Consider the following 70,793-nt stretch of genomic DNA (forward strand, 5'->3'; position numbering starts at 1 on the left):
ATCTCTAGAGCGATTAAATCCCGAAAGGAGGTGATTTGTTAACGCCATGGGTCCATCTCTGTTGTGTGGAGCCTGGACATCTGGCAGAAGCACGAGGGGCTGGTGGTGGCCGGCTCCATCCCCGCTGCCGGCCATCGAGCTGCGCTCATTGAAACACCGACCGCGATTCTCATGCAAATGGCTGGACAGAGAGAACAGATGTGAAACATTTGGTTCTGTTCTTGTTGGCTTGTAAAGAAATAATGCAACTGGAAAGGGGGGAAAAAAGGGGCCAAGCAGGGTGCGGAGGGAGAAAGTTTATAACAATGGTTCTCCCTTGGTGGCCTGAAGCGATGGAGTTTATTTCAGGCTGTGCCAAATTCATATCTCTAAGTGAATGGGACTAGCCCTGTCAAGCTTTGAGGTGGGGGCAATACACAAATATTATAAATACGGGGAAGTGTAGAAGCTGTGTCATGTCCAGTGTGGAGCCATCAATCATCTCCTGCCCGTCCTAAGTTTATAAAGTGGTTTCTGACGGTACTTAGACAGTTTACGCCGGCCGTGTGGACTGGCTGGAAAAGCTGACTGCATGCTCCAAGTATGTCGCGGTTGCTCTCAGGGAGCTCCAATGATGAGGTGCCCTGGCAGGTTTTGTTGATATTAGCAGATGGAAAGAAAAAAAAATCCACTAGCGCAAAGAAACAGGCAAGCTGAAAACATAACCCATGCTCTGGCTGACCCCAGGCTAGAAGGAGCACGGGGCGTCCCTCACCTCCATCCCCATGCCCTCGTTCAGCTCATGGGATGGGGAACGGGGCCGGTGGGAGAAGAAATGTGGTGGTGACACAGAGGCGTGATGACGCTCCGTTATTCATCATGGCTCTGGAGCTACAGTTACTCCTGTCTGTCAGCATGGGACACCCATCCAGACATTGATGTGTCTTCAAAAAGGTGTATGAGGCCCTTCTTCTGTGAACATCAACAAAGAGAAACCTATGAAGACACATGATTCCCAGTGAAAAATACACACGAGATGCAGCAGCATAGAGCTTGCACGTTGCAGACATGCAGATGCCCCCCACGACCACGTGCATGCCCATTCCTCCGTCTGCTGTCCTGCGCACGCGTGCAATGCAAATGCTTATGCACTCACAAGAGCATCGCTCTGCACACACACACACACACACACACACACACACACACACACAGGATCCTGAGTTTGGCTTTTCCCTTCTTTATCGATCTGGATACCTCCGAGCTGGGACACAAGCTCACAAAATAAAGGGAACCTCAAAGCTGAGCTTTTCCTGCCTTCAGCAGTAGCTGAGCCCTCCCAGCATACTGGGGCAGATGCGTCTGACAGCTCCCAGGAGAGAGGGAAGGGCTCGTGGATGAACACGGAGGCCGGGAAGGGAGTAGGGAGGGTGGGAAGGGGGAGCCTGAGGACTTTAGGTGTTAGAAGAACATGTAGACCTAGCACTTCAGGACATGGTTTAGTAGGCATGGTGGCGTTAGTTTGATTGTTGAACTTGATGATCTTGGGGATCTCTTCCAACCTTAAAGATTCTATGATTCTGTGATTCTATGACTGCGGAGGCTGAGAAATGACAGATCTGGTTAGTGCACGGCAGATGTGGAGGCCAAGAAGGGCCATTGCTGGCCATCACCTTGTTCAGACTAAACTGACCTCATCTCAGCCCCTGTGTCGAGGAGGTGACCACATCTCCCGGGGCTTGTCCAGCTGAGACTGGTCGGTTGGACCTGTCTAACCTCCACCCAACCCCACCACTTCTCTTAGCCAAACCTCACACGCAGCTGCGTCGAGGGAAAGGTGTCTGCTTATGTTTTGTGAATCACTAAAGCTCATGTTTTGAAACAGCCGAGCTGACGACTGCCTGCGCAGCTCGGTAATTACACACTCGGCGTGGTGCTGTACATGCAAATTAGGCCTAAAATGACACTGGGCTGTTGTGCTTTCAAGTTGTCAACAGCTCAGCCCTGGGATTGCCTCCAAACCCCTTCAGCGCCTGGGACGTGCTCGCTGGCCGTGCGGTCCCTGAGGGGAGCGAGTTGCACTCCTCTCCGGCCGTATCCAGACCTCATCCCAGCGGGGCTGTGGGTTATCCGCGAGCGGGCGTGTGGGTGTGAATCCCCACGAACACCCCGGCGTGCGCCGGCAGGCAGGTGTGAATACAACAGGGCAGATTCCCTGCCCTGGGATTTTTCTGGTGGGTTTGGTGCGGTGGCCGCCGCTGCGCGGCCATCTCCCAGCCCTATCTCAAAGCCCCAGCAAGTTATCCAGGCGTGACTTCACCCGCCGCTGAAACACAGCCATCTCGGAGCTGGCAGCGGCTTCTAGCATTGCCTAGCAGGAGCGCGGGCTGTCTGAGGATGGGATGCTAAGAATACGGTATTCAGCCCAAACTCCTGGGGTGATGCAAGCAGGCCAGATTTCCCATACAAGGCAGGAATGCGTGTCTCTCGTTCACCCTTCCAGCAGGAACTAATGCTCCGTTACTGCTTTGCTTCCTTTTAAAGTGCTCTCCTCAGCCCAGCAAAGCCAATAAGCTGAGCTGTCACCAGCTCGGCTCAGCCAGGACGGAGCGGGAGCAGCAGCGCAGGGTGTCCTGGGGAGGGGGGCAAAGCCAGTGCCCTTCCCCTTGGAAGGCCCCAGGGATTTGTGGGCTCTGAGGCTGGTTTGCTGGGGATGCATCATTGCCCCTCTCTGATGGTTGCACCCTGGGGCTCCGTGTTTTCTGGGTGTTACAAACACCCCGGGAGCACCACAGGGCTCCAGGCCCAGCTCCTGTCGCTGGACCAGTCCTTCCCAGCTGTGGTTTCAGCCCTTCTGATGGGAGGGTGGAATATTTCCAAGGGATGACATGGAAAGAGCAAGCCATGAGGCTCAAATCAGCACCTCCCCTTTCCAGCCGCACACATACCGTTGCCGTACAAAGGACAAGCTACTCCCGAAAACCTGCTGTGAAGGGAGAAGCTCATGGCCTTCACACCCAGCCCCTCAGTGGGTCTCTCTGACCAGCACGGCTGCCCTGTCCCAGCCCTTCAGGAGTCTGATTTGGCCCTCGATGCTCTCCAAGCATTGTGTGATATCCAGTAAAGTCAAGGAAAAGACTGCTTTTAACTTCAGAGCCCCTTGGTTCAGCCCTTGCAGAGAGCCAAGGCTTCGCACGCTCTCTCACGAGGACCGAGGTGAACCAGGACGTGAGCAGGGGCAGCTCCCATCTCCAGTGGAGCCTTTTCTCCAGTCTGGTCCTTGAGGTCATTTTCTCCAGCTAGGATGTCCATCCTGAACCAGGAAAACCTGACTGAGTACATCTTCATCAAAATCAACCCTTCTCCACAAAACACACTGCTTCCCCCAAAAGCACATTTTTAACAGAAAACAAAATTTTAGCAACAGTTTGAAACATTGTGTGTTTGATATGGAACCATCAATGCAGATTTAGAGTTTAATTTTTACTATATTGTTTTCATTGTCTGGCTTGGAATTTATTATTATTTTTTTTTAAAGTGGAGAATAATATTAAAAAGCACAAAAGGCCTGGAAGGTATTTATTGTTGTTCTGAGCTGTAGCCCATCACACCCGTATCAAACCCCACACAACGGAGCGCGCCGCTCACAAATAAAACACGACACAAACAAAGGTAATAAAAGAGACAAGTATGTGTTTCAAAAGCCCTGGAAGAGCAGCAGGAGTGTAACTACTTCATGTTCCAGCTAATATAGCTGTCTGGAGCCATCCTCAGAAAGCTGTACCAGGGAGCGCTTTATGGGTTTCCCTTGGAGAGCTCTTGTAAATATTTGCCTGCAGCGGCTGAGGACTGCTGGGAACGCTGGGGAGGTGTTCATCATCTCGACTGGCCAGCCCAGCTAACAAATCCGCTGTTTGGGGTGTCCGCTCTGCGCGGCGGGCTGGAGGCGTGGGTGTGTAGGCAGGGCAGCACAGCGTTGTTCTCCGGACGTGCCCGATGCTGGGTGACTCCAAGAGTAACTGCCTGGAGAGAGATGGGTGTCATTGAGCCAACCCAGGATGGCACAGTGCCTTTCCTCATCTGATAAAAGCCCAAATGATAGTTTTAAACTAGAAGGAGGCAGATTTAGACTGGACATAAGGAAGGATTTTTTTTTACGCTGATGGTGGTGGAGCACTGTCCCAGGTTGCCCAGAGAGGTGGTGGATGCCCCATCCCTGGAGACATTCAAGGCCAGGTTGGACGGGGCTGTGAGCAACCTGATCTGGTTGCAGATGTTCCTGCTTCTTGCAGGGGGGTTGGACTGGATGGGTTTTAAAGGTCCCTTCCCACCCAAACCATCCTGTGATCCTATGAGAGCTGGGCTCAGCACCCAGATCTCTCCATGGACCACTCAGCCCCCCTTATGCAGACAGGGTGGGTGGTAGCTCACACGTGGGGTACCTTGTCTGTGACTGGCAACGTGCCCCAAGCACCTTGTGTGTTTTAGATGGTTGAGGAAGATGTGGTGCCAGTTCCCTGAGGCTGCTGGTTGCACCAAGTGCCACTAGCTGAGGTCCATGGGGCTGCTCCTTGTACGGACCTTCCCGTGGCTGAGCACAGGAGGTGTGCTCAGTGCGCTGGTGAGGTTCCCCATCCCTTCCTGGGCTGCAGAAGGAGCTGGGCTGAGCAGATGTCCAGCTGAGCATCTCAGCCAAGTGCCAAGGCTGCCAAATTCGCCCCGCCTGGCTCCGCTGCTGCCCAACCCGCGCCATCACAGAAGCCTGAAGGCCACCAAAACTACAGCGGGCAGCTGTGGGTGAAACCAGGGAGAGGTGTGATGGGTCCTGCTGGCCCCAGGGGGTCCATAGCTGGCTCCAGTCTTTGGGAAACACTGATGCAGCTGCTTTCATGGGAGGCTGAGCCATTAACAAGCTGCGGAGGCCCTCCAGATAAATCATCAGCCTGTATATCTCGGGGAAGAGCAAACAGGGATCCTTTAGATGCCAGCCTTTCTGCCCCCTGGGTTACATTGCGCATGACGAAGCACTCTGCTCCAGGCCAAGCCCTCCCCTCCTTGCAGAGGCATCACCCTGATCACAATGGCAGCGATGGGAAGGGCAGGGCCAGAAACCAGCACTCTGCTTGCAGCAGCCGCAGCTGACAGCCCCAGGCTCCTGTCGGGGCTCTGAATCCCATCCAGTCTCCTCCTCTTACTGGTTCTTACTAATTCATGCTCCCGAGCCTCCCAGATGTCTTCGCACCTCGTGCCAGCTCTCTGATCCAGCTGGCCTCCTCTCCATCCCTCCTGGGCAGGAGGTATCGGATGCAAGGTGGACGGGGTGCCGTGGCCAAACATCAGGTACAGAGATGCGTTGCCTCCTGCCTCAGCCAGCGCAGGACTAAGGTTTCATCTGCTTTTCTGCTGCTTTTTGGGAGCGGGCATTGCATATTCTGCAGCAGGCCAAGTCATTTTGTCAGGTTAAGAGAGTGCAGGCTGAAAATACTCCTTCAAAACTTCTTTTTCTTTTTCTTTTTTTTTTCCTAGTCTATATTTCCTGTGGATACTCTTGCCCTTCCAAAAAAAAAATTAAAACCGAGAAAAATCCAGTCCCTACCTTTTTATTGTCTATGGCTCAATATTTCAGGATGCTGATGTCTTTTCAACAAAAGCCCCAGCACTGGAGATGTTGCTGGGCTCCCCAGCACATCTCCAGCACCTTCCCCTACCCACTCGGGCCCCACAGTGATGCTCCACAGGGATGCAGTTCCCAGCGCTCGCACGGCTCCGCCACTGCCCTGCGCGCCCTCCGCACACGCTGTGCCTCATGAGGGCTGGGCAGATCCCAGAGAAGAAAGGTCATAATTCATTTTTTAATAATATTTTTTAATAATATGGGAGCATCCGGCTGGGACTTCATTGTGCCAGGCTCCGTACATCCACACATACCCTGCCCCAAAAAGCTCGATGGAGCCACTGGGGAGCCGGAGAGCGCCAGGGCGAGGCCAGCAGCCATGGTCCTCCTGCCACCGCTGGGGACATCCCCGGTGATAGCAGCAGCCTGTCCCCGGCACCCCAGACTGTCTTTGGGACACTTCCACTAGCCTACCCACACCACATCTCTCCGGCTGCTGGTCCTGCCGGCTCTCGAGGACGACGCATGGCCCTACAACCCAAAGGCAAAAAGTCCTTGAACTCTCCGTGTGATTTCAAGGGGGGAAAGCCCAGGAGATTACCAAGATCAATAGAGGATTTGGGTAAAACAGGACCCGCTACCCACTCCTCCCTCTCCTCCCAGCTCTCAGCTCCTGGCTGCTGCTGGCCTGTCCCCATCAGCCATTGTTCCCATTCATTTCAGATGAAGGGGCTTTTGTTGCAGGAGCCCAGGCTGGGTCACATCGCCCCTTGGTTATCAATCTGTTTCTCTCTCCTCTGTCCCATACTCCTCCTCCCCGGTACAATGGGATGGTTTTTTTTTCTGACAGGCAGCGGGTTCCCTTTGCCTTCAGACCCTATAATCACTTGTTAAGCTGCGCTAGCCTCGGGCTCGCCAGTCCCTTTTCCACCATACTCCCAGTTTAACCTCTGATCCCATCTCTGCTACGGGTCACCGGGAAAGGGGAAAAAATACAGCTGTCCCAGTGGGGCTGTGCATGCACCAGGCATCTGAGCTGGAAGCCTCCCGCTTTCCTGACAGCGTGGCAGCTCCTGGAAAGACCGGATGGTGGAAGCGAAGTCTTCGGCTCTGGTTTGCCAAAGCGACAGAGAATTTGGGTTGCTGAGTCGAAGCCTCGCTTGCCAAAGGCCTCTCCTGGTCAGCAGGTCTGTTCCCTCTGTGTCCCGTGAAGGGACCCCAGAGGAAGGGCATCCCGAATCAGCTCATTTGGAAAAGGAATCCTTGCTAGTGGGCTGCTGCTGGCGGCAGAGGGAGATTTTGGCACCAACCGTGTTGGGAGAAGAGCCCTGCTCGCACCAGAGACGAATTGTACAACGGAGCATCCCTGGGAGGGGAGGCAGGAGAGGGGCAAGCAATAAAATAATGAATAGATAAAAGGAGAAAGGAACAACCAAGGAAGGTAAGGAACAAGTGCAAATAGGACGACGGAGGAGAGCCTGCCAGCACCATCCCCGGGCTGAGTCCATGCCAGCGCCTGGCGCCAGGGAGCCGTGAGTCACGAACACGACACGCAGCCCTGCGAGCTGGGACGGCCGCGCTCGCCTCCGCACTGCCAGCCCACCGGCCAGGGTGATGGCGTGCCCACGTGCCCACCACGGCACACAGAGCTCGCCCGGGACCCCCGGGGGATACCAGCGCCCTGAGGCTGCTGCCAGGCCGCGGGCAAGGCACACTGGTGCCACTGGTGTCTGCGATGGGGCACAGCAAAGGGCTTGGAACAGGTAGATTGATCAATGCAGCAGAAATTTAGGGGAGAAGAAAGAGGCTGCACTGAAAATCTTAAATCAGTTGTGTAAGAGGCTGAGCAAAATGGAAAGTACCTTTTCCTCCAAGCCTCTAAGTCGTTTAAAAAAAAAAACCACATTATCCCTGAGAAGGGTTATTTTTGCATCAGGGCTAAAAAAGATAAGAGGTGTAAATTCTCAGAACTGGATGTCATGACGTCAGCCACCCAATTTCTCTGGCTTTATCGTACAGCGTTCACCAGTCTTTGTACCCAGAGAAACTCAGCTAAAAATAGGGATAGAACCAGTCTGCTAACAAATCCCTAAGGAATCTTGTACTGGCAGCTGTGCTAGCAGAGCCCACAGCAATACGGGGTGCAAGGGGGTGAAACCATTCCTTATTTTATTTCCCTGTGTTGCCCTTTCTACCAGGTAAGACACCTTCCTTCTCAGAGAGCTGTTGCTGGCTGCCGGAGCCCCAGAAGGCAGAATCGATGAATCAGGTTCCGAAAAAAATCCCAAGATTGCCTTAAATATCGTAAGGGCTGGTTTAAATACAGATATATTTGGCTTATTGCTTTCTAGACACCAAAACTTTTAAAATAGACTCTGGTCGTATTTCCCCTAGGCAACTAGGGACTTTTTAAAGGAAAGCTGAGATTCTCACCAATATTTCCAGGAAAAAAGCAGCAAACATGAATCCTGTGATTTGATCACAGCGGATACACACGCACACATCGTCCGCTCTTCCACACCGATTTCACTCCTTGTTTTCTCTGCTTGAAATGACCATTTATCCAAACAGAAAATGTAGCATTGTTCTAAGCGCTTCAAAAAAAAGTCTCATAATAACCGGCATAAAGGAGTCAAAGCGCTCGGCATTGATCGTGCTCCTGCTACAGGGCCCACTCCAGAGCCCATTGATGTCAGCAAAGCCTTTTCATGGACTTCAATGAGCTTTGGATCACAGCGCGGATTTATAAAGGCGTTTAGGTTCCTAATGATGTAAGTAGTTGCCTAGAGGTGTTCGGGGCCAAACCTCCCGATAGCCCTTTGTGAAGCACGCCAGGCAGCTACTTACATGTTGGAGCACTGGAATACCTGAGACGCTACAGTGTCTGGAAGTCACCAAACACACGGACTCGGAATTACGCTCGCTGCTTTAGATAAAGCGATCTGGCTGCGTTGCAGCTGGGGCAGACACGGATTTGGAAAGCCATACATTCGAGATAAGTTTCTTTGCTTGGAGAGGAAAAATGTCATAAAGTTGGGAGAAGATCTAATAGAATAATTCATTGCAAATAACATTTGCTATTAATTTTGGCCTGTTTACTATTTGGAAACACATTTTTATTAGCCAGCCAGCTCTGCAGATGGCTGATTATTATTCATTGCAATTTCCCCCCCGCCCTTTCATCGAATAATTTGTGGATACACCAGCTTTATTTCCAAGTAGTTGAAGTTTAATTCCTCAGCTAGGTCCACACCAAAGAAAAGGGGGGAAAAAAAGATCTAAGTCAAGTGTTTCATGTGCAAGTTTGTTTAAAAATTCTATAATCTATGACAAACATTTCAAATTAAAAGGACATTCCCACAGGCAACGAAATAATGAAGCCCTTAGAATCAGGCAGCCGAGGCATGAAGCTGATAGCTATTTCCACATTTTATGTGCTCTCGAAGGAGAAGAGCAAATTCTGAGAGCAATATCGTGTTGTGTTTGTAGATATTTCTTACCAGCTGTGGGCCAGGTTCTGCAGCCAGCCTAGGGGTAATTTGTTCAAGTGAGCGGGGAAAAGTCTGATTTCAGCTCTTTCTGCGCTGCGTTCAGTACAGGTCCCAGTGTAACTGCTGGCTGTAAGCCTGCAAATATATTTTACACACATGTTGGTGTTTCACCGGTTTTAAGGGGGGGTGTGTGCAGGGGTGGATGTGATCATTGCGCGGGTCAGGAATTTGTGTTCAGGTAGCAGAGGGATGGTGGGGGGGTGTTCAAAAATCTGCGTAGAGGGACAGAAAGGTGGACGGAGTGCAGTCAGGCGAACATCACGGGCTCATTGCGCTGCACACACTTAACAGCAGAATGGAAATGTCCTGCGGAGTGGGGCGGTGGGCAAGTCAGGCGGCAGCTGGAGAAAAAATGGAGGGAGCTGAGGCCTCCGCTCTGCCCTGCGGGACATCGCCGCAGCCCCGGGACAGTTCCCGGGACATCCCCGCACCACCCTACACCAGCCTGCGGGAGATCCCCGCACCCCCCGGGACAGCCTGCGGGACATCCCCGCACCGCTCCACGACCCGGGACAGCCTGCGGGACATCCCTGCACCCCCGGAGACTTCCCCGCACCCCCTAGAACAGCCTGCGGGACATCCCCGCACCCTTCCACGCCTCGGGGCAGCCTGCGGGACATCCCCGCGTCCCCCAGGCCAGCTGCCGGGAACCCTCGCACCCCCGGGACAGCCTGCGGGACATCCTCGCACCCCTTGAACAGCCTCCCGAGCACTCCCGCACCCCACTCCACCCAAAGAGACTGGGCGGGGGGGTTCCCCGAGGGGGCCGCGCCCGCCTCCGCCCCCCCGCGGCTCTGCCTCCCGCCCCCGCCTCTCCATTGGCCCGCCCCCCCCCTGCTCCGCCCCGCCCCGCGATGTCTCGGCCGAAGTTTGCCGCGGTGGGCGCCGCACGTGGGAGTCCCACGCTGAGCCGCCCGCACCGGTGGGCTCCCTCCCGCCCGCCCCCCGCCGGGGATGCCCCCCTGAAGCGCCGCCGCGGCGTGGCCCCCTCCCTCCCCGCGCCGGGGATGCGGCAGCAGCGCGCAGCCCCCCGCCTCCGCGGAGCTCTGCGCGGAGGGGCCGCGCCGGGGGGCGGCCGCGGAGCATGGCCAGGGCCCCCGGCCGCCACCTCGGGGTAGCATGGCCGTGAGCGCAGCGGCCCCCCCCGCCGCCCCCGAGCCGCTGCCCCGCAGCATCTTCAAGAAGTTTCTGGTGATGCTCTGCTCCCTCCTCATGTCCCTCTACGTCTTCTACTGCCTGGCCGACCGCTGCCAGACCCTGCCCGGTCCCATCATCGCCGCCGGCGCCCCCTCGGAGGAGGAGGAGGGGGGCGGCGGCGGGTACCTGGGGGGCTCGGCCGAGCTGCCCCCCTGGCAGGCGGCGGCGGCCAGGCGGAAGCGGCTGCTGCAGCGGCTCAAGCAGCGGCGGCGGCGGCAGGAGGAAGAGGAGGAGGAGGAGGCGCCGGCCGGGGGCCGGGCGGGCGGCTCGGGCGGCGGCGGCGGCGGCGGGGGCAGCGCGGCGGGAGCGCCCGGCTCCCTGGCGCGGCTGCTGGGCTCCGGTACCAAGCGGCTGCCGCAGGCCATCATCGTCGGCGTGAAGAAGGGGGGGACGCGGGCGCTGCTGGAGTTCCTGCGGGTGCACCCCGATGTCCGCGCCGTCGGGGCCGAGCCCCATTTCTTCGACCGCAACTACGAGCGGGGACTCGCCTGGTACAGGTACGGGAGGGGCCGGGGCCGTGGCCGGGCCGGCAGTGCCCCCCGCTGGCCACTGAGCCCCTCCGCGGCCCCCGGCCCCCAGCCCACCCCTCTTGTCCCCTCGAACCCCGTCGCTGCTCCCCGAAGCCCCGACCCCCCTCCGCAAACCCACCCGCCGACCCTTTTCTCCATCCTCAAATCCCCCAGCCTCGTCTCCCCCAACCCCCGTCTCTGTTTCCCAGATCCCCGGGCTCTCTGCTCCCCCCATCCCCTCTCCACCCGTTCTCCCGTCCCTGCTCCCAAATCCCCCAGCTCCCCCTCTCCCCGCCACCCCGTCAGCCCCACTGCAGGGTCCCCCCGGGTGCTGCCTGCGGGGTGGGAGTGGGGGGCAATGGGAAGAGCAGTGGGTGCCCCATCGCCCTGGGGGCTCCGCGGGGATGCGGACAGAGCTACCCCCCCCGCTCCGAGTACCACAGCCCCCCCAACATCTTGCTGCTCCCCGGCTTTTTTTTGGGGGAGGGGGGCTTCGCAAAACCTGTGGCTCATCCCAGTCCCAGCCCCAGCTGCCTCCCCTTGCAAAGCATCGGATCGCCCCCTTCCGCAACTCCCCGCGCAGAGATGCAGCCGGTAAAAGCAGCTTTCCTGTACTTGGTATAAAAAAACCACGATTTCCCATAGGAATGTTTCAGCAGCCTGGGAACGGGGTAACCAAAAATGTCAGTTCCAGGAGCGCAGCCCACGCGCTCACCTTGCCTAAGGAAGGAGCAAAAACGTAGATGGGGTTCTTCTTTCCATTAATTAGTGTTTCATTAAACCAAATAAAAGGTATCCCCGTTAAAACGAGGCCGACAGCGTGAAAGCCGAGGGGCAGGATTCTCATTAGCATTGTAGATGTTTTCCTTACGTGTTTTAAAGTTAACAGAGCAGCGTCTTCTGGCAGATTCCTCTGGAAAGGATTGGTTAGGGTGGAGGTGAAACTGCTTTTTCGCCAAGCGTGCCTGTGTCTGTGGCTTTCTTGAATGAACAAGTGAAAAGGAGAGGATTTTGGGTACCCCCGGAGCTTGTTTGAGTTTCACGTGAAGCCCAGCTATTAGCAGAGAGGAGAGGATGGGATAATTTTTGGCTCAGCTCGTGGTGACGGTGTTGAGATGTGGAGTAGGATAGTACCAGCAGCCCGGGTGTTTATGTAAAAGTCTTAACACGTGGAAGCGATGAGCTTCCCTGTGCATCCGCCGGTGTCAGAAACGCGCCGGGTGTTTGCAGGCAGCGGAGTGTGGGTTCTCCAAGAAGAAAGATTTCCTTTCGTGTGGGCTGAAGCTGTCTACAGAATTATATTTTTAGTGTGCGCTTATCCAATTTCCACATGCTGACCCTGTATCAGAGAGGAAACATTAAAAACGAATCTGAAAAACCTCAAGAAGAGGTTTAATCAAGTCTTGGCTTTGAAAAATAAACACATGGCTTTGGGGTGGCATCTACTGAAATTTATGGTGGCTATGCAGAAAAGCTCATTTATCAAAGATGCTCTGAAGCCTTGAGGAGCAGATGGCGGTGGGATAGACCTGGAAACGGTGCCTGAGCGGGGAGCGTGGACCTCGAGAGCGCAGGAGCTGCGGGCTTTTAGGGCGTAGTACAGCCCTTGGTGGAGGGGCTTTAATTTTCCCGAGGTTTGGTCTTGATCTTGCGGCTCTTACCCCCTCGAGGTGCCGCCCCGCAGGCTGTCTGTGTAATCATTATGTTCCAGCATTTGGTACATGAGCTCTCCCATTAATTGCAGCAGTTTGTTTGTTCTGGTATTTGATGTACTGAATTTCACCATTATTTTTCCTTTTATTAGCCCTGTGGAGGCTGAGGTACAGTGAATGCTTTGTATGGGATTATTCCTGTGAGACCCAATCTTGCCAGCTTTGCTTGTATGAGTAATCTTTACTAACACGCAGAGTCCCGGCGCGATGGCAGAGCTGCAGTGTCAGCCCACTGGTAACCAGTTACCAGCCTGTTATAAATACTCATTTAAAAAAAAAAAATCAGTCTCTCTCCACAGGTTTGCTGTAATCTTTGAGGGTTCAGCGCCGGGGAAACGGCCAGATGTTTGCCAGGGGTCCTGATTTCTTATCTTTGGCATCAGAGGCTTAGGTTTCACGTGCATTTCTGTTTCCCAGCAGTCAGACTAAACAGCATCATTACAAGTTATAAACACTTGGGTTTGCTTTCAGCGCCCGCGGGAAGCCGGCGCGGGCAGCGAGCGCCCTTGTCCAAGGGAACGCAAAAAAAAAAGCCCTTGGCTGTTTGCAGCGGTGCAGGCTTGCAGAGCGAGAAGAGCCAGCCAGCCTTGGCGGCCGACGCCAGCGTCGCTGGAGCGCGCAGGTGGGCTGTCACAGGGATGCCGCACCGGGACCGTGGCGGGGTCTGGAGTGCGAAGGGGACCCCGGTTCCTCCTGGAAATAAAAGAGCTGCTCGTTACACGGCGTGAGGATGGGGGAACGGGGCTGAGCCCCGGCCATAGCAGCGGGATGGCGCTCGCGAAGCAGCCGGTGAGGTGTTGGACCTGTGGGGCAGCCAGGGACAGGCTTGGCGCGTGGAAGTCCTGTCACCGACTGGGCACGAAAACACTGCCCAGTAAATCAAGCGAAATAATTGCTCACCTCTTCCAGCCAGTGCTGTGCCTGGGCAAGGAGGCAACTGTCCTACCGAGAGGCTGTTATTAAAAAAAAAAAAATTATTTGAGTGATTTAATTTGGGAAGAGTGACACCTCCGTGTGCACTCGCGTGTGGGTTGAATACGAAGGGAGGCTGGGTGCCGAAAGCAGCTTTCCTCGTTTGGGGCTGGCGAGCCCTCTCCCGTACGGGAACAGGAGGAAGGAGCGGGCAGCCCACAATGCCGGCATTGACTGTGCCCCGCGGAAACCTCGGCTCCAGCCCTGAACAAGGCCTTTGAGCTAACAGAGTTCATTAGCAGGTGAGCGTGGGTTTTAAGAGTTCAGCTGTCGTCCCCCACCCCAACCCAGCCCTGTACAGCCTGGGGAAAACTCCCAAGAACAGGGGCTAAGCCAGGCAAGTAAAGAAAATGTCTGGATTAAAAAAAAATACGTGTATTTGCGGGTGATATTGCAAGTCTGGCTGGTTCCCTCTGATCCTTTGTTAGTCTCGCGCTGATTGAGCTGCCTGTTGGAATGTCATTATGCTGTCAGTCACCCCAGGAACATTTATTTCATACGTTTTAATCTCCCTGCCGCTGTAGCACCGGTGCCAATTTCACTAGAGCGAAGCCAAGCTAATGTCATTAGATTACACCCGATCGAGGGGAAGATGAAAGATGAATCAAAGTTACTCTGTCAGGTTGGGAGTTTAAGTATCGCTCCTCCCCGATGCTTCCAGAGCTGGGGAGTTCTGTCTCCTAATTAATGTCCTCCTGGGATTTTTCTCCAAGCTTTTTTTTTTCTTCTTCTTCTTCTTTTTAACCTAGGCAGCCACTGATGTTTCTGAGTCAAAGGGAACATCTCAGATGCTGAAGGGGTCTGGGATGGAGGAAAAGGGGACACACATGCTTACAGCAGCTGCTCATAGCTGCATCCCACCGTGTTGTGCCGTTTTCCATCCTTGGTGCCTCAAGTCGTGGTGGAACCAGAGCCCTGGGGATGGAGGAGACGGGCTGCCCCTGTAGCAGTGGGTGGCCTGGGGGTCCACGGGGTTTTGTGGCCACTGTAATTCAATCTGGGAGTGCTGTGTAACCGGGAAGTGGCACGGGAGCGAAGGGGACAGGAGCGCGTGGATGATGCCAGGGGAGCAAGTAGGGCTCGTGTGAGGTGGAGCAGGACCCGGCGGCTGTCAGAAGGAAAAACCTTACTGCAAAACCCGCTGTGGAGGGAGGTGCTGTAACAGTAGTTGCTTTAAAGTGGTCTTCTCCCCCACCTTTCTTCACCTCCCCTTGCAGCCTCTGCAAGAAACATCACGTCTTTGACTCTGTTCATGGTGTGCCCAGCCCAGAACATGGGTTGTGCCCTTGGACATCGCGTTTGAGCCAGTTTGGGTTTTTCACTCCCTGCTGTGCACACGCCTGCTTGTGGGGCTTAGCAGCCCCTGCTCGTCATCCTGGGAACATCTTGTCTCCCAAACACATCGGAATTACTAATAGCATCGAGCGCAGCCTGCAGCAGTTTCTCTGGAAATTGCAGCCTTGGACAACCACATACTGAAGAGGATCAAGGTCCTTGTTTATTTATTATCTGTGTAATCAGATACTTCCCCGTACCGAGCTCACTGTGCCAGGCATTGTATAAGAAGGAAACAAAAGATGGTCTTGGCCCCAAAGTGCAGGTAACTCACGATAAACAACCGGTGGAGATGGGCTGAGACCGGCGCAAAGGCGGTGGAGAGGGTGTTGGTTGGTTGGACAGCATGGGTCTCCTGGCCAAGGGGTCGTTGGAGATGGAGGATGGGTCTGTGGGTGGTTGAAGGGACCTCTCCTTGCTGGGGAAGAGCAAGGGGAGAAGGAGCTCATTGGAAATGCTGATGAGATCAGGGCTGGGGTTGCTGGGTCTGTTATAAACAGACAGTAACTGGTTCTGGCGCTCGTGTGCTTTGCTGTTGTGTGTGACCTGCGCTCGGACACTCCAAGGCATTCCGGTAAAGATTTGAAGTATTTTGAAGATTGTCACCCTACTGCTGGGGAGATGTCCTGGTGTGCCTCGGTTTGCCCGTCTGTGAAGTGGGAGGGCAGTCACTGCCCTGTGCCGCAGGGGTGGGACAGCAGGGCCGTGCCCCTGCAGCACCTCTCCTGTGCAGAGATGAGGTGGTGTGCGGTGTCTGAGCTTGCTGGGCTTTGCTGGGGGTTAAGTAGTACCCAAAGAAGGTGAACTCCTCCGGAGCTGCTGGCAAGGTCCTGCAGCCTTGGCACAGCTTCTGCTCGCTGTCCTCTTGAGGCAAGGTGGAGGGCCATCCAGTGTGCGTGCCTGATGGGTGGCACCATCCACTATTTGCTTGTCAGCGGAGAAGTTCATATCCAGGGTTCGTGTCCGTTCCTGATGATGGGCTGAGCTCCTGAGTTGGCACAGAAGGAGAAGGCAGCCCCATCCCTGCTCGAAAACAAAATAAATACTTAGGGTTTTGTTTGGCTCCTTTCTCATCAGATCCTGTGGTCTGCATGAGGATATACAGGGGAGGTTCAGAAGTCAGTAGACCCTGTCCTGCTTTTCACTGCTGCTTCATACCCTGGTCCCTGGGGCACGGGAGGCTGCAGGGTATCGGCCCCTTCCTTGTCTGTGGCTCGGCCTGGGCCTGGGTGCTGGGAACGTGGGGCTCCCCTGGCCCTGCCTGCTGGTGCTGAGCAATCTTGAAAATATGGCCTTGACTGTCCAAGATCTTGTCAGCTAAATCCATCGAGCCGGGTCCCGTGAAAAGCAGCACAAAGCTCCAGCTGGCTGGGGCGGGAGCCCATTTATGGCAAAAATTGTGATGCTTTTTAAAGAAGGAGCAGATTCACTCCACTTACACCACTAAGTCCTCCTATAAGGCCGGATCTTGCAAATCCTCACCTACGCGCATAACCCATCCTGCCGTCGGCTCTGGGGTCCGGGGCGGTGCTCTGGCTGCACCATCATGACCAGTGTCTGATCACCATGTCCGAGCTGGATTTCACCCCCACCTTTTGAAATCTATAAGAGCAGTTGGGTCTGCGGAGGGGGCAGGGAGCTGGTACCTTTCCAAAGAGTTGAGAGCCAACAACAAGTGATCGGAAAACCTGAGAATAACCCCCCGTCAGCCCCCTCCCTGACATAGGCATTATGCTTTCCCCTGGAGAATACCGAGGTAACCCACACCGCTTTCGCCGGAAAACAGCAGAAGCTGGCGAGGGGGAGCAGGGGTGAGGGTTGTGGCCATAAATCTTTGCAAATTCTCATTATGTGCAGGTATAGTGGAAGGGAAGGGGATTGGGTTGCCATTAACGTTGTGTTGCTGGGGTTGGGTACTTGGGAGTCTTGCCCCGTTACAAAGCCCCGTCCGGGTCAGTGGGGCTGTTCATCCAAGGTCTGTCACCCCAGGTGACAGTGTCTCTGCCTGTCTCCTGCAGAACCCACCTCCCGGAAAATTCAGGTTTTCACGGTTTGGAGGTAAACGTGTTAAGGTCCAAGCTGCACCCTCCCGAGCCCTTGCGGGTATGTGAGCGGGACGCTGCCCGCAGCGAGACTATAAATAGAGTTGCTCAAGGAAGTGAATTATTCTTGGTGTTTCTTTCATCGAATGATGCGATGCTGCAGGAGGAAATCTTTCAGCGAAAGAAATCGCCAGTTCCCTTCATGCGTGGCAAGACCATCCTTCTTGCTTCCTGGAAGCGAGGAGATTCATAATGTGCTCTTTCTATTGCAACACCATCTGTTGCAGAGATAGAAAGATCCCTGCTGAAACTCCCCCAGGCTCCAGGCTGCTGCCGGCTACGTCTCTGGTGGGAGGCAGAGGAGAAACTTCCCATCGCTGCCCCAGGGGAGCTTTGGAAACCTCGCCTGGTTGTTTCCCCCACTGTCGAGCAGCCGTGCCCAAGCATCGTGTAAGGAAAATCCCACCCAGGCGTCTGGATGCCTTCTGTGTGCATGATGGACACCGGTGCAGCAGCTTCAGCCAGATCCCATCCAGCTCCCGGCTGTGAGCGGGAGATGGAGCAGCCTCCGCTTCCCGAGCAGAACCATTTCCATGGCTGGAAACTGGGACGTGGACAGCCAGATCAGGTCTACCCACCACCGCCCTTCCCACACCCTCTCCTGGAGAGATGTTCAGGATCAAGCGCAGCAGTGCGATGGGAAGCAGTTTATTTGTTTCTTTATTTCTCTCTCTAGCAGAATCATTTTTTGCTAAAAATTTCAAAAAGCCAGGCTGATTCGTTCTGACATCGCCCGTTGGAAGACAGCTCCCTTCTGCATCCCGTGGTCTCTGGGGAAGCCTTTTATGGGAAAATACCAAATCCAATCGCTGTGACTTCCCTGTTTGTCTGATGGTTTGTGCGTGTGTTTGTGTGCACGCTCACGGGTGCATCTTTGGGCTCTCAAGCGTTGCATTTTGTCGTTGACATTTCATTTCTGCTTTTGTGGTATCGTATTGCAATGTTTAATCCCCTTTTTTTTTGGGGGAGAAATCCCCAAGCGTTGCCATGTTCCAGCTCAGAGTGAGGAAACATCTGGATTTCCTAGCTGATTTCCCACCCCTCTGTGTCCTGAGCCCTCCAGCAAGCCAAAAGCAGGAGACGCGATGGCGTGGGAGAAACGGTGTGCAGAGAGTGTGAGGAGGTGGTCTGGCTCTGCTGAGACCCCCAAAAATACGCTCCAGGACCAGTGACCCCATGGTCCCGATGTGTTCCCAGCCCCCATAACGTGCCAACTGGAGATGCCACTTTCCCCATTTTGCACCTGGACTTTGGCTCAGGACCCCTTCCCCTGGCTGGAAGTTTGCTCCATAAATGCCTTCAGTCTCCAACTTCGCTGATCTCAAAGGTGTTTGGGAGGAACTCATGCCAACCATCGGCTTTCCCCTGCTCCTGCTGTGCCCATGGGGGTCCCAGGCCTGGAGAGGGGGAGCAGTGGGTTACCCTGGGTGCAATTAGTATTGTGCCGTTAACGCGCTGTGATTTGCGTAGGTAAAACTGGTGATGGCAGAAGGAGGCTGTATGATGTGCCAAGGCCAGAAGGGAGGAAGATCGTGGGGCCAGCAGGACCAGGGCAGTGATCCTGCCCCTGTACATGGCACTGATGAGGCCACATCTTAAATACTGTGTGCAGTTTTGGGCCCCTCAGTACAAGGAGGACGTTAAGGTGCTGGAGTGTGTCTACAGAAGGGCAACGAAGCTGGTGAGGGGTCTGGAGGACAAGTCTGATGAGGACAGCTGAGGGAACTGGGGTTGTTTAGTCTGGAGAAGAGGAGACTGGGGGGAGACCTCATTGTTCTCTACAACTGCCTGACAGGATGGTGTAGGGAAGTGGGTGTTGGTCTCTTCTCCCAAGTAACTAGCAATAGGACAAGAGGAACCAAACCCAAGTTGCGGCAGGGGAGGTTTAGGTTGGATATAATGTAAGACTTCTTTCCTGAAAGAGTGGTCAGGCACTGGAACAGGCTGCCCGAGGAAGTGGTGGAGTCACCATCCCTGGAGGTGTTCAAAAAATGTCCTCTTCAGGACCTGGTTTAGTAGGCATGGTGGTGTTGAGTTGACAATTGGACTTGATGATCTTGGAGGTCTCTTCCAACCTTAAGATTCTGTGATCTCCCTCCTCTGAGACACAGACGCTTGGTCAGTGGCCTCAGCTGTGATGTTTCTCACTTTCCAAAACTGCTGTCAGGAAGCGTTGGCAGAGGCATGGCCAGCCTGCCTGGGTTCATGCAGTGCCACCAACATCAATAGCATGGGTGAGCTGGAGGATGCTCCATGCTGTCAGTGGGGAAACAGGCAGAAACACACCAGAGCCTCTGACCGAGCGAGGCTTAGTACATGGGACCTCTTGGCATCTACCTCCATGCTGCTGTTGGTGTCCTCTAACCGTGGTAGGAAGGCAGGCTGTCTGGTACAAGCATCGGTGTGTGCTGAGCTTCCCTCAGCATCAGCCACATCCTCCCCAGTGCTACTCTGCTCCTCAACCTGCTCCTCATGCTGAAGGTCATGGAAAGTTCCCCTGACTCCTCTTACAAGGTTTGAGGGGTGCTAATCCCCATGTCCGGGCTAACTTCCAGCTCAGGTAATTCTAGTCTCTGCCCCTAAAAATTAACTCTGCAGTTTCAACGGGCTCCCTTCGTCTTTGTTCTCCGTCCACGGACCTGCTGGGAACCATGCTGCTGGCAGACCCACCATGGGGCTCGGGGCAGTTGGCTTTTGATGGCTGGGCAGAGGTCTTTCTTCTGGTCTGCAAGGTGATTTGGAATCTTCTTTGTGAAAAACCTGTGTGTCATGGCAAGAGACAAAGCTAGCATTGTGCAATGTTCCTGCCCTCCTGCGCTGCTGAGCTGTGCTGTGCGAGTATTAATATTGGCCTGTAAATGTTATTTATCAGTCTTGTACCCATGGGACAATGGTTGGTAGCTCTTCCGTTGTCCCTAAAGAAGGGAAAAACCAAAAGCCAAGTCTCGCTGCGTGCGGTGAGCATGGCACAGGTGGTGACATGAGAGCTGGGTGAGCGTGGTTTGGGGTCGGCTCAGAGCCTCCTGTGCAGGGCTCGGCGAGACCCTGCTTGTGTGTGTTGGCTCCCCGACATCTGGCTGCCCCGCGTGCCCTGTCCCAGTCAGTTTCCCCAGCAGGGCCAGGGCCATATGGAGGAAGAGGAGGAGGAAGGTGCTGAGCGCAGGCACATGTGCACATGGATGCACTGGTGCCTCGGTGCTCGCCCGTCCCCAGCCCTGCTGCGTTAGGGGCAGCAACCATCTCTCCAACAGCCTTATCTCATGGGGGAGTTACTGGATTTCTTGCTCTGCCGATGCATTAGAGATGACACAGCTTTACCAGGCACCAGTAACCACTTAGGATCATAGAATCACAGAAGGGTTTGGGTGGGAAGGGACCGTTAAAGCCCATCCCATCCAACCCCCCTGCCAGGAGCAGGGACATCTCCAACCAGATCAGGTTGCTCACAGCCCCTGTTTCCAGGGATGGGAACTCAGTTACATCTTTTTCTCTTTGGTTGCTTACTGTCCATCTTACATTTCCTCGTCCCCTGTGCTGATGTGCTGTGTTACCGTGAGCTGTGAAACTCTCCCAGGAAGGGAGCTCTTGAGCTCTGTTAAGGCTCTCGCTGAAGCCTGAGTCCAGAACCTGTTGAGATGGAGATTTCATGGAGAGACTGAGAAGGCAGCAGCCATGCCTCTCATATCTCCACCTGTACTGTCAGCAACAGGTTGGAAAGGAGTGGAAATAGGGACTTTTTCAAACAGTGTGAGATTAAATTGTGGGACTGGTTGCCACGGGAGGTTTTTGGCCACAAGACTCTAACAGGGCTCCAGAAGTGCTTGGCAAAGGAAGATGCATCAGGAACTGTTAAGCGTGAGGGACCACAAGCAGGATCTGGCTGCAGGAGTCCCTGAGCCTGGGTCAGGAGGGACCCAGGGGTCCCCAGTTGGCACAGGAATCAGCTTGTGGGTTGGGGGACTCTGAGGTGACCCAAGAGGGCTCATCAGATATTTCTCATCACCTAGGGGCTAGTGAGAGTTGGGTAGGGATAGCTGAACTTTCTGAAGCATCCGTTACGGATTTACGTGCTTCTAAGGTACCGTGCCTCCGTGCTGCTGCAGCCCCGCCAGGACCGACACTTGCTTCGCAAACATTTGGTTTCAGGTCCGACTGCCACGCCAGCTCTTCATTTCTGCCCATCTCCTGGAGGGTTTGCTGCTCAGAGGGAGGTCGTGAGCCCCGCTCTTCAGCCCCATGCAAACCTGCCTGGGTTTAAAGGGCTGCCGGAGGTTTCTTAACAACCACTGACGGACCAGCCCATCCCTGGGTTTGAATGGCTGGAAGGGGCAGATGGGATTTTGTTGTGCAGCTGTGGTGACAGGAGATCTGACCTCCTGGGGACGGCACGGGCATTGCCATGGCATGGACAGCACATGCTGTCCGTCTCCTGTGTGGTGTCCAAGGTAACTGAGGGGGCTTTGGGACACGCTCAGCCTGGCCCGGTGGTGGTGAGAAGGGCCTGTTCTGTCCTGTGCCTCAGTTTCCCCATCTGTGAAATGGGCTTATGCTGATGAGGTGAGTCACAAAACACAAAGGTCATTGCTGGAGGTGCACCTGGGGGGGGGCCTGGGAACTTGGCTTTCCTGCAGCCGGTGAGCACCGGGATCTGTCCCTCCAGCATCGCCCTCTCCGGGCTGCGTTTGCTCCCACCACAGGTGGACACAGAGGATGTGCAAAGGATCGGGTGCAGAGTCACATCAGGTTTCAATGTTGTTTCTGTGTGCATGGGGGTGATCCCCCAGCACGGGAGCTGGGCTTGGGGCAGAGGCGCTCAGCCCCCGGCACTTGCTCCGGCCTCTGCCACTCTCCCTTCGAGCAGCAGCAAATCCTCTGGAAGAGCCTCAGAAAGAAAGAATTTCGTAGGACGTGCAAGCGGTTAGCCCGGGAGCCTCCGAAGGGGCCGAGATGGGGGGAATACTTGACGGCCTGACCCAGATGCGGTGCAGAGCATTTAATTGAGTTTGACCAGCTCCAGTGCTGCGGGTCGGGGTCAGCCCCAGCGGCAAAGCCCACCAAGGCGCCGGAGCCGCTTCGTTCAGCGCTTGGACAGGTTGAGCTCTGCCCTGCCTGCGCAGGGAGGGTCACGGCCCTCTGTCACGTTGTGGGGACTCGCTGCTGCCGTGGCACGGTGCGGCTGGGCCGGCGAGCCACGCTGTGAGCCGCGGGTTTCGGGGGGCTGCGCCTCGCAGTCCGGGTTGCAGCCAATGCCTGGGTATGTCCCCGTTTCTGGCGCTTCCAACCCTGCAGCCTGGCTGTTCAAGGGGCTTTGTGACAGTAAACATCCAGCGTTCATTGCCCTCCCATCCAGCCTGCCCCAAAACGGAGGTGGGAGGAAGAAATCGGTGCCTCCCCATCACTGCCTGCCTCTGCCAGGCCTTTGGTACATGAGAAATACGCTATTGCAGCACTGGATGTTTAAGTTATTATTTATTTTTGGGCAATATAAGCATCCCCCTAGCACATGCTTCCACTGCTTTCTCGGCTCTCGCCCCAGAGCAACGTGCCCAGCCCCGCTCTCGCGCAGAAGTTGCCTGGGCTCGGTCACGTCGTGGCCTTGCGAAGGTAGATGGGACAAGGATTGGGTGGTGATCGCGGAGGAGAGGAAGGAATTAGGGTGTGCTTCATTTGAAGTAAATCTGGCTTAAAATTATGAGCAGCTCTGGGTTTTATTAAAGCCCTGAAAGCAGCGCTTGGTTGTGTTGGGCGAATCGAGCAGCGATGTGAAAGCTGGTGTCAGCCCACACTTAGTTGAGGGAGCCCGAGCCTGAGTGACCTGCCGAGCCGCGCTCAACCCTGGCCGCTTCCAGGGGCTCTCTTGGCCATCACCCCGCTGGGGACATCCAGGAGTGAGGGAGGCGGAGGAGTCCAGAATCTGACTGGAGCCTACTGGTTGTTTCAGCATGGATGGGGCACGCGTCCTTCTTTCTCCCCTCCGTCCCTGATGGATGCTCAGCCCGGAACGGGTGCACTGATAGGTCTGGCTCATGAGGTGGTCATCTTGGTTTCTGGGAGCCAGCTGTTTGTGGAGCCTCCCCTTTTCCTTGTGCGTCCCCAGTATAAGATTTTTCAGACCAGTGAGTTTTGCACTGGCAGCTGAGCCTGCTCTCGCGAGAGTCCGTCTGTCTGTCTGTGCTCTTCCCTGCGGCTGCTGGGGTTGCCCAGCATCCCTGGATCTGCGGGCAGCTCTGCCCAGTGTGGGGAATACATTTAGGAATGGCTTGAGCCTGCTGGCTTCCCAAAGGCACATCAGCGAAGAGATCCCAAGGAAGCTCTGTCCCGGCTGATCTCCTACGCCAGGCGTTAAATGCGCAGCGTACTGCAGGAAAGGGCGTGGAAGGAAGGCGCACTGCACACTGAAAACCGTCCCTCGGGCAGGGGACGCTCACTGCACCCCCGTACTTCGGAGTGGAGCCCTGACACAGTCCTGCTCCTACCCTGACCAACCTTTCCCAGCCCACTCCACATCCTCCGAGTCACGAGAAGGATTCCCATGGGATCCTGGGGATAAGGGGAAGGGAGAGACCCGGCAGACCAGTATAGAGGCACGTCCCTTGATGGGAGCTGTGGGCCATGGGCTCCCAGGGGGAAAGGGGCTGGGAGGGAGCTTTGAGGGGTGATTAACAGCCTCAGCCATGGCAGGGCCATGGGTCAAGGAGTCCCAATTATTTCTTGGTGATACAGGTCCACCTGACCCCCCCCCGGCTTTGAAGCAAAGCGAGGGCCAGGACGATGGGGCCCCCGTCACGCTCTCCGCAGAAGGACTTTCAGACACGAGCCCAGGTCACCCTGACGTTGCTGACTCAGGGATGGTTCCCCCTGCTCAGCACAGATTTCCAGGAATGCCGTCCTTAACGTCTCCCGCTAGGCAAATCACAGCCGTCATATGTTTAGGGGAAAAATTGGATTTGCCTCGTAATCTAATCAATGCTAAATAACAGTAATTCCAACTCCCAGGCTCTATGCTTAAAGTGCTGCTGGTCTCTGGGGGTCACTGGAGTTATTTAATCTAATAAAATCACCATTACTGTCTAATCAGGGTGCACTGCGGGGGTGTTTTCCTGGGAAGGAAGGCAATGGTTAAATAACTGGCAGTCAGGGCCAAATATTCAGAGAGGGTGAACGGGCAGAGTGCTGTAAGTTGAAGGTTTCGTCGGGTTGGGACCCAGAGCTCTTTGGCCGTGTCTTTCTGGCGTCTTTCTGATGGTGCCTGCCATTGCTCAAGACACGCTGGTGGTGAGCATGTCCCCAGGTCCCTCCCATCACCTCTCTGGGCAGGCTGGACCACGCTGGTGCCACCCTTCCCTTTTTTTTTGGCCAAAGCAGGAGTTACGTGTTTTTAACCCGTCTCAATACTCCGTCCGGCACCACGACTTGGTGCGCTGCCTCTAGCGGGCTGCTCTCTGCACTGGCCTGCGGTGGTCCGGATTCTGCCGTCTGCTGCGTTTTAAGATGCTTTCCCCCAAACCCGCTGTACTTTTTTCCTTTTCATTAAGCGATTTTTCCTTATCTCCTTTTTAGAGGGAGACAGGACCTGCTCCAGTTCACATTTCCCATGCTGGCTTCGCAGCAATTTCTGAGCTGCCAGTCGATTCAGTCGTTACGGAGTGAGCCGAGGCATATCGAGCCGGTTGCTTTCCTATACGCTGAACTTATTGTATTCAAATATCTTGGAGTTATATCAGCAGCAGGCAGGGACTCCGCTGCTGTCAGATGCCAGCATGGCTCTATCCTGTGTAACCGGGGAGTGTTCCTTCCCTGTAGCGCGTGCTCTAATTTCCCATTATTATTTCTTTAATACTTACTGTACATTGCTCATTTGCTGCTAAAATTGGAGCCATTAGAGCAATAAGTGGCAATTACCTTCTGAGCGGCGTGGCATGTGAACCCAGCGCCGTGCCTGCCCCAAGGAGGAGGCTGGAGCCGGCCTTTTGGGAGCAAATCCCGTGAGCGAGGGTGTGATGCCGGCGTGGGTTTGTAGGGATCACTGAATGTCTGTTGGGGGTGCTGGGCAGGAGGGGAGGGTCGCACCTGTGGGTGCTGGGAGAGGATGCGTCTGGCTTGACATCCGTGGATGTTGGGGATGAGGAGGGGCTGTGGCTCTGCATGTGCTGCCGAGTTATCTCGGGACGTGTTCTCTATCTGGTGGTTGAGCTCCTCTGAGCAGCCTGTCCCCAGGGAGTGGCTTCTTTGCTGGCAAACAATCTCTGTGCTGAAAAAAAAAAGTTAAAAAAGGAACATATCTGGAAACTTCATCCTATTAAGTGCTCCTAAAAATCATGTCTGTGCTACACAGCAGCATGCTGGAGGTCTCTGGAGGAGCAGATGTAGCAGGGCCAGTGAGGGTTTGGTGCAGAGATGGGGCAAAGAAGGGGTTTCTGCAGGAGGGAGGGCGAGATGTGACAGCAGGCAGGTCTGAGAGCCCTGTCTCCACAGGCCACCCTGTCCTACATGGCCACAGACCTGCCAGCGCCGCAGGACACCAGCCCTTGCCCGGCTCAGCCCTCAGTGCTGGTCCCCTTGGTGCAGCGTCAGAGCGCAGGCGATGCCCCACGTGCTAACGAGGGGATCCAAGAGCCACCGTGGGCGAGGTCGGTCCCCGCGGGCGGCTCCTCGGCGACAGCCGGGATGTCTGGGTTCATTATGCACATCCCTTTCATGCCGCCTTCATTATTCGCGTGCTATCTAGTGTCATTAAGATATCAAGTTCATTTAGGTACATCCACATTGGCAGTTTAATTATGTCTGGGTACTACTCTGTATTTTATTCATGGACTATCTGGGGGCGGTTGTCAAACACAAGCCCAGGAGATAAAGGTTCGGTGGCTGCAGAATGCTAATGTCCTGCTGGTTCCCTTTTGACAAATACACATGCCAGTTATTACCAAACTGATTATTTCATTCATTAACACCACATACATCAGCTCCCTTCACCCAGTATTATTGTATACATTCATCTTTTCATAAACAATTACCTGACAAGGTTGGGAAAGGCGAGTACTGGGGAATTAACGCTCTGATGGGAAGTTCCCGGCGTGGGCTAGGAACAAGGTGCTGGGGGGGTGTGGAATGCCCCGTTAGCGTGATCGCTTCATTAATCAAATTAGGGACAATAGCGCATCGCATGTGTGCCGTGTTCCCAACAATACCGAACCCGTCTGCATTGTGCCGGGGGCTCGGGCGGATGGGGCTCCCTGTCCAGTTTCGGTGATGGGGGAGATGAAATGAAAACCAGGGGACCCAGCGGGAAGGCTTGGAAAGCCGGACCATGATGTACGTTTCTCATCTGCCCTTTTCTTTTTTTTAGTATCATTATTGTTACTATTATTGTGAGGAACATTTGCATGAGAACAGGTTCTTTGTTTATTGTTTGTGCCTTTTTTTCCGGCTTCTTCGCATTGCTTTCCCGGAGCTGTAACCCTCCACGATAGCATTAGCAGCAGTGGTGGGAATGATTAAGACACCATGAACATGCAACCATCTGGGGAAAAAAACATCCTAGGTCTTCTTTATACATTTTTTTAACTGTAAAAGGCTGGTAATGAGGGAAAAAAAAGTACAGGGAGACATGAACAGTGGCACGTAACTAAAGTCATGAAATAAGCGATTACTGCATCTTTCTTGGAGGTGGTGGTGAAACCCACCGGCGAGGACCAGTGATGCTGCTGGCCCAGCTGGAGATGGCTCTCACAGTCTGGATCTGCCGTGAGTGGCATTTTCCAGCGCATTATGTCCAGCATTAACTCCTGCGGAAGAAATCCGACCCGGAGCCGCTCTCGGTGATTTCCCTTGAACGCACAGCCCGTGTGGTTTCAGTGTGCTGTTAGTCCCTTATTTATTTCTTTAAAGACATCGTACCCTCAGCTGTTTCACCAGCAAGCTCGCTCCGTCCGATCCGGAGGAGGAGCAGCTGCAGGAGGCCACCAACACAGCCAGAATCAATTCAGCTTTTCACTCGAGCAGACACGCTTGGAAAGTAACGCTTCAGGGGTTACACTTCTGCACCACTCCAGCGCAGGATTTGCAAACTAAATAAAGGATCCGAGTGAGGTTTAAGTGCCTAACTCCCTTAGGCCCCTTTGAAGGAAGCCCCACTGGAATAACTGAGAAGCTTTCACCATGCTTTTGCAAAAGCATTAATCCTTCCTGCTATCTCCACAAGTCTCTTTGATCACGCTTCAGAATCTTTATCTCCAGGGGTCCTGTCTGGGCTTTGCAAAGTGGCTTAAGAGCAGACATCTCGCTGCTTCTTGGGGTTCCCAAGACATGCAATCACTTTTTGAAGCCCCACCATGGCTCTCCGTATCAGGATGGAAGGATCACAGCATGCCAAGGGTCCCAGTGGTGCTGCTGTCCTGCAAGGTGAGACCCCCACGGCCCCACTGCAGGGCGATGCCCGACTGGCGTGGTGGGCCAGGACGCCAGCCTGGATTTGAAATCTCTGCTGCTGCTGAGTGTCACCGTGGGCTTAGCCAGTTTTTCCTGCATTTTCCTACATTTTTCCGGGGGATCGCGATGAAAGAGGGAGTGCGCTCAGGCTGGGCTCTCTGCTCTTGGCAGATGCTGAGAAATGAAGGGGGAAGGAGGGTTGGTCTTCCTCACCAGCCTCTGCATGGAAGAGCTCTCAGCAGGGCAGTCCTGGAAAACGAGAGGCTGGGGGTCATCTCCAGGAGCCCATCTGAGACCCCCAGCCCGTGCCAGTTCGGTGCTGAGTGAGGAAGATGAGGCTTTACTGGCCTGGACCCAAATGACTCAAATTACCTCATGGAGCTGAGGTCACTAATTGGTTTGGTTTTTTTTCATCCATTCATATTCTGGAAAGCACTTTTCTTTTTTGCCTTTTTTTTTTTTGCATTAATGAGCTGGATTCACTCTTAGACACCTTGGTGTCACACTAATGCCCAAGCACCAGCCTCCGCGTCGCCCCTGCCTCCCCGTGCAGCGACGGGAGGGTGAGCGCGGTACGACCCCATGGACCAGCCGGACCTGAGCTGATGAAATTTAGATCTGCTGTCCACCAAAACTTCCTGAAATCCGTCAGATGACTCCGTCTGGTGCTGGGTTAGACAGGGATGAGTTCCCTGGGAGAAGGCGGAATTGCTGAGCACAGAAAAGAGCTCTTAATGAGCGACCTTCTGAGCTGCGGCTAAAATCCCTTAATAGACTGCGGGGCTGGAGAGGGGGCCAGGGTGTGATTTCTTCGTCCTGCCTTGCTCAGAACTTGCAAATTAGGCTAGGAGGAATCTTTTTAAGCTTTCTATTTTCTGGAGACTTTTGCCCTCTTTGCACTTGACCGCTTTGCTCCGGGAATGAAAGTAGGGAGCCCTTTCCCAGCCGTTAAAGTTTCATTTAGCAAAAAGGACAAAGAATTGGCATGGGAAGGATGAAGAATGGCTGCGAGGGTGAACTTGTGTGACTCCATATATTGTAGATCATAGCCTAAGGTCAGGCTCTGCTTTTTACAATACAGATCGAGGACTTTTTGGCCTTGCAGCAGGAGGAAAATGTGTAGTGATCTATAAAAAGTAACTTCTCAGCGTAATTTAAGAAACAGCCTCTGTTCTCAAGAGGGGGTGGGGAGGCCTTTGAGGTGTCTGGATCTTTCATAAAGCTCTCTGTTGATGCACACACAGATATCAGTGGAGTGTCTCCAGCAGTGTAGGGTATGTCGCAGTATTTTCCAAAATGTAATAAAATCTGATGAGTTCATTAGGACTCCACAACAGCATCTTGGAGGATGGATCCTCCTTGTCTTGGAGGATGGTTCCTCCACTCACTAGGTCCTGATTTTCAGTCTCTTAGATCTGGTGAGATTTCTTCTTCTCCAGAGAGAAGGATGTTCCTCCATCCTCCTTCCGAAGGCAGAACACCTTTTTTTTCCCCAAATCACCTCCAGTCAGTGGTTTTTTGTGCCGTTCCAATTTCCAGACAATGTTTTGTTCCCCTGCTCAACCACCGCCCCTCTCTCCAGCTCCGGTTCCCATCCTTCTCCTCTTCTTCCATGGCAAGAACACATGCATTGCAGTGAGCGTGCATAGCCGGAGGTGCGCTTGTGTTTGCGCCGAAGAAAAATGAGGCAGACATGGAAAACAAGCAAATCACATTAAATGTTGCAGGCAATAATGGAGCTCCCAGGGGACGGAGATAATATAGTGAGAGACAAAGGAACAATAGACTTTGCTGGCCCAAGCGCTCACTTGATTGTGGCTTTTCTGGAGTTATTCTTGACTTCCTCTCCGTTGGTGGTGAGTCGGACCTTGGAGCTGACAGAGATCGGGATGTCATCCGGGGCCTGTGGCAGGGATGCTCATCGTCTTGTGCGCCTTTGTCATATATACTGCTCTTTGCGGAGACCCTTGTCCTGCCCAGGAGCCCTGCAGCGCAAGCGGTGGGGATTATTTTAAAGCTGGCTGTGATTTCTGTGGTTTGGAAAAACACGCCACTGTCTGAGGGCCTTTGGCCGGAGAATGGCGTTGATTTGAGCTCCTATTTGGGGTGGGTGCAGGGCACAGGGCAGGCGTGGCAGTAGTGGCGGTGGGGATTCCCTGAGGTTCGGATGCGGAAAGAAGCATCAGGATGAAACGCTGGCGTTACCCATGCAGGGTGCTTCCCTCCACACCGCGTCTGGGCTTGGGGTGCTTGCAGGACATGATGGGGCTGTTACTGCCCAGGTTTGCGGGGGGCGCAGGGCCGGGTGAAGGCAGAGGCAGTCGGGGTGCGTGATGGCAGTGGCTCCACCAGCCTGGGCAGCGAGGAGCCTTCCGAACCAAACCACTGCCGGCTTTTGGAAAAATCCCAGGTGGGACGCTCTCTTGGGGGCTCCCCACAGTTCCCTCTGCAGAGGCAGCCAGTGCTTTGAGATATGCTTCAGACTTCCCTTTTTCTTTCCGTCATTCTTCCCTTTCTTCTTTTTCCTTCTTTCCTTCTTCCTTCCCTTTCTCCCTTTCTTCTTTTTCCTTCTTTCCTTCTTCCTCCCTTCTCTTTTTTCTTTCTCTTCTCTCCCTTCTTTTTTCTTTCCATCTTTTTTTTCTTCTTTTTTTTTTCCTTTCTCTCCACCTTTCTCTTTCTTTCTCTCTTCTGTTTTTCTGTCTGTCTGTCTTTCCACCTTTCTTAGACCTCAGCAAATTCCAGGAAGGCATCAGTTGTCTTTAACACCCAAAGGAAAAATCGAAGGGAAGGGTTCAATTACTCGCATGAAAAATGAGTCTCCTAACCACGGTCTATCCATTTGCTAGTTGTGCTTGTTTTAAAACTGAATTATAGAGCCTGCGCATTTTTTTCTGGAGACAAATGCATTAATTTTTCTCCAAACAGACAAGAGGGAAGCAGAGGGAAAATAAGATAATAAGAGTTTCCGCAGTGATTTATAAGCCTTTGTGAGAAATAATGGGGGCAGACGGCAGCGCGCACCGGCAGCCCGTGGGGGAAGGGGTGAGGGGGTGGCAGGGACGACTGAGAGGAAAACTGCCAGGAGTCCAAGTCCGATTGTTGGTTTTAGATGATATAAGATCACTTTATGTCTCTGACGGGCTTGAGAAATCTCTCTTTCTCTCTCTCTGTATACACACATAAAATACATGCCATATGATGCGCTCACAGCCCGCACAGGCTCTGCTGTTTATACAGGAAAGGATTGTGTTTCTCACCGACCTCTCCCCAGCCCTCCTTCTTCTGCCGAAGGATAAACTGGGACCTTTAGAAAACAAAGTGGTGGCTACAATTTTTAACAGATTTGTTCTCGCATCTATTTATACAGGGCAGCCGAGCCCTTCCCAGGGGCCAGCTGCCTGCACTCTCGGGCGAAAAACAGGGGGGGTGAGTTTGTTTTTTTTTAATCTGTTCACTTTGGTTTGATTTATATGCTAAAAGAGATATTTTTATTAGAGTGCATAGTAAATTTGGTTTCTTTATTGCTCATGAGAGCTTTTTTCCAAAATTGGACTATTTATACAGGACGCTGATTGCAATGTATTTCCGATCTTAATGTCTAACGGTAGAGAATAAAAAAAAATATCCCAAATCGTATGTTTTTAAGACTTCAGCCTCCTTTGGAATAAGATGAAATGGGTAACTTTTTCTTGTGACACTCAGCAGCTCCCAGGAAATCATCTCGTTTTAGCAAATAAAGACTTTCGGTGGGGACTGAAGACTCCAAAAGGGTTGGAAGCCATTTTGCGGTTTGCCCGTTGCTGTAGTCCACGTGAAACGTGGCCGGGGGAGCTGGAGCCGTAGTACCTGTGCTGATGTTTCTCTCCAATTACTTATAGGAATGATTCAATGAATTTATTCCCCGTTGGTTTCCGAGTAGAAAATCCTGCGGCGTTCAGATGGATGCGAGAGCAGAGGGAGGCTGGAAGTGATGCTTTAAAGTGAAACCTAAATCTGTTCCAGGGCAGATGGTTAATTGTGTGGTTCAATTTATTTGCCTAATGCAAATCGTGTCCCATTTGCCCGTGGCACCAGGGGAACCAGATTCCTGTTTGTTTTGCTAAAAACCGGGCTGAGATTTCACCGCGTCTTCTGCAGCTCCCACGTGAAGCTGCCCTGCGGCGAGAAGGCTTTGTGGTCCTCAGCAGAAGATCACCCTATGTCCAGAGCTGGTGGAGAGGAGAAACATCAGCTCCCATGGAAAAGGGCTGGGATGGGGTTAAGCCACCAACACCGTGTAGGTTTGCAGGATTCAACCTCCCATCTTAGAATGTTAGAGTCATAGGATCAAGGGTTTGGGTGGGAAGGGAGCGTTAAAGCCCACCCAGCCCAACCCCCCTGCAAGGAGCAGGGACCTCTCCAACCAGATCAGGTTGCTCACAGCCCCATCCAGCCTGGCCTGGAATGTTTCCAGGGATGGGGCATCCACCACCTCTCTGGGCAACCTGGGCCAGTGCTCCACCACCTTCATAAGGAAAAAGTTCTTCATTTTCATGGCTCCAGGCCTGTGAAGGTGCTTTAGTGGATGGCAGCATCCCCTTCTTCCATCCTGAAACCAGGCACTGGGGTGTGTCTGGGGGTCTGCGCTCCCCCAGCCCCACTGATCCCCTCTGCTCTGGGACCAGGAGGGCGTTTTGGGGGTTCCCAACTTCCTGAATGGGCCTAATTGAAGCCTAAAGAGATTTTTCACAGATTCGTGGATTTTCAAAGGAGAAATTTGCATATTAATAAGAAGCTGTTCGGACTGATTGGCTTAATGTGTTTGGGGTAAGTATAATTAAATGTCAAGGGAAATATATCATGAAGTAATGAAGCTGAAGCTAATTTATCAAAAAATGAGTTGTAGAGAGGGAGACATTTCCAATAATAAACAGTTCTTTAACCTTCCTCTTTACAGTGATTTGCTTAGTCAGGGCTGAAATGTGCGGTCTTGAAGATCCTCAAGAGAGAGAGATGTGAGATTATTAATGGTTTGGGGGCTCAGATTTTTTCCATGTTCTCCTTGGTACCAACCCCTCTGCCCTGGCACCCCAAGGCTGAGCCCATGCAGAGGGTTCAGCTGGGTCGAGGTGGGTCGCCCTGAGGCCACCAGCAGCACCTGGGAGGACCTGGGAGGATGTACATGGGTAAGACCTCAGGGGTGCCCTTAGGGAAGAAGAATGGACTTGAGGTTTAATTATATCAGATGCTGGGACACTTGTACCAGTTTTTTTTTTTTTTTTCATTTCTCAGACGTCTCTCTTTGCTCTTGTAAGCTTTTCAGAGCACGTGCCATCTCCTGCTCTGTTCACATACTAGCCGTGGATAAAGATCAGCCCATACAGGCACAGCTTTAATATGAACAAAAAATTGCAGTGCGTGTTCAGAATTGCGGTGCAGGTCCCAAAACTCGTTATTTTAACATCAGAATTGAGGTTCAGGCTGAAGGCCATGCTGGTTTCTGTGAAGGCTGTGACTCTTCTGCATCCCTCCCTGTGATGGGAGGAGGTTGTGAGCTCCCTCCCCATGGCACAACTGTGCAGCAGGCAAACGGGCACATGTTTTTCAGCAAAACTGCTGCTTTGGGCGAGTGCTGGGTCCATCGGATTCATTTCCAGCCGTGCTCTGACTGTCCTTTGCCACCCGCCTCCATGCATGGTGGGAGTGGGACTGGGAGCTCTCGATTTACACTTTGTGCACTTGCAAGGGAGAAAGGCAGGGTGCAATGCTGTAAAAGGATCGTGCCCATCGTCTCAGCTGGAAAATCCTCCTCTGGCGTAGTGTGGTGTGGAGGGGAATCAGCAGGTTGCTGAATAATAGAGTCATCTGTAGGAGAGAGCAGAGCTCGTGTCCATTTTCATTAAGAGCCACCACAGTTACAATGAAAATCAGCGCCAAAAAGCCAACAGGACCCAGCCGTCAGAAGCCTGGATTTACCCAAGCAAATCCATCCGGGTAATGAGGAGTCACTTTTCATTTGGGAGCTACGTTGGAAATACGATGAAATCACTGTGGGCCTGATTTACTCCTGTGTAAAAATTAGCTGGTGCTGCAGGGATTTGGGAAATGGTCCGTACCCTCCACTGGGTCAAGCTCTCACCAGGGACATGGTGCTGGAGAGGGGTCTATGGCCCTGGCTCTGGACCTCTTCAGCTGCAGCCGCGATTTACCAGCAATGCCACCGGGCAGGACCCAGCGTCCTCCCAGATGGACACAGAAATGCGCCGCAATGACTTGGCTTTTTAGCCGTTGGAAAGAAACCAGCTATGAAATGCCCCTTTTCCAAATCCCAGCTGGTCAGCCCGGAGGAAGCAGCGGTGCCACCCGTGATTGCCTCAGCTTTGATGAGTTTCTTGTTCCAGCAAAGGAAAAAAATCAATGGCTTGCACGGCTAATGGCATCGGAGAGTTTCTGCTTGTCGATAGCACTTAGGCACCGGCGGTCTCGGGGAGATGCCCAGATGTGCTTCCCAGCACTGCCGCTTTTCGAGAGCCTCTCGGCACAGCTCCTGCTGGTCGCGGGATGCCGGGACAGCGGTGTCACCTCTTGCCACCAGCATCACCTTCGCGAGGAGCCGGGAAGCCACCGGGCCCCTGCCTGAGCGCAGGGCTCCCCGCTTACCTGCTGCCCTCAGAACAGCAGTCCTGCCTGTCAATAATTAATCAGAGCAATTAGGCAGAGAGCTTTGCACGTTGTAATTAGCTGGGACCAGGGCGATCTCCCCTCCTGGGGCAGGGAGGCAGCAGCACTGAAAGCAAAGCCCCCCGCGCAGCCCCTCTTTGTGTGCAGCCAGGGCCAGGGATGCCGATGTGAGGGTGCACGTGTGCCTGCCCGTACAGGGCGGGGGCTCTCGGGGGACAGAATGAACCCCTTATCTCAGGGACACTGCCGCTTCTTGCCGGGTCACCTTGGCCTTGGATCTGCAGCCGCCATGCCGTTGGCCAGGGATTGTTCCCACTCTTCCTGAGTGAGGTCACCGCCCCGAGATCCAGAAGGAGAGCATCCACTCGCGGAGTTATCGGCAACAGCCTTGGCTAACAGGCTGCTTTCTCCGCAGCATTGCTTCGATGGGTTTCCCAGCTCCTCAGGAAGGAAGAGGCTGTGACCTTGGGATGGGGTGACACCGGCTGTTACTCCCGTGGGCACAGCGCCGGCAGCTTGGTGTCCAAGTCCCTGTTTTGGAGGCGCTGAGGTTGCCGGAGTCGTTTATTTTTCTGAAGCCCTGAAATGGTTGAACCCACTGGTGGCAGGGAGCAGAGCTGCCCACGGTGCTCGGCCTGCAGCAAGGGTGCGAATTAGGGGAGGGAGGCTGCTGAGGGCCCCCCGCGATGGGTGGACTCGCAGGTGCCTTTGCCAGGATGCCCGTGCGATGGGCACGGGACAAGGACATGGACACCGGGGTGGGCATGGCCTCCTGCCTCGTCCCTCCACCTCACACTCTCATGAACGGAGCCTGGGCTGGGTTTGGGGGTTTGGATGGGGACAGGGCAGATGTCTGGGGGGGTCCCCGTGAGCTGTAGTCGGGCTATCAGCCCTCTCCTAAACTTCAGAGGGAGCTTAACTGGAAGGAGTGGAGGGAGGGGAGGGAAGGCAGCGCCGCTGAGAAGATGCTGCTTGACAGAGACAGCGTGGAAACAGATGCTCCCGGCTGCCAATGTAATGAGATACATAAATACCGAGACTTGCTCCAATAAACGCCGGCCTCCGCCGTTGGGACGAGCTGGGGAGCTCCCGGCATCGCTAACCGTGCATCAGCCGCAAGCACAGGGCAGGCGGATTTGGGTGTGCGGGGAGGAGAGGCCCTGCCTCAGTGAGAGTGTTTTATTCGGGAAGGTGGCACGGTCACTGCGTGCCGCGCATATCCCCTGCGGCCAGGGCTGTGCCCGCGGAACCCAGCAGTGACCGGCCCTGCGGCCCGGAGTTCGGGGACAGCTGCCTGCTGCCAGGGCTGGTTTTTTGGGGTATTTTCCAAATGCCTAAAAGTGATGATACACCCCACGTGCTTTGAGAGCTGCTCTTTCAGCCCAGCACAGCTCAATGCAGCCAGGCCCTGTTTTCATATGTGCTTTGATTTTTTTTAAATCAAACCCCTCTGGAGTCTCGAGGACGGGAGTGCTGGAGTCCCTCCTGTGTGCTGGGAGGGACGTTGCCGAGCTGGGCACAGGGAGCGTGCCAGGGTGGCAGCAGGCTCCTCAGTACATCTCGGGGGAGCAAATCATTTGCCGCTCGCAGACATGATGCAGTGGGGCTGGACGCCTTTCCCGCCACGGCCAAGGGAGCAGAACCGTGGTCTGTCTGTCCCAGCAGAGGCCATGCCCCCATCCTGCGTGGTTTGCGGTGGTTCAGCGGGGCAGGAGAGGAGGCGGAGGAAAACCCAAGGCCCCTGACACCACCGCAGTTGCTTTGCAAGGGTGCAGGCGTCCTCTGAGAGATGATGGTCGTGTCGTAGGTCTCACCAGTGACACCTAGATTTCCCTGAATGTTCTCTTTACCCAGAGAAAATGCCTCGGCAGCAGGGTGGGGAGGGATGGGAGAGACCCAGGGTTTTCATTGTCCCCTCCCAGGGCCATTGCTGCAGCCTCAGCCCAATCCATCCCCCGGTAAAACCAACGGCAAGCATCTCACTGTGCTATTAATGTCAGTTGGACTTGATTTTACATCCAGCAACGCAATGAGTGATTCTATTTTTTCCTTCCAGTCCTCTCTGATCTTTTGCCACTCTCCTTTCAGCTTCCTCAGTCCCACAGCTTTTCTTGGAGGGTTGGTTTTTCTTTTTTTTTTCCCTATCAATCAGATTCCTGAAATGCATCTTTCCATGTATTGATTTCACCTGACATCTAAAGGAAGGCAAAGCAGGAGGCTCAGCTAATGCCGATGTGCCCTCACAGCTCAGCAAAGCAAATTTAGAGCCTTGCTGGAGCTGCCAGGGCAGCATAGCCCCCGGGCTGAGACGCTGGCCTCACAGGAGGGACACATCCGTCTCTCCAGGCAGCATTTTGTAATTTATATAGCCATGCATGCTACTGGTTACATCAAGTTATCACTCTTGCCAGAGCATCTTTCTTTTCAATCATCTCCTGCGCACGCTGTAATGGTACTTCTGGGAGCGTGGGCCCGAGGGTGGGGGAGAGGCTTGTGATAGCAGTTTTTTATTTTTTTCTGATAAATTCCTGTTGCAGACTCACTGCTTAAAATGATCTGGAAGAAAAAGAGAAATGGTGGTGGGGGAGGAGAAGACAACTTGCTGGTGGCTGCAGCGGCACAGGGAGCAACGCACACCACTTGCATCAAGTCACGGTGCTTGCTGTGCCTCAGTTTCCCCACTCTCCCTGTTCAATAGCTTCACGTTGGCGATGGCTCCATGTGTCCCCCAGAACTGCCAGCTGTGTTACACCCACCCTTGTGCCCCATCCTGGAGACAGGAATTCTGGCAGCGTTTCTATAGAGCAACTCCCCATGCACAAAGGCCGGATAATTTTGCATGAGCAAGACGATTTCATTTTTACCCACACTGTCCCTCTGTGGTGCACAGGCAGGAGTCAGGACGGGTGCTTGCTGGTGGGAGAGTCCACGATCCTCCCTGTGATCCTTTGTCATGTTTCTGGGACCAGATTTGGCCCTTCCTTGCAGAAAGGCTGTTCCATGGGATTCAAGATCCCGCAGCTGATTGCAGAGCTGTCGGGCTCTTTCGGAAAGAGCAGCATTCCTTTGATATGGTTTTTCCTGTGATGTCCTCTTTGGTGGCACTTCCTTAAAAACAACCCTTGCCATGAGAGACTTCCTTTCCCACCACAGCTGCGGGCTGGGGTGCTCCGAACCCCAGCCAAACCCTGGCCCCTTGAATCTGGAGCAAAACCAAACCAGAGCTGGCTTCAGCTGAGTGTGGCAGCAAGGAACAGAGGGCAGATGTCATCTCTGGAGAGTGTGTGAAGGTGTTTTTTTTTTAAATCACATTCATGAACAACTCATCTCGAGCCATGGAAACAGGGAGACCTCCCCCTTGGATGTGCTAATATCTGCCTGGGGTTTTCCCTTCCCTGTTTCTTTGTGCGTATCCCACTGCTGGGACTGGTGGCTCAGTTTAGTGGCACGGATGGGAAAGGCACCTGGAGTGTGGAGCAAGGTGCCGTCTTGGGAACGTTCCTGGCGTGCAGGGTGGGGAGGAGCACGGGGCTGATGGCTGTAATCACCACAGCTTTGTTTATCGCTCTGGGTTGGGATGGGTGAGGCCTGGTGCAGAGCTGCCCTTATCTGCCGACTTCAGCCTCCTTCTGGGAGAGACCTGGACTGGATTTATGTGGGAAAAGCCTTCCAGCAAGTCCAGCCATGGCTGCTTTTAGTGCCTTGCATGCTGCCGAGGAGCCCAGGAGGTCCCAAGCAGGACGTGGCTTGGTCCAGCTGGGAGCAAAGCAGCATATGGGCTTCACACAGCAACCTCACCTGGAGTCTTCTGGACTCAACACCAGGAGCGGCACAGGGCTGCCTCTCCTGCGTGAAACAGGCTGTCCTCTCCCAAAAATCTCATTTCTGGACCAACCAATGCTTGTTTTCTCACCAATCGCCAGCTTCTCTTGCTGCTTTGAGTTGGTGGGACAGCAGCACATCAGCTGAGGCAAAACAGCTGCTTTACTCCATTTCCCATCCCCTGATGGAGCTGAGTGGGGGGGATACCCAGCGTGGGCTGGCGGCAACCACCACCACCACGTATCATTGCATCCATTCCTCCAAGCTGAGCTTCCAGACAGGCTCAGCCCTTGGGTGCTCATCTTGTAAGGAGGGAGCCCAATATGTTATTCTGGTTTCTGGCCGTAAAGTGATGCTTCCCTCCCCAGAGTTGTGCTTTGGCTAAGAACAGAGACGGGAGATCAGGTGGCTTCTCCATGGGCTCTGATCCCTGGGGTTCAGCCCACACCCTGCTTGCCCTGGGAAACTTAAGGTCAAGCTTTATAAAGGCATCATTGTACCGTCAATAAAGAGACAGAAAAGCCATAATAAACATGACACAGAGATCAGTTCCCACACCAGGAGTGCCTGGGGGTGGGAGACACTTACTGGGATGCCGTAGTGTGACCCCAGCACTGAAGTGCCGATGTCAAGGACTGTCACACCAGTGTGCATCAGGAAATCCCGGAGCAGCACCGCCTGCTTCGCTGCGACCCGTGACCACCTGGTACTCAGCATCACCCCCCCCCCAGCCCAGCCCACCCTGGCCAGGTGCTGGAGGGTTCACTGCCGCAGCGCTGAGGGAAGACAAATCCAAACCCTTACATCACCAAAGTGAAGTCCCGCAAAGCCCGCTGGCGTGGGGAAGGGGGCACAGCCCCGCCGTGAGCAGCAGCCCCATGAGCTCCCTCCCAGGGCTTTGACCGGACACCACTGCCAGGAAGAAAAGCACGGACCTGGAAAAGGCCAGATATGAATATGCATGCATAGCTGAAATGCTCCCTTTGAGGAAAGTCTTCCTCCCCTATTAAGTAATTAAATAAAGCCCCGAGCTCTACTAAAATTAAAATAACAGAATCCATTTATTCTGGCAGGGCTCGCTAGTGGCTGCTCTTGCCAAAAACATTTTTGTGGTTCTTGTCTTTTCAAGTGGTTCTTTTGCAATAGAACCCAGATGCCATTAGTCCAGGGAGGCCTCCAGGCAACTGTTTACGTCCATGAAAGATGCTCTTTGTAATTAATTAATCTCCCAAAAGCTGTGGTAGCACATTCCCTGTGGCTCCCAGCGTGTCCCTGCCCGCCGGGCTGGCAGCGGAGGCGCGGGCTCATTCCTGAGCGCTGAAGAAAGCTTTTGTGTTGCAGCCTCGCCACAAAAAGGGTTAATCATCATCTCCTCCTTGGGAAGATGTGGAGATTTCAACACTTATCACAACACAACCAGAAGGTAGCGTGCCTTCCCACTGCCCTGGTGCCAGTTCAGCGGCTCCTGTGCTTGCTCAACAGCAAATTGCAGTTGCAGGAGGCTGCGTTACAGGGATGGGGACCAAGAAGTGGGGCACAACCAGGTTCCTTCACCCTTTTGAGGGTTCAGGTGCCTCCAGGTCCCTCAGGTGTTGCAGGTTTTCCAAAGCAGAGGGCAACAACACAGCACCTGAGAAATGTGGGCTTGGTGCACATGGGTGAACATCTCACCAGAGAATTACGTATCTGCTCAGCAAAGGCCATGCTCATGCTGGTTTTTCAACCCATCTCCATCCTTCGTGTTGGCAGCAATTGCTTGTGTGTCTTCGCATCCTTCAGGATGTGCAAGAGCTCTCTCAAACCCCTCAACTCATTCATTCTCCAGCCTGAAGGTCCCAAATTCATGGAGTTTCCCCAAACAGAAACCCTCGGCAGAGACCAGCAAAAATTGGGCTTCTCTAGAACCACGTCTTTGCTCGGCTGCTACGTAATGTGGTTGCAAATCGAAATAATTGCTTTAGGAAGGGTCGGTCCTCGCTGCCTCATTTGTAACAGAGCGACTCAGCCTGGGGTTGGGTTGTTATTGGTGTTTTTAGCCGTTGTTGGCTTTTCGTTGTTGCTTTTTTTTGATAGATGAGTTTAATTTTGCTGGCGTATTGCACAGGTTTGCAAACCAGATGTTGCCACTGCAGGACCATAGCAATAAGGCGGGCAGGGAGCAGTTCATCACGGCACACAGATGTCGCAGCCGCCGTGGGGTCAACGACGAGGGGTCAGGGTGTGGGGGGGGGGATGCGGGTCCCTGCTCCTCGGGATCCGGGGCCACAGTTACCATGAGAACTGCTGGCGGCACGGCATTGAACCTCGCCGGCGCTGCAGCCACCTCCCATCCATCTCCCGTTCCTCCCGGGAAGGACCAGGAGCGTTGGATGGAGACCAAGCTCTGGAAAACTCTGCCGAAAGCTGGGAAGCAGGGATGAGTTTGCGTGACCGAATGGTGATGGTGGGAATCACCATGTTTTGCAGATGCTGGCTCCTGTCCGGGGGTGATGCCACTGTGAGGGGATGGGATGTGGCGTGGAGCAGGACGGACCCTGCCCCGAGCCCCGAGCCCCGCTCCTGCTCCCAGCTGGGAGAGCTTCCCGAAGCAGCCTGCCCGTGGGATTTCGTTGGGTGGAAGAAGGAAATCGCTGAGGTCAGGGGGCTGATATTGCACATTTTTATGTGACATCAGCTTGCTGCCACCTTGAAAATACCAAAAGATGGAGTCTTACATCCTGGCCCTTGAAAAAAAAAAATCCCTTGGGCCCTGCAGGAAGGGAGTGTTACTTGAGAAATTCACTGTTATTCTAGGGAATGGAAGCCAACATGCAGGAAACCCCAGTGCGGGCAGGGAGGAATTTAAAGGGTCAGGGCAAGAGGATTGTAGAGATGTGCTCTGTCCTTACAGGGCCATAGCAAGCAGGGAGGTGGGATCCCCCTCAAGAAGCCCCTGAGAGGCCCTGAACAGGCAAAATCGGTTTAGGTCTAATTCTATGTAAAAAGGCAACCAAAGGAAGTGGGAAACCAGGAGTGTGTTCAGATGTTTTGCTGAATCAGAGCATTGTGGGCTTCCTGACCAATCCACGCAGGGAGGGAAGCAAGCTGGGCTGGAGGTGTGAGGCTCAGGAGCATCCTGCCCATGGTACCCAGGACATCCCCCAAACACTGCCTGCGCCCAGCTCCCCCACCGCACCCAGGGGCACTTGGTACTAATGTCACCCTCTCTCTTCCTTTCTCAGAGATCTCATGCCCAGGACCCTGGATGGGCAGATCACCATGGAGAAGACCCCCAGCTACTTCGTCACCAAGGAGGCCCCAGCCCGCATCTCCTCCATGTCCAAGGGCACAAAGCTGATCGTGGTGGTGCGGGACCCCGTGACCAGAGCCATCTCAGACTACACCCAGACGCTCTCCAAGAAGCCCGATATCCCCACCTTTGAGAGCCTGACCTTCAAAAACAGGACTACGGGCCTGATCGACACCTCGTGGAGCGCCATCCAGATTGGCATCTACGCCAAGCACCTGGAGAACTGGCTCCTCTACTTCCCCATCGGACAGATCCTCTTTGTCAGCGGGGAGAGGCTGATCAGCGACCCCGCGGGGGAGCTGGGCAGGGTCCAGGACTTTCTGGGCCTCAAGAGGATCATCACCGACAAACACTTCTACTTCAACAAAACCAAGGGGTTCCCGTGCCTGAAGAAGGCGGAAGGCAGCAGCAAACCCCACTGCCTGGGGAAGACGAAAGGCAGGACCCACCCCGACATAGACCAGGAGGTGGTGCAGAGACTGCGGGACTTCTACCGGCCCTTCAACATGAAGTTCTACCAGATGACAGGGCAGGACTTCGGCTGGGACTGAGGCTGAAAAAAAATAATTTAAGAAAAGGAAAATATAATATAATATATATTTTTTTTACTTATCAGTAGAGAGGGGAAAAATACAGAAAAAAAAATAATAGTTGTGCTGAAACATAATTTGTTCCGAATTTTTTTTTTCTTTTGACATCGCTTTGTTTTCTTCCTTCTCTCAGAGATGAGGTGATGTGTCCATCCAGAAAACGAGGCTGTTAACAGCAACCTGGTCCTTGTGACATCACCAGCAGCTTGGCTGCTTCCTTCGATGGGCCCAAGGCTTAGCGCTGTCTCTGTAAAGAAAAAATGTTGGTGCAAAGTTTTTAGATGTCCTCAGGTCCACCTCCAGAAGTGACATGGGTACTTGGGCGAGCTCAGAGCCTTTGTGGAAGGTCAGCCAGATGTTGGCTTGCAAATGCCATTTTGGACCAGACCTCATAACTTTTGACACTGAAACCAGAGGCTTACTAACTGATTTGGCTTTCTAAACCTTACCTAGGGGATTTTTTAATTGCATGAAACCTTTGTTGAAATTATTCTCATTTATCTAATTTTTTTGTTTGAGTTTTGCACCCCCTAAATCAAGCTCTTTTCATCAACCAAACTTATTTTTCATCTTACAGAAGCCAAAACCAATAATCCTTTTTTTGTTTTGAGACAAAACAATTTTGGTAGCCAAAAGTGAAAGAAAACAAATGATTCTTTTGGCTCTTACGATTAAAATTGCCAGGTAGTCAAAAGGCCTCATTCACAGGAGCTGGCTCTAAACCAGCGTTCCCCGTCGCCAGCAACATGCACCCCTTCTGCTACACTGACAGCAGAGCGCTCTTCCCATCTGCAGGGATCTGGGTGATGGGCACAGAAGGTCCACGCTGAGATGATGCTCATGGTAGACCTGTCTTGAAGGTGATGGGGACCCACCATCCCACCAAGTTCACAGTGTCTGGCGGATGATATTTAAGCCATAATGATGAATGTTTTAAGTTAGGCCAGTCTTAAAACAGTGGAGAAAGGGGAGAGAATGAGAAGACGATGGAAGTTTTCTTGTCCTTTCCTAAAGGAGAACTGAGGGGGAAGCAGGTGCAAGAGCACTGGTTGTGCAGGGCTTTAAAAATTGTCAGGCAAAATGAATCTCCTGTTTGCAACAACCAAGTGCTTGAAATTCTTTGCTTTGCTCCTTATCACCTTTTTTTTTTTTTTTTTTTTTGGCTGGTAGAAGTGTCTCAGGGACAGAAATCCATCAGTGAGCACCTCATCATCAGTTGGTGCTGTATACACACAACACGATGCTCCTTCTCCTGAGCCTAACTTCTAAAAGCCCCTGATGGGGTAAAGAAAAGTGGGACATCAGAGGTGCAGAGCCTTGGGACCTTCCTAGTTCCTGAAGACACAAACCCACATGGTTTTTCATGCAAGCCCCATTTCCCAAGGTAATTAAAATAATTTCATTAGCGTTGTGAGCCCCCAGGAGCTTCTCCCACCGTTGCTGCCCCAGAGCCCTGCCTGAGCTCAGGTTTCTGTGCCCCGGCTGGTGCAGCGGTGGTGATGGGCTGGTGGCACCAAAGCTGGGCTGTGCTCAGCTCAAGCCACCCTTGCTGCCTCCACCGATACCTTCACCCCCTTCCCACCCATCTTGTTCCAATGTGTCCCATTTTAAGCCCCTTTTTGGCAACACCCTCTGCCACATCTGGGTAAAGTTTTTACGTAATTTGCCTTCTGCAAACACCTTGCAGCAGAAAGGCAGGTGAGGGCTCGCCCAGACCCCCACCAGCCCTTTCTCCTACCTGCCTCCTTCAGCCCCTCAATGTTCATGCAAGAAATGGTGTGGGAACATCAAGAGATGATCCAGCACACAGCGGAAGCTTTGGCTTCGTGGGGTCACGGTCTCTCTCAGCATCTCTGCAGCTCATTACTGGAGCTCACAGCTCCCAGATAAGAAGCTGGAGGAGTGCTGGGCTCCAGTGTCACTGGAGATGAGGGGAGCTATCTGGTCCTTGTCCATGCCGGCCAGACCAAGGGGGATTGGGCTTAAGGTGTAGCCAGAAGGAAAGGAGTTAATTACTGGGAAAGCCTTTCTAACAGCAAGGTTCATTGGGGCAGGAACGGGAGATGGCCACCATCCCTCCCACGCTGTGCTCTTCCACCCAAGCACACAGGCCGAGCCAGCGGTGAGGACGAGGCACCGCTCGCTCATAGGCTCAAGAGTGCCAGCAGTACCACGGCACAAAACCTGAGGTTCTCCAAGCTGAAAAGAAGACCGAAGCATGTCGTTTCTTCGGCATTTCAAGGAGACTTAAGGTTAGGCTATGCTGTACATGCCTTTGACATGTGACATACACTTAAGAGTATGATTTTAAAAAAATCAATATAATTATATTACTATTGTCTCTCACATGGTCACAGTTAGACTCGTACAAGGCAGCTTTAGAGTGCTACAGATTGTTCCTCCCAAACTGAGCCACAGCCATACCAAGCACAGGCACAATTTCCCAAAAAAAGCTTCAGTCTTTCACTTCCACTCGTGTCCGAGGGGCTGCATCCCTCGACGCGCACCCCGTAAAACTATTTTGGGATCTCAGACCGTAATGCATTTTTTTGATCTGCGTTGTTAAGTATTTTTGAAAAATCCCTCCACGTATGAACACAAGAGCTTTTAAAAAGAGGTCAGGCAATCAGATTGCTTTGAACTCTAATAACATTTAAGCCTCTAAACTCTTTAGGCTTATTTTAAAATCCAGCCATGAAGTTTAGATTATTTTAACCTAAGAAGAATTGGAAGCAAACTATTGAAAATTGCACCCTTCCTAGGCCTGCAGTACTGAGCAGGAAGTGACCTATAGAGTTTGATTTAAAAAAAAAAAAAAAAAAAACCACACCAGAAAAAATCAATACATTAATGATGAGACACTAATTAGGTGTATTAAAATTCTTCTGGTATCAATAATCAAATGTGCCATTAGGCACTGAAGAAGTTCAGGCTTGTACGCCACGCAACATTTAGATTTTAGAACATTTGTTTTAAAAGAAAAAAAAAAAACCTTTAAAAAGCATCCTGCAAGCATCAAGCCCCAAATAAATCTTTCAGCAGATGGAGGCGTCTCCTCCACCCCACCCATATGGTGCTCCTTGGACAGCAAGGTGAGCTTTGGCGCAGGGGTGCTGAGCGCAAATATTGCACTTTACTCTGCAAAATTCAGGGGTTTTTCCACCGATGGCAACATGCTTTGGCACAGATTTCCAAAGCCCAATTCAGAGAGACAGCGGAACGCGAGACCTCCCGTTAGCCTGCTGCAGCCACAGGTTTCCGCCAAACCCAGCCTGCGGGAAGGCTCTTTGCACCCCGCTCCAACCTGGAAAATTTCACAGTAATGGGTTTTTCTTTGCCAGTGGAGTTTGGCGAGACCAAACCCAGCCCCTCTGCCGCTGCGATGCGCGATTTCGGGAAGGGCGAGGACGGGGCTGCTGCATCCATGTCACAGCTGGCCCTGATTTTGTGCCACGGGGAATTTCATCAGCTCCTATGGAAAAGCTGCCACGCAATAATTTACACAGTTAGAAGGAATATAAACACGAACGTGGCACGGAGATCGGTGTCTGGGGTGGTCTCGGGTTCCAAAAGTTAAATTTTGGCCATGAGTTATTTGGACTAAGGCTGGTCCTTTGCCTCCTCGGTTCTCCCGCACGCACAATGTTAGGTCTCCAGATCAGGGAAAAAACCCAACTGCCCATTTTCTTCACCATTAAAACAACTCTTGTTCCTCTATAACAGTTTCTGGGTTTTCTCTCCTCCCTCCCCTTCGCTCGGTGATTTTGTCATCCTTCTCCCTTTGGTGCTATTTCAGTACAGAACAGACTGATTTTAATTTAATTTAAGAATGAAAAAGCACACATTTAATAAAGTTTACGGGTACTCAGAGGCTGTGCTCTCTTTTTGCTGGCGGCAGCAACCTGGAAAGAGCGGGCAGGTTTATGAAAAAAGGGGGAAAACACAAAATTACCCACTTGTGTCTGATTTTAGTCTCCCAAATCTAATACAGTCCATGGTTGCTGAGGGGCCTCTGCCTGCCGTGACCTCCCCAGTGTCCCTCAGTCTCACTGCCATCATTTCCACAACCTCTCATCTTCCACTTGACATCCTTCCAGTGAGTTTAATGTCATATTCCCTTCTTTACGTGGCAAAAAAAACCCCTTGAAAAGTCAGGTCCTGGCGGCTCCCCCCACCCTTCGCTCCCGGCCCTGCCACGTCCACAGCGTTTCGCCACGGAGAGTGATGAATTCCCGCGTTCCCCGACACGGTAGGAGAGGAACGGACCCAACTCCCGGCACATCGCGTGAAACCCGAGGTGGAAGCAATTCACCAAGAAATATATACAGCGGAGCGGCCCCGTATATCAGGTTTTCTGTGTGGTCAAGTAAAGTGATATTCTATTTACTTTTTTAGACGTATAAACAGATTAAGTCCCAGGGAAAATATGCTCCCAAACTTCATAATATTTTATTAAACTGCTGAAGTTTAATATAATCTTTTGGCTTCCACAGAAAAATGTTCCATTTCTTTTCTGAGCACCTTTGATTTTATTTTCTTTTAATTACTGTTATCCGGAGTTAACAATGTGGGTTTTGCACTCCACCCAGTGAGGACTATCCAGATTAGAAGCGGGGAATTTTGCTGAAATACAGAAATATCGGTGTGGTGGTGAGAAGTCAACGGCGCCTGGGTGGAAAACTCTGGAGAAGCCAACGTGCAGAATGAATTCCCCTCTGCCAGGCAATAATAAGGCTGCATTCCTCAATTCATAGCATTTATTACCTAAGACGTTGGCCAGCCATGACTTTTGGAAAAAACGATACCTCCTTCATCTTACGGCTGTCCGCACCGCTGCGCGGGGGCTGGCGCGCTGCTTGAGCTCGCTCCATCGCGGAGGCAGCGCGGCTCATTGCTTCATGGGGAAAGCAAGCTCTCGTTAATTCAGAGATGACTCTGCCCTAAGGCTCCACATCGCACCGTGCGAATGCGGCTTTGAATGCGTTGTCTAGCCGGGTGTGAAGTTGCTAGCAAAGGCCAACACTATGCCGAGCTTCAAGCACACCGCTTGGCCAGGATCTCAAAATCCGATGACGAAGGAACGCCCTACGGACAGCCCGGCTCACAGTGAAGGCTGCCGGGAGCCAAGCAGAGTTCTTCAAGAAAGACTCAGCACCTGCATTTCAGCATTGTTAAATAGGAATAATAACAGTAATCATCATCTCATGGTTCTTAAGACACTTGCGCAATTTCTGGAGGTCAAAATCACTGGTGTGTGTGTCACCCGAGGTCCTCAGCACAGCAGTGGAACTCAAACGCAGCTGACCAGCCACAAGTATGTCTCCCTCACCAAACTTCTTTGCTATTTCCTTTCCTGCAACTCTGAACAGTCCTGGTATCATGGGCTCCTTCTCCACAGACACACCAGCATCCGGCCTCTGTGCGCTCCTCCATTGACACCGGGGCAATGGTGATGGTGTAGACAGGATTAGACCTGCTTGGTCACGGCTTCCCCAGCTCATTTCTTTTGTTCTTTCACCAACAGCTGTGATTTAGGGCATGCGAGCAACATCGAAAGGAAACGATGGAGAGGTGTTGCCTGGGGAGCACTCACCTTCCCTTGCACAGGGTTTATGGAACAGAATCAATAGATTTTCTATAGTGCTCGCTGCTGGAGACCCCCCATGGCTGGACACAGAAGAGACGGCAATGGAGTGAAAAAATTCTCCCAGGAAAGACAAAAGGGAAAGCAGCCAAACGCATTGTATTGACAGGGCAAATGCAGTCATTCATCTAATTACCCACCCCTCCTCACACCTGCAGCCGCACGCTGCCTTGTCCGCAGCTCACCGGAGCTTTGTCGCTGCGAAACAGCCCCAGCGGTGTCCCAGGACCCCCGGCTTCAGGGTGTGCAGAGGGTTTGTGCTTTGGCCGTGGGCTCCCCTCGTGATCACAGCAGGACCCAGCACGGTGCAGGGTTGGTGGAGGCAGAAGAGAGGATCCAGCCAGGGCCCTCCAAGCACCCTGTCAGTCATCCCAGGATTTGCTGGATTGCCAGGAACCATTTCCTATTTGGTTTTTTTAATGAGTTTTTCTGACCAAAAGAGCCTATCTGCTAAGCTCAGATGGGGTCTCCTATCCAAAGTGAACCCCAGTCCAAGGACCCCAGTTCAGGGGCATATCTGATCCCACAGACACGTCTCCAGCCACCTTCCACGGGAATTATAAAGATAAAACCAACGGGGATTATGAAGATATAACCAATGGCATCACTACGTTGTGATTTAAAAACAAACACCTCACTGTGGTTCCCTGAAACCCAAAACCAGTATTGGCCTGAGACCAAACTCCTCCATTTTCCACAGTGAGAAGATTCAAGGTTAAATAAAGAAACTATTTGTATGGCTACCCCCATGTGAGTTGCTGGCAGGGCTGGGGCTCAGGACACGGCCATCTCTGTCCAGATAAATTGGATATTGCCTCTGGATGTCTCAGTGAGCCGGAGGTGTCTCACGAGCTCTCCCTGGTCAGCTGTCACAAGTCACGTCATCCGGAGCAGACGCATCCAGAAGATGCTGCTGGTGTAGTGACGGACTGTGAGCACACCTGATCACATCTGCCATCGGGATCAAATCTGGGCTTTCACTGCCTCAGGAAAGCTTACCGACGGAAGAGTCGAGTGGTCTCCAGCCAGAGCCCAGCCCCGGCCACAGCACCCCGCACGGCCAGATCCCGGGTGTGGATCCCGCCTCAGCCAAACAGAAGTCGCAGCTCCTTTCCCAGGCAGTGCGGGAACATCCGGCTGAAGTCAGAGTCTCGCGTTTCAACCACCAAACCCCTCTCAGACACAACATGCCCTGCAGCCGGGGGGCTCGCGGGGAGATCGTGGGGTTCACGGTGCGCATGCGACCCTCGGAACTGGCGCTCCAGAGGGAAACGCCGCAGAGGAGCCTGCCCAGATGCAACCGCTGCCCGGCTGGCTAAACCGCCTGGGGGGACTCATCCTGGCTTGACACCTTGTATTTTACCAGTTTTACTAAAGAGAAAATTGTCATATGCTTCCACTTTTCAAGGCGCTGAGCCGTCCTTTAGATAGCAGCTGCCAGCACCGATGTGCACGAGGAACAAGTTTTTAGTTCCTGAAAAATGTCTAAAATTTGTAAACAATTCTCAAGTCATATGGGGATAAACAGTCAGAATGTCAATATTGTTTATAGCTTTTAAAAAACAACAGTCGTTCAAGTTCAGTCAAGCTAAGCATTTTGGACAGATAATTTTTAAACATTTGGTTTCAATTCTCCCAAACCTTTGGCAAAGCAGTCCCATTCATGCTATACTTAGCTCACAATCCAAAATGAAAAGTATTATGGACTAGAAAACTGGCTGTTTCTGTTTCAAAAAAAGATATTGGACCATCTTGGAAGGCCCTTTCAGAAAAAGAAAACAAAAACACTCGGTCGAGAAGTTTACCCAGGCTGATCTCCTGCTTAGAGCTTCAGTTTTGTGGAATTAGGTGTTTGCTTTGCTTGACAAACAAGAACACTCTGTCAAAAAAAAAATATTCTGACAAGTATCGTTCGTAGCCTGAGAGCAGAAACCTTCCTCCTCAGCCCGGTCCTTCCCCGCCAGCTCACACTGCAGCCTTCCTCCCTGGCACCAGCCCTGCTCCCCACGCGGACGCTCTGCAACTGGGCAGAGTGGAAACCAGAGTTCTTTAATTTCCTCTTCGCATTAGAGTTCATTAGGAAAAATCCAGAGGCCCCTTGTTGAGCAAAGGGCTGCATGTGCGTCTCTTCTGTGGATGTTTAAATTCTATTTTCCCCTCTGATTTTTTTTTTCCCCTTTTCTTGTGTCTTTTCTGCACTGCTGTCACCGGGCTCCTCCTCTGCTCACAATCAATTCCTGATTTTTTTTTTTTCACTTCTGTCACTGTCTCTCACCTGGATGGCTCACAGAACATAATCTGCTAGTTCTGTTGTTAGGAAATTATCTATTTAAGCTCTTTGTGGGTATTAGTGATTACTCAGTCACGTCACATGGCAGCACTCCCGTTCCCAGGCTGGATAAGACATGTCTCAGGAAGAAAGAAGGAGAAAATAGTTACTCACAAATTTCACTGGGTCCATTTCAGATGCTTAACTCCTAAAGCCCATCAGATCTGGGTCACGTGCTCATTTCTTGAACTAGTATTTATTGCTAATACTTTGCAATCACTGAATTCTACTTTGTCATATCATTCATGAAAATATCTGCAGATCTAGACTTTTAAAAATTTTGTAGTCACCTCTGTAACCATTCCCAAGTAAAGAGTAAGACCAGGAACATGAAGAACACCAGTAAGAAATGCAGACATCAAAGGGTGCAGCATCTAGATAGAGGTTTGCAACGGTTTGCTGTAAATCCACTCGTGAAATCCGCGGCTGTGTTTGCCTGGTGCCAGGCTCGCTGTTACCGATGGTTTCACGAGAGTAGAACTGAGAGACCATCACCAAAACTGAAGCCAAGTTTTCTATGAACCCATTCTTGGCATCAAACCCTTGCCCTCCAAATCCACAAAGAAGGAATTCTGCACTTTTCGTCCTGAATATCCCAAAAGACAGTAAAATTTGGCAGCCGCAGCGGCGCATGCTGCCCAACAGGCAGCAAGGGAACCCCGCGCCAGGCAGCCCTGTCCCTGCCCAACTGAGGAAGGTCCAGTCAATGCTTTTACCACCAGACCAGCCTCTGGGAAGAAAATGAGAGTTAACTCCCTTCTCCAAGCTCGTGGCTCCTATTAAGGTACTTGATTTCCAAAGCAGAACAAGAGGGCACTAAACAATTTTTTTCCTGCTATGTAGGGAGTAAATATGGCCCAAAATACCCCGCTGTGGGAACAGGGCTCTGTGGGCTCAGGATTCCCAACCATGATGGCCAACTCTTGCCCTAAACATGCTCCAGATCTCGAGTCTGCCTTCGCCTTTTCCTTCCTCTAATTTCCCATTTGCTTCCGAACAGCATCCTGCTTCCCTGCCTGAGCACTGGTTATCTGTTTCTGCTTCTCCCCGCCCCCACCAAGGCCCTCAGTAGCTTCTATGTGCACCAGGAAAAACCACCATGACCAAGTCATTAGATCGTGTCACCCTTTAGCGATGCCACCCGTTTCCAGACCAGACACATGCTGCTCATGGGGAGAGCAGGACTGCGGATTCCTGCTCCTTGTGAAGCCGTCCACTGTCTGAGACCATCCGGGATGCAGACGGGAAAGCAAATTAACTGGCAGTCTGTGGGGCACCACTGATGAACAGCAAGGGAGGCCAATTCCCCCCTGCCTGGATCCAAAATACTCACAGGAGTATTTTGGCTCATCCTCCTTTATTTACTAGCTGCAGTCTTAGACCCTTAGGGGAGGATGCAGGAGAAGGACAAGCTCCCCAGATCGGCAGTCCCCAGTCCGTTCTGCCCTGCAGCAGCAGCACCGAGGCCGAATGAAGAGCCAAGCGCTGCTTGTCCTCCTACAGTGGACCTCAGGGTCTCACAGGCGATGTATTACTCCAGAATACAGCTCTTGTCCTCCGATCCAGATTTCCTAGGCAGACTCAGACGTGCATTTGTGCGCACGCAGGGGTGTTGGTGTGGGAGACACTTTGGCCAGCCCTCCATGCACATCAGAGAGTTACTGCTCTGAAATACAGCGGAGGCAACACAAAAAAAAAGAAAGACTCCCAGATGTTGCACTTGACTTTCCGTCAGGCTCTTTGCTACCTGTGTGGCCCTGGCAGAGCACTGGGGCTTCTTGGACGCGAGCTCCCGTGTTCCTGTTGGATCCATCCTGAGATAGGGAGCTGGCTGGCGGTCACAAGAGCCAAGCCAAGCTGCAGCTATTCCCTCCCTCCACTCCCACACCGTGGGCTCTGCTCCAGGATCTCTGCTGAGAGAAGGAAAGAAGTTTTTTCCTAATCAAATGAAATAAAGATTGGAGGGATGAAAGGGAAGGTTCAAGGGAGCTGCAGGTGGGGAGACACTGAGCAGCTGGAGAGCAGTGGCTGTTTCTACATGGCTTGCTCTTGCAGAAATGTTATTTGTCCTTCGCACTCCTTCTCTGCCCCATTCCCAGCCTGGCCTTGGAGCAATGTGGCGTTTCCACCCTCTCCTTCCTCCCAGCCCTTTTTCCCCCACACACACTCACAGCGTCTCTGGGCACCGGTAGGCACCAGTCATCACGCTCGGCATATTGCTTGCTCAGAGCTGCCTGCACACACTACTCAGTAAAGAAAAGGGAATAATTCTGTCAGATACGGGTTTTGGGGCTTTCTGCGCTCAGCCCTTGGCCACCATCCTTTCCTCCACCAACCACTCGAACCCAGAACTGAGAAAATGAATGAGCTTCAGAGCATAAGAATTATTCTCTGCCTCTGTAATCCCAATGCCAATGTATGAGTTTCCTTTGGCTACTCCTTATTGGAAACTCCTCTTCCAAGCTCTCCTTCCTTTCCAGCACCACCACACTTAGCTCCAACCAGAAATGACACCAAGAACTCTTGCAACCATCCTCAGGCTCAGATTTAGCCACTTTGCACCACGATCAATTGGAAACAGAGACACTCAATCATCCTCCATTTTTTTTTTATACCACATCCCACACGCACGGAAAGGCAGCCAAGTTTGGGAGGTATTGGAAGTTTGGTGGACAGCTGATCTTTGTGAAGCGATACGCAAGCCAGCTCAGGAGGATATCGTGTTCCAAAGCAACTGAAGCGTATCTGGTTTTACATCAAATTCTCTGCTACCTTTTGGCAGAAGGCTCTCTCCACTTACGGTCTTGTTTGGAGAGTCATGCACTCGGCATTCCTGCGCTCCAGGTAGGTGCTGCAGAACTCCTTCAAGTCTGCAAGGGTTTGTATTTGTGCATCACCCACATCCAATCACATCAAGCACAGCAAGGTCCTGGTCACTTCTGACCCCCCTCTCCATGCCGTGAAGCGAGAGTTGAGCAAGTGTCCCGCAGCTGGTGGGTACAACCAGCCCTTTAGCAGTCACTCTGGTAGGTTCAAGCCAAAAGGTTCGGTGTCCAAAGAGCCCAAGGAGGCTGTGGATGGAGCCGTTGGGGACTCGGAAGGCAGGGGAACCTCTCCTGCCAGGACCCTGTGCTGCATTTCCACGTTGAGTCAGTCATAATGGGAAATGACAGCTGATGAAAGCTGCTATTCATGGCGCTCAGAACAGTTCGTTACTCCTCATCCCAGCCCCATGATGAGATTCACTCTGGCTTAAGTCCAAGCGCGGAGACCAAAGCGGCTGCAGAACCCACCCCAGTGGCCAGTGCTGTACTGGGACCGGGGTTTTCTGGCTGTGCATCACAGTCACCCGTGGAAAACATCTGCAGGCTGCATCCTACCCCGCTGCAGAGCCGAGTCCCATCCCCACCTCTCCTTCTGTTCAGCTGATGCTGTGTTTCAGGTGAGACACGGATAGTCACCAAGGCCCCATTCATGCAGCCCTATAGATTTCTTCCGTATTTGAGTACCTCTCAAAACCACTCCAGATGTGTACACATCTGGGGACAGACACAGACACAGCAGACACAACATTTACCACTCTGCTGTGTATCTGTATCCAGCCCCTTTTGCCCCTCCAGGACACACACTTCAAACCATAAATGCCTTCTCCAAGCCCAGGTGCTCCTAGACATCCCACCTTTCCTCAACTCTGCCAGCTCTAAAAGACTTCTTGTTACAACCTAGCAGTGGTTTTCACCACTAACTACTGGGGTGGCTTCCTGGACAAGGTATCCAGAATTTAGGTTGGATCCTGTCTGTAAGGTCCTAGGCAGCTCCACACCTTGAAATGTAAGGCTGAGAAGCTGGAGACGGACTCGGAGAAGACACATGAGAATGGCTGAAGTCCCGGGCCCTGTAAACCCTGCCATGAGTGAAGGAGCCAAGCAAAATCTAACAGCAACCTTTTCCCAGTCTGTAAGAGAAAAGATCCAAGACCTACAATGATCTGAGCTTGGACCAGAGCCTTTGGTAACTCATGAGGTGCTGAAGTTTGATCATCTAAGTCCGGATTTAATCGTCCCCTGATGCAGGCTGGTCAGATGTGCTATGGAGAATGAATTAATTCTCCTATTCTACCTCACAGTTCTGAGACTTCATGGATGGAAATTATTTTACCCTGCAAAAACAAACCATGGGGGTACCAGGAAAATAATTCCTACCCATGGGCCCTACAACCGCAAGACGGGCAGTCAAATAAAAGTGTAAATATAGCTTTTTGAGAAGAAATCTCAAAAAATCAACTCTTGCCTCTAAAACTTTGACTCTGGCGTCATTTTACAAAGAAGGGATTCCTGCAATGAGATACTGAAAGACAGACACTTCAGCAAGGATAACTTGGTGGATAATGAGATAGTGGTGTCCTGTGGAGATAGTGGAGTCCCATGACGGTGCCACAACTGCGACCAGCGGGGATAGACAGAATTCCATCATCATAATCTAACCCTTCTGGGACAAGTCCTTCCCTCCTGGCCTTTGCACTAATGGAAAAAGCTGTCCAGGATGGTACTCACCAAAGCTTTGGAGCTGAGGTCTGCTCCATGCCATGGATCATGAGCAGGGTGCTCTCTGCTGGAACACTTGTGCTCCATCAACTGTCAAAGCCAAGGGGATGACCTGAGAAGGGTGTACCAAGCGAGTGTCATTAGCTTCCTAAAGCCAAGTGACAAAACTTTATCAGCCACCAACCTGAGAAGAAGCAGGAGTATTTAACAATGCCCTGGGATAACAGTCACAAGGCAGCACCAATTCACTCCCCAGGTCCCTGGGAACCACAGCTTCATTTTGTGTCTGGTTGCAGAACACAACAAATTCAACACTTCTGGCATACAATAACACTCTGTCTGCCATCATGGGGTGAGAAGAAGGGGGTCGCAAGCAACCTTCACGCATGTCAAATAGTGTCCCATTGTTTTCACGCTTGCCTATATCCATCTCCTACACATCTTCCCTCTAGCTTCTTGAGGCTAAGAACCTACAGTAACTGGATTTTAGCCATCCCTCTTTGGTGCTATCACAGCAGAAACCTTCATGCCCAGAGTTCAGCATTCAACTGCTCCATCGGAGCAGGATACGGTGCAGCTGGGATTTTCAGAGGGGCTGGTGGGACTGTGAGCTGCTGCTATTGACTCTGAAAAGGACGGACCACGGGACCTGTGTCTCCCCGGAAGGATTTCAGTTTCCACAGCAGGCTTTCAAAAACATCAGCAGTCACAACCCAAGAAGCAAAATGTCTGTTTGTGGGTAATAAACCCAGACAGATGCCTCCTGCACGCAAAGAGCCAGTGCCTCTGAGACAACAGGCTCTAAATAACCAACAAATCCTAGAGCTGAATGCACCATTGCTATTTGCACCATAAATAAATGAGGAGGCTTTTATTTACCCATTCCGGGGGCAGAGCACATAACAGAGGAGCTTCTCAGAGCTCACACACTAGAGATTATCATTACTTCAGCACAACTGTTTGGTTCCCACCACCTGCGTGCTCCTGTGCTGCTCCTCAGGAGACGCACAGCTTGCCAGCAAGAAGGGAAAACAACCACAAGGTACCCATCATCGCAGAGGATGCTGACCTCTCTCAGTGAGGTGAGGTGAGGAGGACACGGAGGCAGCGCTCAGCAATGCGATTCAGCTGCCACAGCCCTGCTAGCCGAGGAAGTGGAGGCTGGAGGCTCCATCACACCAGGAAGGTCTCTAGATCCACCTAAAGACAGCCATCGTTGTCAACATTAGAGAGATCTCAGCTGGTGGTAAACCATCCTCCTCTCATGGCTCCACAGAACCAGTTATACAAGAAATGTGTAGGTCCTCTCATGACTGAAGCTGGAGGACACCATTTTCCATCAGGAAGCCATTGTACAGTTTGAGGAGGAAAAGTACGGGTTTTTGATCAAGAAAAATAGTCCCATAGTGATGGAGAAAGGCCAGTCAGTGGCCCAAAACTCCATAAAATCTTTCAAGAAAAACTTTACCAATAAATACCAAGCTGGAAAATTTCAGTTTTGTAAGATACTTTCCACAGATGACACCTGCTCAATACCTCCCTTCTCCCCACAGATTTAACTTGGGAATGTAGTGAACCACCAGTTGTTATTTCTGTGAGGCCAACAGCAAATCCTCTCTCCACCACTGCTCCTCGAGACCAAATCTGCTCACGGACAAGCAACTGCAGCGAAACTGCACCTTGCAACAGCAGCAGGAGCTCAAGTGCTGATAACCAGCGGTCAGGGTGTCATTTCACAAAAGTCAGATCAAACCACAAAGAAGAATAGATGATAGAAGTTCCCATTTCTTTCCCTTAATACCCACAAACCAGGGAGAACAGTGCTGTTTCCAAGGAGAAAAGCCACGGTTTCTGCCATGAAATATATCCCTGGAGATCCAGCAAGCTGGGGTTTGGTTTTATTCAGTTATGTATCAAGTGGTATTGATCCGTTTGCTTCAAGCAAACCAGCAAGCGGTGAAACCTTTTCTGCTCTTTATGTCCTGAAAACTGTGGTTTTCCCTCTTTAGGCTCGGGGATGACAAACAGCCAGAGCTCACGGAGGCTGGGAGCATGAACATGCACCCTGACCCCATTCGTCAGCTGTAACGGCACCTGGAGCCTGCAGCTCTCTTTTGGCTTATTAATAAAACACAAACGTATCTGGGAAGGTCCCAGCCCTGGACACCACGGTAGCTCCTTGCCTTGCTGGTGGCACAAGGAGGACAACACGTGGGCAAGAGAAACTGTAGTGTAGAGCCAGAAATGGATTTCAAGCCTTGTATCCAAGATGCAAGGTTACCCTTCCCCAAAGTCACTGTCCTGCAACTCCCCGTGCATCTTTGGGGACAAGTCTTAGCCAGTCCTGAGCAGATGCAATACAACATCATATGGAAGCCCAACCAGACCCTTCAGGAACAATTTCTCTCTAAATTAGATTGTTATCTAACCCCATTGCTAACCCAGCTATATATTCACACAACTATTTCATAGAATCATAGAGTATAATCACAGAAGGGTTTGGGTGGGAAGGGACCGTTAAAGCCCACCCAGTCCAACCCCTCTGCAAGGAGCAGGGACATCTCCAACCAGATCAGGTTGCTCAGAGCCCCGGCCAACCTGGCTTGGAATGTTTCCAGGGATGGGGCCTCCACCATCTCTCTGGGCAACCTGGGCCAGTGCTTCGCCACCCTCAGTGTAAAAAAAAGTCTTTCCTAATATCTAATCTGAATTGATCTCCCTCTATTTTAAAACCATCACCCCTAGTCCTATCACAACAGGCCCTGCTGAAGAGTCTCTCCCCATCTTTCCTGTAGCCCCCTTGAGGCACTGGGAGGCTGCTCTCAGGTCTCCCCGGAGCCTCCTCTTCTCCAGGCTGAACAGCCCCAGCTCTCTCAGCCTGGCCCCACAGCAGAGCTGCTCCAGCCCTCTGATCATCTTTGTGGCCACCTGCCATCCTCATCTGCCACCTGATAGTCAAAATGCATTTCTATGCTTGAACGGTTCATTGCAGGGTCTGTATTTCTAACACAGCTGTGAGAAGACCACGGCTTTGTGCACTGATCCCCCTGAGATGGTCTCTTCTCCTGCCTTGGCATGGAGGGCACCTTGGTCCACAGGATCCCAGCAAAGGCCCATTGCCAGCATCAGATCCCTCTTTCCTACAGGAATGCGAGCTGCTCCAGTTTTCATCGGGCTGGCACCAAACTGGTAATACTGTTTAAAATTAGGGCTGGTAGAAAAATGTGTCATAAAATTTATTTTGCAAAGGAAAAGTCATTTTTAGGGGTTGTATTTTTTTTAAAAAGAAAGTTATTTCCTCTTCCCACACCGCCACCACTCAATCCTCCCCCACCCCACTGAAATAATGTCTCATCCTGGAGAGGAAATTTCGATTTTTCATCGGCGAAAAAAAAAAGTCAAACAACCCAAAGTGAATTATTTTGGCATGAAGTCGATGTGTCTCAGCTCCAACATACTGCCACACCACCACCTCTGGCACCAAGTACCCAACCAGGGAACGGCGGCAGGAGTACAGCTGCCGTGAGGACGAGAGGCAGCACGGCCAAAGCAAACTGATTTTCCAGTAAAACATGCCACTTTCCAGCTCAAAAAAAGGTTGGTTTACCTTTTTGTACATGGATGTTAGCGTATAGCCTCTCGCTGCAGAAGCGGGGTAGGCTGCCTGTAGGACTTGGCGGGTTATTTACCATCAGCGATGGGTAATTCCGCACAGCGTGGTTAAGACACGACGCCGCTGCACAACTTTGCAGCCTCATCACTTGCTGTTGCTAACGCGGCTGGGGTTTGTGCAGCTTCCCAGCTCTCAGGAAAATCCAACAAAAGCAAGGTTTCACCCTGCGGCACCACCTCTGTTGTGGATGGAACATCGGCGATGCGTTTCAGCCGAAAAGATTAAAGCTTTGCGGGCCTGTAAAGAACCATAAAGAAGCCCCGATAATGAGAAATGTCAGGAAACTTAATAACAGAGATTAGTGCCCTGCATACAGCACGTTGCTGCTGCACTCAGCCAGCTTTTCACACAGAATGCTGACAGCTCCGTACAAGCTGTGAATAGTTTCCTATCTCCTCCAGCCTCGCGTCTCCAGGAACTCAACTGACTTCCCTAGAGCTGGTTTGGATTTACGCCGGCTCTGCCGAAATCTGAACCGAACAGGCAGAGCAGGCGGAGGCCAGCCAGCCCCGTCGCTCCCAAACCAGAGGAGCCGCGTTGCTTTACGCAACGGGAGGAAGGAGGAAACGCGCTTTGGATCTCTCTTTCCTTGGCAGAAATCTGCATCGCTCTCGCAGCTCGAGCTGTGACGGTTTACAGGGGATCGGGTCCTCCGTTCGTAGATCTGCAGGATGACGGAGATCACGCTTCTAATACCAGTAAGGATTAACTGCTCAGTTTAAGCAAGAGCAATGGTTTTTCCGAATTGGAAGGTGAGCATGCCGCAGTTCAGTGGGTCAGACAAGGAGAATCCTCTGCTGACAGACATCTCGCCAGCCCCTCAGTCCCCACCAACCCCCTCTCAACACCGCTCTGGGAAAGCGGAGATGGGCAGCACATCACCAGCTGCATCGCTGCCTCTTCCACTCACCTTCCCACCGCCGCTCGACATCCCTGCCCTCGGCTACACAGCGTGGCATTCCGGAGGGGTCCTCAGGCATTCCTTAAATCTCTGCTAGCGGATGGGATTTTGACAGGAACATCCCCTTAATGCTCTCCTTGGTCTCCAAATAGTCTTCCATGGTGTTTAAGGCTGCTTTTGCATACGAGATCTCTAAAAATACACAAAGAAATGAAATAAGTCCCCTCCCCAAACTTTTCAAACCAAAAAAGAAATTATGTGATTAATTATTCTGAAAAAGGCTGTTTATAGTTTGGACTCCATAAAACAGAAGGCCTGATTTAACACACTATCCGAGAATGTGCTGGTTTTCATTTCAGCACAATCAAGACCTAAATCCGTGTCTCCCTTTCCCTCATCTAAGCTGGAAATGGTTTTCTATTCCATCTTGCTTTAAATTATACACATCAAGCTTCTAATGGGACACGGTCTATTTTGTTGCCAAAACCTGCTCTGTAAGATCATCTATTAAACTCTATTTATTTTTTATGACAAACAAGAAAAATGACAAACCAGCTACTGAGCGTCTGCTAACAAGGACCAAATGCCTCCCCAGGCGCTGCTCCTATTGCAGGCATCCGCACAGGAGCGACGTTGACGTCCTCCCACCCGCCAGCCGCAGCCCAAGGAAGACACAGGGCTCTGAACCCCGGTATCGGCCCCAGGGGATGATGGCTGTCACTGTCTGCACGTGGGTACGAGATCTGGGGTCAGGAGGTGTGTCCTGGTGGGATGCAAGCCCTAGCAGAGGGGGAGGAACACTATTTGAAATGATGCAATGGGAGAGACCCTGACTGGTCAGCCTCTTGCCTGGGATCAGGGTGTGGGAAAGCAAGGCTGGTGGGAGATTAGTTAAACCTGTCTTTGAGTCCTGATTCTGCCTCTCACCAAAGGCTGGCCTAAAAAATAACCTTAGAATCACAGAAGGGTTTGAGCAGGAAGAGACCTTTAAAGCCCATCCAGTCCAATCTCCCTGCAAGGAGCAGGGACATCTCCAACCGGATCAGGTTGCTCAGAGCCCCGGCCAACCTGGCCTGGAATGTTTCCAGGGATGGGGCATCCACCGCCTCTCTGGGCAACCTTGAGGAGCATGTTGAGCTTACCAGATGAGCACCGGGCATGGAAGGTGTCTTTCACTCCCCAGGGCCCCACCAGGCCTTCCAAATTCTTTTAGTAGCACAGACTTCAGGCAACACCTGCTGCTGCTCAACAAGTCCACCCACGCTGAGTGAAATCAAGCCACAGCCCATATGTATCTGAAGACGTCAATCTTCACCTGGCCAGTGGGATCTATCGGTCTGTAGATCGATAATAAGGACAACATAAGTGTCCAACAGTGCCCTGATGAAGACCATTAGAAATTGGCAGCCTGGGAAAGCACGGAGGCAGAGCCATGCTCAGCTGAGGGGTGGCCCCAACATCTCCCAACCCCTCAGGGCTCATTGCCTCCCCTCTACCGGCAGCACCCTCCCAGTGCAGCTCAGGAACATAATGCCAATGGGACCCGTCCCAGCACCACCACCCAAGGTGGTCTACAGGGGTCTGTGATAACATTTAAATATTTCCAGATCTGGGGCTTTGTCAAAGTTCCGAAGCTTTCCCTGGAGGCTACCAGAGCAGCACAGGACAGGAAGGACCATCTCGGGTTCATTTCCCCCAACACACCATATCATCCTCTCTCTTAACTCACTGTGCTCCAAAACAGTAATTTTATTTTTCTCTAAAATGTGCCGGGACCCCTCCAGTTGTGACCAACTTTCACCTCAACTGCTTGTCAGCAGCACAGAAGCCGAGTGGTCCCTCTCCACCTGCCTGCTCCTCCTCCGTGCCAGCTCCTCCCTGCGCTCCGCAGAGCCCCAGCACCCACAGCGGCTTTGCACACAGCCACAGAGCAGGGCAGGGCTGAGGCCATCCCCAGCAGGGTTTTTCTTCTTTCCTTCCTTCCCCGCCCTCAGGTTTTGCATGGCAAAGGAGGGAGCTGCAGGTGAACGCAAAGGCAGCACTCCCTCCATGTACTCCTCCATGGGTCACTGGCACCAAGGATGCTGCTCTGATCCCACCACCCTTGACCCCAGGGCTGAAACCAGCCTGGCCATCAGGGCAGACTCATGCACATCCATTTCTAACGTCCATGTCCTGGAGATGATGGCAACAAGATGACCCTTCAGCAACCAGTATAAACAGCCCTCCAGTAGTGTGGGGTGTACTACAGGTGTGCCAAGCTTTTCAGCTTTGAAGGAAAAAAGCAGCAGCTGTATGGTGAGTGGAAGACCTCTCAGAGAAATCCCATCAGCCTGGTGTTTCATCTCCTCTGTAAGACACCAAACCAGTCCCGGGATTTTCCTTAGGAGCGTTGACTTTGGAGTTTTCCCTTAGCTAAATGATTGCTTATTATGGCACCAATCAACCATCCTGCCTGGCTCTTTGCCACCACCACGGCAGTGGCCACATTCTGCAATGCCTTGGGAACCTCCAATAGAAGAGAACAAGGCTACGCATGTCTCCTTGGCAGGAAAGCAGGCTATGCCATGAGAGCTGTGGCTAAAAACCACCACAAACGTGATGCTTTTTCAGTTTAAATGGCAGCTCCATTTATAGTAGAGTAGTAACGCAGAAAGTCCTTCTCCTGCCATCTTATTTGTTTATTTTTGCCATGCTAGCTGCTAGTGAGCACAGCAGCAAGGTTTTTATACCAGGCATGACAACCCATCGCATTACAATAAATTCCCTATGTATCATATGAATAGCTAGACACATCAATAATTTAACCACAGTTTAATCAACGTTAAACTAACGGTTTAATCAAGACCAACGATGTCATCTTTCCCTAAAAGAATCACAGTCCAGGGCTCTGGCTCTGGGTTCACAGCAGAGGAAGAACACACACACCCTCAGTGACATTCTACACAAACCAACCATGCGTCTCTCCATGCAAGGTGAGGGCTGGAGCGCATGATCCATCCCTTCTCCTGCTCCACCCAAAAAGCTTTTTATGTCCTTTCTGCTGGAACCACAGAGGGAGTTGGATGTGACGGAAAGGATGTGCCAGCCTCCCAGACCTGTCCTGTGCCAGGTTTGCACGTGTGTGGGTGTCTGTGTGTCCCTGTTCGTGTCCAGGTGTGAAGGACACTTTGGGTGTTCGGTCTCCTATCCCCAGCCACATGGACTGGGATGCACAAGGGCCCCGTCCCTAACAGGGGTCAGCGGTGCTCCCCCGGGGACGTGTCTGATCCAAGATGGGACACCTGACCGGGGACAACACCTGCCAAGCTGCAGTATGTCAGGTTTCCATTTTTGGAGAAGAACTAAAAATCACCCCAGGAAACACCAATGAAAGCAACACCTTCTATCATTGCACCTCCAACATCTGCAGCGCAGAACGTGTGGCAGACACTGTGTCCACTCCCCAACACCACCAGTAACAGGGCAAGCAGCTTCTGACACCCCCCAGCACGCACCAGCCTCTTCAGCATCTGCGTTTCTCAAGAGCCGATGAGACTTCTAAAGGAGAAAATCGCTAGTTTCAAGCTCAAACTCAACGGCAGCCAGTCGAACCCTCCCTCTCTGGACCTTTCAAGACACTTTCCAAAGCCCTTGTGAAGCCCAGATCTCACCCTGCCCCTGTCCCTGATTTATTAACTGTTTTAAAGGACTTTATGGCTGTTCGGAGATCACGGCGAACTCTCAGCCCGCACTGCTGGCTCGGGGCTGCACGTTTGTTCCTCTCCAGAATTCACAGCCACACTGATTTTATTCCAAGCAGCTAGGGCATCCTGCTGTCCAAATGGTTCATTATCTCCGGCTTTCTTTAAAAGGTCAAGGAACGCTCTCTGCTTGGCAGATGGACCAGCGCCGGAGTCGCGAAGTCTCAGGATCTGGAACATAACAAGGTTATTAAATTGCGAACTATATCCAGAGCAGAGGCAACACCAAAAGTTTGTCTGAAGTTTTTAAACTAAAAAAAAAAAAAAAGAGGATATTTTGAGAAAATTATTTTTTTCCATATTCTTAAAAAAAAACAGAAAAAAAAAAAAGAAGTTGGATTTCAAAGCAAATAACTGCTCTCCAAATAACTCAATTTCTCATTCTTTTGGTATTTGTTTTCTAACCTGTTGCCTCCAGCTCCTTCCTCTCTTTCTTTAAGCTTTTTTCTCCCTGCAGCTACTAGAAGAAAGAAGGAAAAGACAAGAAAAGAGGAGGAACTCCCTCCCCTCCCCCAAATAAAATACCAATCCAGCAGCTCTTCAGCTCCACTGCCTTTATGTTAAACTGAGAAATTCAAAGCTCATAAGCATCAGACACGACCGCCAGCTGCGAGGGCAGACAGCGGTTCCCAGTGCACCCAGTGAGGATCTTGGGGGCCAGAGCTCTTTTGGGCCGGGTGGGTGCAGGTCGGCACCCGTGTCCTGTGCTCACGTCCCACCTGGGCACTGGGAATGGGGCTGCACAAGCAGGGATGACAGCGCGGCATTAAAAATCCACGCACCCTCTTCATCTCCGGAGTGCTTTGCTGCTGAGCCTTCCCAGCCTTTTAAGCCAGAAGAGACCAAATGACGACAAACACACCAAGCACTTTGTAACAGTGAGCCCCCAAACAGAAAAGCTGTGGGAGTTTGTGGTGCTGTCACAAAACACGGGTCTCGTCGCTTGCCCGTAACCACGCTCCTGGGCTGGCACGCAAGAACGGTTGTGCCTGTCTGGCTCCAACTTCCACACAATCCGGGATGCTCAGGAGCTGTTCCCGCACAACCCCAGTCCTCGTTACCCTTTGCACCCCCACGACTCTCTGTGGAGCACTGGGCAGCAATCAAGAATGCCAGCCCCAAATTCCCAGCCTGGCAACACTCAGCAAAACTCAGACTTTAGGCACTGCAGACCTTTACAGAGCCCAAGCTGAGTTTCATTAACTCCAGCAGCTTCCTGGACAGGGCATCCTTTATAAACCCCATTAAGTTCTTGCTTTTAGTGAATACCTTTTATTTCAGTGCCAACGAAGCCAAAAACCACCAGACTGGCAGGATCCACTCCCAGGGCTTATAATGCCCGTTCCTCCGTCACAGTTCCATGTGTTGCGGTGTGCTGCCTGTTTTTGGAGTCACAAGGAGGAGCAGAGGAAAGACGAGTGCGGGTGGAGGTCACAGGCTGGGGTGGAGATGCTCTGCGGGGTGATGTTCCCCACTCTGCTCCCGAATTTTCTTGCATGACTCCCAGCAGCAGAAGCATGGATTTGCCCGGAGCCTCTGCTTGCCCTGCTGCTGAAGCAGCTCAGCGGGTGAAGAGAGCGGCTGCCGATCCAGAAGTGCTGCTGCCTGGCAGGGAAAGGAATCGGTGGGTTTGCCATTCTGGCTGGAAATCCACACGTGTAGTTGTGCAGGCGTTAGCAGCCCCGTGCCTGTCTGCAAAGGGTGCTCAGGCTGCAGGCCCAGCTGCGGTCTCAGCTTGGCAGTTCAACTTCAGGCTTCCAGTTCCCAAAACGATGACAGTTGGTGAGACACAACTGTGGCCGGCACATCTGCACACCAGCTCTTACCAAGTTCTGGGACATGCAAGACTTCGAGTGGCTCCAGAAATAGAGATTTCCTCTTAGATGGAGAAATGATGCCCCCAAGGACCCCTGAGCCCTGCTGCTCGGCCCCACAGCCAAGCTCTCCGTGTCCGCATGAGGCCAGCTTACACCAGCGCAGGATGGTCCCTCCCGGCCAGATCCATCCAATGCTGCGCTCATGACTCTGCCCTATTTTGTGTCACTCTGCAAGGTGCCTGGTACTGCTCAGCCCAATAAACCAAACCATTGTACCTTTAAGGTGCCGCTCCAGAAGGAAAAGGCCTTTCAGCGCAGCAAACAGCATCGCTTCTCCTCCACGCACCATCTGTTTGCCAAGACGAAGAGCTTCGGGCTGGCGCAGGCTTAGTCACTCGGACAAGAATAGGTCCCACCGTACTTACACTTCCCAGCTCCCAAAATAAAAACCACGGCAAGTCATTGACTTCGTTTACCCCGCAGCAAGCAGAGCTGGTGTGAGGAAACACCCGCCTCAGCCGTTACCTCCTCCTAACTCAAACCAAAAGATGAACACGGCCCTAGGACCCCCACGGTCAACGGTTCCTTCGAGCAGCCTCAGCGAGTCTGGTTATTTTTTCAGAGGTGAAGGAGAATTCCTGCTCCAGAGCATCCTTACCGACACGCCTGACAACTCTGCCACGTATAGACCCGTACTGTCCCACTATGCGGGGAAAAAACACATGAAATACGGCAGTAGGCAAGACTGGTGTGTGCTGGGGCACCCAGAGATGCCAGCAGATCCCTGCAGGCTTTACATGTCCCTGAGGACTCAAGTCTGGCCAGATTTCAGCATCTGACTTCCCTTCTTCTCAACTGGCTCAGGAGATTATTTCAAACAGCTCGTGGTTCTCTAAGCCAGGATATTTGAGGAGAGAGAGATGGGTCTATCTTCTACAAATGGAAACCTCAAATGCCCCTTGTTCCCCAAACCTGGTGGGGTCCGTAAGGCTCCCCCCTCACCGCAAGGCTGGGGCAGGGCCACGCAATGCAGCCAGTCCTGCGCACACCGTATTGCTATGGTAGGGCTGCCCAGGGGCACAGTGCCATTCCCAACACACCGGGAAGCCTGGAGCACCTCCAGCATCCCGCCAGAGCCCGGGACACCATGCAGTGCCACCTTCCCAGTGCTGAAATGAGCCAGGCATCTGTCCAGCCCTGAAATCTGCTTCACTACACAAAGTTTCGCTGCCGTTACTCACCCCTTCCAAAGTCTGGCCAGCTGGGACGAGAAAGCGGGCGTGGGGATGCAATTCATTTCCCACATGGAAACAGGTTTTCCCCGAAGATCCCCTTGGGGCGGCTCCCCACGGCCCCATTTTGCTTGCTCTGCGCCTCCAGCCACCTCTGCCCGGTGTGCGCTGAAAGAGCTTCTGGCCCATCAAGCAGATGGTGCCGTCAGAACAAAACTGGGAACAGGTATTTAGCCTCCCAGGGAGCATTTGGAACTGCTGAGTAAATAACTCCGCCGGCCAAATTCAATTCTCCATCACCGTACAGCCTGCATCCCACCGCTGCTCACCTGGGAGCCAAACCCACCGGCTGGCATCCCCACCACCACAGGGGCTTCTGCAGAGGCGCCCAGAGCCCCCCCATCCCCAGCAGCGTGTGACCCACGGCCCCTCAGCCCAGGCTGCTGCCCAGGTACCGGCTGGGCTCGGTGTCACCTAACCCAGCAGCAGCAATGGAAATTCCTCTCCCACTTCTGTTCCATCCATTGGGGACATCAAGGGAGCACATCCCCTCCTCAAGCTCAGATGTCCATCCTTCCTCCACCTGAATCCTGGGGGAAATGTGGTCCCAGCGCCCCGTCACGCTCTACAACACCATTACTTGGAGCCAAGCCCAGGCTACGCAGCAACCTTGCCTGGATCCTCCCCAGGCATTTACAGGTAGCACAAACATCTTCACATACTTCAGAGCAGACATCCCTGGTACCCCGATGTCCCTGTGACTACATGTGCCCTCTTGTATTTGCTACTCAGACACCCTGACTGTTCCACAGCACCCAGTAGACCCTGGCTGCTCCTCTCCCATGAACCCGCTGGCTTGGATGGGACACAGCTATTCACCCCCAACCCTGAAGCAAATCCAGCTGTACCCTTTCCTGCACGTTGCACTCCTCCTTCCCCAGAACGGGGGTGTCTGTGGCCAACCAGCTCAAGGAAGACCTCCACCTCGGAGCGAGGGCTGGGCGACCGACCTTCCTCAGGTTTTCCTGGTTTCTTCCACCTGTGGCCCAACCTAAAGAGTATTTAAATATCATCCTCTTGCTCCGCCCTCCCTTTCTTTTTGTCACTTGCAAATTCAGATGAACAAGGAGGTCTGACAAAGTGCCACTGTATATGTTAATAAACCCATTAGCGTCGGCCTGCCTGACACACAACCTGCAGAGCCGCCAGTGTTTACCAACATGGTTGTCAAAGCAGAGAAGCATTACTTTTTAATGACATTTCATATCACTTCAGCTGAAGTAATATCCTGGGACATGATAATCAGAAAGCCATTTAGCCACCAAACTGCACGCTGAAGAGAGGCTGGTGCATGAAAGATGCTCATTTTGTCCAAATTAGAACATTCCTGTTTGCTTCCTTAAGTTGTAAGCGCACTTGTGAAGGAGAAACGTTGTGAAAGATTTATTGGAAGGGGCTCGGTTCGGGTAAATGGGGCTTCAAAATGAAATGCTGGGAAAGGTTATTATTATATTAGCTTTATCTTTTGCATGCAGTACATCAACTGACAATTTGTATGCATGATATGCTTAATAAACCAGTGAGATTTAAAAACTTCTCTTTGGTGCAACTTCTCTCTGGTGCAACTGGCCGTTGCCAGCCCAGCTGAATTTACTGCCGCTTTCAGAGCACCAGAACGGCTGCAAGACAAACTGAGCTGGTGTTTGACTTCACAGAACACCTTTCATGTGCCAGGTGAGGCCAAAATGCTTTGAGCAGGGGAGGAAGACAGCAGTGGCACGGTGACTGCAGACAGCCCCGCTGCCCGTATCAACGGCTCCCTCCCTGGCTTGGCTGTCCAGGGCCATCCCAAAGCTTCGCATGGAGCTCAAGAGGCAGCGGATCCAGGAGCAGAGGATGCTCAGCCAGGGGAGAGGGAACTAGGGAACTCCCTGACACATCCTCCATGGCCCCAGAGCCGCACCGGGTCACTGAACGAAACACAGACATTATCCTGGGTCAGAGATGCAGAAATTAATAATAAATTAATAATTTCTCCTTTTTTAAAATAATGAACCATGGGGAGCCCTTCATCAATCTGGTCAGAACAGCCTTTCTGATAGAAGTCAGCAATCGCTTCAGTTAAAGTCTCCCATCGGATGGTGGCTAGAGCTGATTAAAGCTGTGCATGCACTATTAATAGGAGTGGGATGCCTTTCTGTCACTATTATTAATTATGCCGCTGTGATTACTATCTGTTCATCCATCCACCCATCCTCCCTTCTATAATCCCAGCATTGGCCAAGTGTGTATGAATACAAAATCTCACTTCTTTCTGTTCCCAGTTTACCAGAGGAGGGGGGGGGGAGGGGGGGGGGGGGGGAAGACAAAATAACTTCATTTACAGGATTTCTTATTAGTACGTGTGAGAGTGAGCATGTCTGTGTGTGAGAAAGTGAGTAGGTGGTGGGAGATGAGTGGGTGTGGGAGCATTTGTCTGCGAAAAAATGCACAAAGGGAAAGTTAAGTCAAAGAAAGAGACTCAGGGTTTCATGTCGAACCCGTCGGATTCCCGCACCATCCTCCCTTCCGCAGGAGCCACCCCATGGACGGGGTCTGACCCCCTGGAAACCCCTCTCCCACTCTCAAAAGCACGTCTCTACCTGGGAGTCAGGTTCTTCTGAGCTCTCGGCCACTGTCCCCAAGACAGTCCCAAATTTTCCTTCACCAAATTTGCCTTCACTGTGATAAGAGGAAACAAATGGGCCCTCGGAGCAGTGAGGGCTGCAATAAGAGATGAATTATTAGTCCAAGATGGAAATCTCTTTTGATAAATGACTGGCCTCAAGCAAGGAAGGATTCAGCAAAACACAACAACGTCCTTGTCGTGACATGCGGACGGGGAAGGAACAACCTTCTAAGGGACAAGAAAGCCTCCATGCTACCACCCTGACCAATTGATTAATCAAGTGTATCCCACAATGTCAATCTGCTTCCCTCTTTGCATTAGTTACAGCATCTAAACGTGGAAGACAGTGGTGACGTGTTCGGTCTGGGACCTGTTTTGAAGCCACAGCTGAGGCTCCCCTGACAAACCCCACCACGCAGGGCATCAGCAAAGAGGGCAGAGCAACGGCTGCCACTGCGTCCCAAGGAGCGGTGTCAAAAGCCAGTTGATCCACACAGCACTTCAAAGCCAACACAACCCAGCACTGAGCCACAGCAGCCTGGGAACAAGAAAAAGAAAGGAGAGAGAACCAGGTTTTCCCCTTTCTCTCCTTCTGTGAGGAGCCTGGCTCAGCGGGGTGGGGCGATGCCGCGTACTCCAAGTGAAAGAATTATCATTTATTAATTCTAGCCCAATTCTTGACATTTTTAAAGCCTAGTTCAGAGGTGGGGGGGCAGAATCCATTGGCATCACCGAACACAAACCTGACAATAAGGCACTGGGGAAGATAATGAAATCAGTAGGCTTTAAATCACAGCTTCTCCTGGACTTTGATGGTGGAGGGTCAGTGTATCTACCTCCAAGCAGAGGACAAGAAGGAGCCTGAGACCTCTGTGCATTAGTACCCAGCCACAAGCAACGACACTACAGGAGTTTCTAACTCCCAATAGCCTGGAATGCAGTTATCCCTGGGGACTGGTAACTGGGGCCCCTGGTTCCACTATTTTTAGTAGGAGATTTAAGTAGAAACAGCAGAAATGTACATATATATATATATATGTACACTATGTAGCATATATATACTTTTTAAAAGTCTGACAGAAATGGCTTGAGCTGGAATTGCTAAACATATTTCTCTCGTTGTCCTCCCCCAGAAACCGCTACCAAAACATACCTCTCCATCTAATGAGATTAGCAAGGTACCATGCTAGATCTTTATTAGTTAAAGCTGACCATAGTGCAAAACTTGGCCTGAATCGCAAAGGAGCTGCCTGCCAGAACGAGGAGCGCAGCCAGCAAGCAGATTTATTCCAAATGGGTCTCTGCTCTTTGCCTTGGGGAATATGCTGCTTTCTCTTTAACTCCCCGAAAACTGGTAGCCAAAGTTCAGCTCTCCTCGCGCTCCCCGAAGCCAGCGGTACCACCGCTTCCCGCTTGCGCTGGCCTTACGCAGCTTCATTCCCCTGGCCATGGTGATTCCATGAATACAAGGTGAGAGAGAAACCAACCTATTTACTCTGATGGCTCACAGTAGGATCTAGCACTGAGGAAATTTCTGTGTGGCCATTTCTGCCTTCTCGACTTTATTTGACTGGCAGCTTGAGGAGACCAAAGTATCAAATATTCACAGTGAGCCCTGGATGTTGATATCAGCAGCAATTATTTTTACAGCCATCTTCTGCCCTCAGACAAGTTAGTTTGTCTCCCAATGTTTGGGTTTTTTGTTAAACAGGAGCAGCGAGGAACAAGTGAGAAAGGTAATTTCTATTATGAAGTGGCCGATAGGAAATCGTTCACAAGATCTGCACATTCCTCTCCCAGGTCATGTCCAGAACCTCCTTTTAAAGGTCTCAGGAGGACCAGCACATGCCTTGGGGGAAGGAACAGAGGCCAAAGCATGGTGGTGTACGAGCGTTTCACTGCAAACGAGTTTCTTGCTTTGGAGTAGAAATGGGAAGCACACGCAGCACAGATCTGGTTTCCATCAGCCCATTATTTATAGTGTTGGTTTCACACCATGAATTATACACACTCATGCTTGTTCTTTCAGGCTCTCTCAGTGCTTCGCCGCTCTTCCTTCTCACCTGAGCAATGAATCCGTGCGTTTCACCCTGTCATCATCAGGCTGTTCATGTCTCATTTAATTGTGCATTCACTGAACAAGCTCCACAGAGCTTGGCGGCCCATGAAGTGAGACTCTGCAAGCAGAGCATTTTCAAAACATCTTCCTGATCCTTGGGCCCAAGGTGGTGAAGACAGACTAGTTTATCAACAGTGCACAAGGGACAGATCTCCTGGAGACCTTGATTCACAGGCCACAGAGGACTAACTACCTCTCTACAGCTGGATCAACTGAAAACAAGTTGCTTTGCTCAGCTACTGCACTCTAATGGCTGCATGATGGTGAAGACTTGATATGAAGTCCCACCTTGGCCAACTCACTGAAGACTGCATCAAAGACCTCCCATGCTGGGCCTGAAAAAAGCTCCGACCCAACACAGTTCCC

The 70,793-nt window shown here is 52.2% G+C and overlaps 1 protein-coding gene across 1 annotated transcript; it reads left to right on the forward strand.

The window, feature by feature from the left end:
• The first annotated feature begins 10,052 nt into the window (after window positions 1-10,052).
• HS3ST3A1 (heparan sulfate-glucosamine 3-sulfotransferase 3A1) lies at window positions 10,053-42,716 on the forward strand. The gene is made up of 2 exons (XM_086762194.1): window positions 10,053-10,835; window positions 41,100-42,716. The coding sequence occupies exons 1-2, from the start codon at window positions 10,261-10,263 to the stop codon at window positions 41,716-41,718; spliced, it is 1,194 nt and encodes a 397-aa protein (XP_086618320.1). The 5' UTR covers window positions 10,053-10,260; the 3' UTR covers window positions 41,719-42,716.
• Window positions 42,717-70,793: the final 28,077 nt, after the last annotated feature.

Source organism: Chlamydotis macqueenii, chromosome 18, assembly GCF_036417535.1.
Source record: "Chlamydotis macqueenii isolate bChlMac1 chromosome 18, bChlMac1.mat, whole genome shotgun sequence".
Classification (NCBI taxonomy): Eukaryota; Metazoa; Chordata; class Aves; order Otidiformes; family Otididae; genus Chlamydotis; species Chlamydotis macqueenii.

Coding starts and splice junctions, on each gene's coding strand:
- HS3ST3A1 (XM_086762194.1), top strand. CDS start 10,261: ATGGCCGTGAGCGCAGCGGCCCCCCCCGCCGCCCCCGAGCCGCTGCCC. Junction 10,836..41,099: donor CGGGGACTCGCCTGGTACAG/GTACGGGAGGGG, acceptor TTCCTTTCTCAG/AGATCTCATGCCCAGGACCC.